Here is a 71,460-nt window from a genome sequence, read left to right as displayed (position 1 = left end):
GGCTCCAGCTTTGGTTTCGTAGCCGGGAAGGCAGCCCAAATACGGACGAAGGCTCGAGTCTAACCAATGGCTGGGGTTTCTCGACCAGAGTCCACCGCAACGACAGGTAGTCAGTTGATCGCCGATTCGCAAAAAGAAGGTCTTTGGAGGAGGCTTGAAGGTTAGGACCAGGGGTAGATCTCCCGTCAGTAGCCATTCGTAATCTGCAACGAAAGGAGTGTGAGAAACGCGTTTTTTTTTTTAACTCAAACACACACACACACGTACAATCTTCTTCAGTCACAGAGTGACACGGATGGTCCATCTTCTCCATCTTCCTTCAATAGTCGAAGTCCTTCGCAACGTACGTCGAACGGTACCGTCCGACAGCCGAGAAACGGGCGAATCAATCGGTCCGTCCAATGCTTTTGCTCTGAAAAAATGTGAACGATTATAGGACGTATTAAAAAAAATAACGAGGAAGCGTACCTTTGGACCACAATCCACCGCAATTGGTGCAGAAGAAGCGGGCGCTGCCAATCTCCCGAAATATGTGAGGCGGGAAAAAACCGACTTCATGCGCAGCAAAAGTGTTGTACACTGGAAACGAAACTCTTCAAACATTTCGACGATGATGACGTCATGGGTATTACTTACGAGGATCTACCAAGCTGATCATGATGGAATGACGATCGACCATTCGCTTCAACATTTATAGTAAAGCTTTGCCTCTCACTCTCTATGACGTCATTGTACGTGTTTGAACATGTTAAGACGTGTTTAAACATGTTTGAACATGTTCGGACACGGGCGGCGAACCGTCGAAGTCGCCCCTGGACACACTCGTTCCTCTCTCTTCCTCTTTATGACGTCATTGAACGTGTCTGAACATGTTTGGACGTGTTTGAACATGTTGTGACGTCACTGAACATGTCTGAACATGTTTGGACGTGTTTGAACATGTTGTGAACGTGTGTAGACACGAACCCCGCAATACGAAAAACGTCCCGCAGTACGAATTAGATTGGTGGTTAGTGTGTCGCGCCCAGTGTAGAAGGATCCTGGGTTCGAATCCCACTCTGGGTCTTCTTGTCGTCATGTACAAGTCGTCCCAGAGTGTTAGCTAGAAATTAGTGTAATGTTTTATTCAACGTCGATGGTATTATTATTGTCATATGCGACATCGCAAAAAGGCGCGAAAGACGGAAGGCGGGGTGGTCAAAGTACAGACGACACCGTCGCAATGCGAGGAGGAGGAGAGCGGTGTAGCGACTATAAAAGGTGCGCTGGTTCTATGACGATTGACAGGAAGCCCACGAGGGGCATCCATCCACGACACGAGGCGTTTCGTCGTTTTCGACACGAGTGTATTCTATGTATGACATTGTTTTTCAGGAACCGATAGCCGCTGTCACCGCATGACACTGAACACAGGAACTCATCCCATCCTCTCTCATCATCAATCTCAAGCGTTCCTCAACTGAAGGGAAAAGTGAGCATTGTTTCGTGAGGGGGAATCTCGTACTGATTTTGTTTGACCGCAGTGCCGCGCTGTCTCGTATGTCAGTACGACCCCATCGATGCCATGCTCGTGGCCGTAGAAAGAGAGCACGAAGCTAGAATAGAGAATCTCGGTAATAGCCCAGTCGTCCTTTCAGATGACGATGACGACGACAGAGACAGAAGTCCGCCTTTCGTAATACCTGAAACGGACGACGACGAACCCCTAGATAGACATGACAATGCAGACGAATTGCTCATGTGGGAAGGGGATCAGTCGTATGCAGATTTCATTCCTCTGGCTGGTAGGGTTCGAGATGAATCACCAGATGCAAGCCCAGAATTTCGAAACGAAGCTGAGCCTGTCCAGGGTCGTAGAATCGTTGAATTGAGAGAAGACGTCGTAGCGAATCATCCCTCCGTCACTGAGAGACGATTCCTTCCTTTTTTTGTCACAGATGAGGCATTTGACGGAACGGCTACTAGGTACACGCTTCTCTGTTCCCCGCACGACGACAACGTCCACGATTTGCGACTCTATCTACCGAGCATAGCTCCAGTAATCACGCGCGTCCTCGAAGCTTATCCCATGCCTTTCAAATTTTGTCTGTGCTCGAAGGCGCTCATGGTTAAGGACGGAGCCGACGGGTTGACTTCGCATCTCCTTCACGTGAACCTTCACATGAGAGTCGTTCATAACCGCCAAGAAATCGAAGGCGCGATAAATGCTGCCATCGCAGAGTCCTCGCAACGCGTTGAAAACTATGCGAGAGAAGGGTCTGGTTTCACCTCGAACGACGTGTCGACTTAAAACTAACGCGCTTAAAACCGAAGCGGATTGGATGCACGATCGAGCTTCCCGAGCTGCTAAAGAGAAAAACAAAGACTCTCACAAACGTCAAACTTCCGCCGAATCACGAAAAGGAGTGTTTCAAGTATAGCGTGCTGGCACTCTTACATCCTCTGAGGAGCAAACCAAACCTGTATGTAAGATACCACAAGTACATGAATCCTTCCCATCCGGAGACGCGCGTAACGTACTGGCCACCCTGCCTCCCAGTCACTTACGAAGACATTTCCCTGTGGGAGAGAAAAAACAAAATCTCCGTCTACATCTACGTGTTCGACGAGCAGACGAGTTCGATATCTACCGGACGGGTTCCCTGCACGCTCTATAAGGATAAAGTCCACCTGCTCGAGGTTAGGGAGCATTTCTATGGGATCCGAAAATTTAGCACTTTCATGGGACGAAGTGACTACTTTTATTGCGAGAAATGCACGTCCGGTTACAGAACGAGAGAGGCATTGCAGCAACACGAACGTCTGTGTCGAGACGTAAACGAAGTGATTCTCGAAATGCCAAAAGCGGGGCAGTGTGTCTCCTTCAACAAGATACAGTACATGCATCCCTATCCCTATTTCGCGGTGTTGGACAGGGAGAGCGTTTTGGAAAAGGACGCGCTCGTGAAGGACGCCTCGAGTGTGCACAGGATGAGCTCGTATAGCATTGTGCTAGTGAGAAGTTGTGATGGGAAAATAATGGACGTAGATGGCTATTTGGGACCCAACGCGGCAGAGAAATGCTTGCTCTCGCTCAAGCGATTTAGCGATCAAATCGATAGGTTGAACAGTTGTCCCGCGCCGTTGGTCATGAGTATGGAAGACCACTTTCGGCACGCGAGCGCTACACACTGCGAATTTTGTGGAATCGAATTTAACCGACATACGCGGAAGGTATCGCATCACGACCACACCCGCTTCGTAGAGCCCGGTTCTTCAAATTTTGTCACGACGCTGTGTGATACGTGTAACCTTACGTGTCGTAACACCAAAGAACTCATCGTGTGCGTGCACTACCTGCAGTACGATTGGAGCTCCCTTCTCCGCCACATGCATGTTCTAAATCTGGGCGAGCCGTGGATCTTAGCTTTGAGCTCGGAAAAGATAAGAGGGTTCAACATTGGCGATCTCCATTTCCGCGATACCACGCAGTTTTTCAACCTCTCCTTGTCGAACCTGGTGGAAACTCTGCTCGCCAGCGGAGGCGAGAGCGCGTTTCATTGTACCCGTCAAATGTTTGGTGACCGTTTCCGACGCCTCCTCAGGAAGGGCATTTATCCGTACACCTTCGTCGACAGTTTCGAAGCGTACAATTTGCCCGCACTACCGCCAAAGGAAGCTTTCAAAAGCGACCTGAACGACCAAGAGATCACGGACGAGGACTATCAGTACGCCCTCGAGATTTTCGAATTGTTCGAATGTAAGAACCTAGGCGGTTACACGCGTCTCTACGTCACGCTCGACGCCTGTCAGCTCTGCGACGTCATACTGTATTTCAGGAAGATTGCGCTAGAGACGGATAGGTTAGATATCCTATGCACAGTGTCCCTCGCCAGTTACGCGTGGAGCAGCGCTCTGAAGCTCACCAAAGTCAAACTCGAGCTCATGAGCGATCGCGAGATGTACGAAACGATCGAGAAGGGAATCAGGGGAGGCATTTGTAACAGCTTCCACAGATACTGTCGGGCTAATCACGAGGGGTGTGACGATTACGATCCCCAGCAAGAAAATACTTTTATCCAGTACCTCGACGTGAACAGTTTGTACCCGTACGCGATGATTTTCCATCTCCCGACAGGTGGTTTTGAGTGGGTGGATCCTTCAAGGTGGAGCGAGATCGATTTTCTCAACATTCCTCACGATTCGGAAGTGGGTTACGTGTACGTGGTAGACTTGTCATATCCCGAAGAACTGCACGCGCTCACTAGGGATTTTCCCCTGGCACCCGAACACAGGTGCGTGGACGAGAACGAACTCTCCCCCTACCAACGTCACCTGAAAGATGCATTGGTGCTGAACGCCCCTTCCACAACGAAACTCTTGCTGATGTGCTACGACAAAGAACGCTACGTCGTTCATTATGCACTGCTCGCTCTGTACGTGAGGTTGGGCATGAAAATAAAACGTGTTCACAGCATCCTCTCGTTCCACCAAGACAACTTTTTGCGAACCTTCGTGCAGAGAAACGTCGCGTTGAGGAATGCCGCGAGCACGAAATTCGAGCGACTTCTGTACAAAACCATGTCGAACAGCACGTTCGGTAAGTCGATACAAAATGTGAGACGGATGAAAAAGTATGCCCTAGCCTACGACAAAGAAAGCGCGCTCCGAAAAGCTAGCTCCGTCGACAGTCAGCATTTTCGCATTCTGAGTGATAAGTGCATCTTGTACGAGATGAAACAACGCCGCATCAAATGCACGCACCCCCTTTACATGGGCTTTGCCATTCTTGAAATATCCAAAGTCGGAATGTACAGCTTCATCTACGAGTCGCTCTTTTCTCGCTTGACATGTCCAGTGCAATTGATCTATAGCGACACGGACAGCATAATTTTTTCTCTCACGTGTGAAAGCCTGGAAGAGCAGCTGATGAAGATTGAGAGTGAGTTAGATCTGTCTTCCTATCCACCAGACCACCCACTTTTCAACGACGAGCACGCGAACCAGATGGGGTACTTCAAAGACGAGACGGGGGCGGAGTTATTCAGGAAGTCGTAGCCATCCGAGCGAAAATGTACAGCATTCTCTTGGCTGGGACACACAAACAGATCGCGAGAGCCAAAGGAGTTAAGAAAGACGTGGTGCGGAAACATTTATTGCACGAAGTGTACCGAGATTCTCTGTTCAATGAAAAGGCGGTCTCTCAGAAGCAGTGCACCATCCAGAGCATAAAGCAAGCGATGTACACCATTTCGAGACTCAAGAAGAGCTTGGTCCCCTACGACGACAAACGCTATCTCGTGGATGCCGTACACTCCTTCCCTTATGGGAGCTGCGAATACGGTAAGCTTTCCTAGTGTTTTGACGCGTATCGCATTACGATAGTACTCCCTCTTTGTGCAGCACCGGAAAACCCGGAAGAGAGCCCGAGACCGTCGACGTCAGGCATCGAGTAACCGTGGAACAAAGAGCTGCATGCGCATGTAATCGAGAATAAAAGTTCTAGTCGAGACATACTTCTCTCTCTCTCTCTCTCTCTCAGAGAGGAGAAGCACGGGACATCGTGGCAGTGTGGTAGCGGAATGGGTGTACGAAAAGAATTACCATTCCGTCATCGTGCTGGCGCAGTGACCCGCGCAATGACGGCGCTGCGATGAAGATTCCCCTTTTCTGGCACGTCTGATCTCACGTACGCAGCATTACGAGATGATCAGACAAGGGAGGGAGGGTGCAGGTATCTATTGACCAACTCTTTTGTTTGTATTCAATAAACATGTTTCAGTGAAAGAACATGCAGAGTATCGTCAAAGTTATTCGGACTGTTTAATGCGTTGCATGTCAATAACCAATCAGTATTTCAATAAATCAATGACAAGGTTGGCGATGTAGACTGCTTGCAAATGTCGCTGCTTCCGCAGGGCGTGCTTAATATGAGCGATGGCACGAGCGAGAAGGTCCACGATGTCTGCAGCGATGTAGTTGAATTCTGCGTTGGACAAGCTCACAAATTCGCTCATTAGTCCCAGGGGTCTGTCAGGAACCGTTATGCAGACGTTCTTGTAACGGGCGTAGATCCGACGCACCATCTCCTGCAGCGGCCCCGGCGAGATCTCTCCTATATTGCCAAAGCCTACCATGTCTATCACGTAGCGAAAAGCAGTGATGACGAGCTCGTTGCGGGGACTTTCGCCGTTGAAACATTCCTTCTCCACTTCTTCCCAAGAAGCGTGGGCGCGGGAACAATTTTGTAAAGAGTGGTAACTGAACATCTTCACGTAGTGATGACGCGAGCGCGGTGCACGCTGCCTTTATACAGATAAACGCGCGCGCAAAGAAACGAAAGTGAAACTCAGAAGCCACCCGTCGCGGCTAGGAGCGCGCGCGCAGCAGAGAGCCGAAACTGAAAATACCCGCGGGCGGCGCAGAGGGAGCTAGGAGCGCGCGCGCGCGCATGCGCGGACGGGTGGAGCAGAGGGCGCGCGCGCATCCATAGCTGCCGCTGCGCGTCGCCTCACTCAGTTTCTCTCGGGCTGTCACGGAAGACGGACGTGCGCTCCGCGCGCTCGCTCAGTTTCTGGCTGGCTCTCGTAGAGAGCAGACGTGTGTTCTCCGCGCTCGCTCAGTTTCTGCCTGGAAGTTGCCGCGGGGGAAAAGGTGAGTGATTTGACGCGCTCCTTTTCTCGTATGTTTGCCGTGTTTAGTGGTGACCGCGCTCGTGCTAAGCCTTTTCTCGCATGTTTAGACTTGTTTTGCGGTGTCCAAACCTGTTGACGCATGTTTAGCGATGTGTGGTTCCTGCCTTGTGTTAGCTGCGTAGTGTTGAGGTTAGGCCTAAGCGATCGCCCCCCGTAAGCCTTTTTCCTCGTATGTTTAGACTTGTTTTGCGGTGAGCAAGCCTGTTGACGCATGTTTAGCGATGTGAGGTTCCCGCCTTGTGTTAGCTGCGTAGTGTTGTGGTTAGGCCTAAGTGATCGTCCCCGTAAGCCTTTTTCCCCGGTGTGTACTGTTTTCTGTTTAGCAGTAGCGGTTAGACCTTTTCTCTCGCATGCCTAGACTTGCTTAGTAGTGCTACCATTTTTACCTGCCACTAGTATCTTGTTCTGTCTTTCTCGTCTAGAGCTATGATGGTGGCGCCATCTGGTGTGATGCCTTGCAACTAAGTGGCCACCTGTCATCGATCTCTGCAACTGCTGGGTGCAAACTACCAACATGGCGGACGCTGGTCACTCGGGTGTTGCGGAGCGGCTTCTTTGCCGCGGCATCGTTGATTTTCGAATAAATTGTTTCTCTCCACTCTATTTTTATCTTTTTATTTTATTTTCTGCCTATTTTTTTATTTTTTATGACCACGATTATCCGGAAACGCACAACTGGTCTGGACGCGAGATAGACATTCCCCAATTAGTGTGATGGCTCCCTGGAGGGTGCTGATTAATGTGGGGGGTCCCAATTAGCTCTAATTGCTAATTAATGGCGTCCAGACGAAGATGTGCGTTTCCGGATAAACGTGGTCAGTACTTACTACTGACGCCCGCACGCCGAACGTCTAATGACGTTCTACCGTTTGATGAAAATGCATGCCAGTTGCATGCCAGAAAATGCATGCAGGCTTCATCAGTTCCTGCCAGAAGCAGACTTCCCGATGTGGTCTGTGTCGATGTGGTATCCGTCAGATCTACCGAGCACTCTGCGACATAAGCTTTCCAATTAGGGAGCAGCAACTATTGTGATGTTGGCTCGTAGTGCCACCGCTGTCAATAAAAGGGCGTGCATGTGCGAGAAGTGGACGAAGTTCCCGGTTGGAACTCGTGCACTAGCGCATTCTGCTTGGTTCCAGAAGCTAGGCTTGAACTGGACATCTGTATGCTTCCGGGACTGGTAGTAGCCCTCCAGGAAGGTTCTCACAGTGGCGACGAGCTGGACGACGAAACCCCGGCCACTCCTGTTGTCCTTCGAAGAATTTGTTCTGACATGCCTACGTACGGGAAACTGGAGCAGTTCGAGGATGGCACCGACAGGTCCGAGTACCGAGAACAACTGGAGCAATACTTCTCTGCGAACGATGTCCCAGTTAAGAAGCAGAGGGCAGTAGTTTTTTTGAGTTGCTGCGGTACGAGAACATACTCAACCCTGCGAAGTCTCCTAGCTCCAGCAAAGCCAGCGGATGCAGAATTGGCCACGATTTTCGAAACGTTGGACAGGCACTTTGCGCCGAAATCTTCAGAGGTCCTAGCACGTTTCAAGTTGAACTCCCGCGCACGCAGGGAAGGGGAGTCCATCAGTGATATCATCGTCTCGCTACAGCGTCTGACGGAAGGCTGCGATTACGGTACTTTCCAGAATACCATGCTTCGTGACCGTCTTGTTTGCGGGATTAACGACGTCGCAATGCAAACCCGGCTGCTAGAGACCCCGGATCTCATTTGGGAAGTCGCGAAGAAGACAGTGCTCGCCATCGAGTCTGCGAGGAGGGACTCGACAGAGATGACGAAGACTGAAGAAACAACTGCAGCTACTTGCGCCATTAGGGTTGCACAGCCCCAGCCGCAGCGTGCCTGCCACCACTGCAACGGTAGACATCCACCAGATCGCTGCCGGTTTGCGGAGGCTACGTGCTATCGTTGCAAGGGGAAGGGACACTTGGCACGAGCGTGCACTGTACCTACGGATCGTTGCGAGGCTGAAGGAAGTAAACAGAGGCAGGCCTTAATGGGACATAAGGATGGACGGCGTCGACGACAGGGACAGGGAGCCCGCGGACTGCATAACGTCCAAGACAGCGATGAGTCCTCCGACAGTATCGTTTATGCCATGTGGTCGGTGTCCACTCAAGGTGGCGTGGACCCATTCGTTGTGGAAGTGGAGATCGACCGGAAGCCCACAAGTATGGAGCTCGATACAGGGGCAAGCGTAAGCGTCATGGGCAAATATTTTTTTCTGAAGCGTTTCCCAGGGTTGAAGGTGGAGCCGTCAACAGTCATGCTACGCAGCTACTCAGGCGAACTTGCGTCAGTTGTAGGAAGAGCCGTGGTTAGGGCAAAATACGGAGGTCGGGAAAGCACACTGCCACTGTTCCTCGTGAAGGGCACGGGACCTACACTACTGGGCCGCACATGGATGAGGGAGTGCAGGTACCGCTACCGAAGTGGGAAGACGCCAGCACACTGGGAGTCGAAGACGTGGTCGCTCGCCATGCTGCGCTTTTCAGGAACGAACTGGGGAATTTCAAGGGTGTAGAAGCAAAAATCCACCTGAGGAGGGACGCTCAACCGAAATTTTTCAAGCCCCGACCGGTGCCCAGGAAGGAGCCGAACAAAAATTGCAGCGCCTGCAACGCGAAGGCATCATAACACCAGTGAGGACGGCTGACTGGGCGGCGCCTGTCGTTCCAGTACTCAAACCAGATGGTCGAGTAAGATTCTGCGGCGATTTTAAGGTGACCATTAACCCGGTCACGCTTGCTGAGAAGTACCCCTTGCCGAAGATAGAAGAACTTTTGACCAAGCTCGCCGGTGGTAAGAGATTCACGAAACTGGATTTGCATGACGCGTACTTGCAGATGAAGATGCATCCAGACTCCCGAAAATACGTCACGATTAATACTCAACTAGGTCTGTTCCAGTATAACAGGCTGCCGTTTGGGATAACATCAGCGCCCGCTCTGTTCCAGAGGGAGATTGAAAACCTTCTACGGGGCCTGAAGCACGTAGTCGTTTACCTTGACGACATCTTGATAACGGGGTCAACGGATGTGAACCACATGCGCAATTTGGAACTTGTCCTGGGTAGATGTGAGGAGGCCAGACTGAGGCTCAGGTTAGAGAAATGCAAGTTTTTTTACTCCCAAGCAGAGTACCTTGGGCACGTAATTGACGCCGAAGGAGTACGTCCGAACCCTCGGAAGGTGGAGGCCGTGACAAAAGCGGCACGCCCTCAGAACGTGAAGGAGCTACAAAGCTTCTTAGGACTTCTAAATTTCTACCGTAGATTTCTGCCCCGACTGTCAACTGTCCTACATCCACTAAATCAACTGTTAGGAGTGGGAGTACCTTGGATTTGGACTGGGGAACACGAAGATGCTTTCAAAAGGAGCAAGGAGCTCTTGACATCAGCAAAGGTCTGCGTCCACTACGACCCAGAGCTGCCCGTTACGCTCTGCTGCGACGCTTCTCGGTACGGAATTTGTGCAGTCCTCAGCCACATAATGAAATCGGGAGAGGAACGGCCCATTGCATTCGCGTCCAGAACTCTGGCAACTGCAGAGCAGAATTACAGTCAGCTGGACAAGGAGGCCCTGAGCATAATTTTTGGGGTGGTCAAGTTCCGCCAGTATTTATGGGGCAGACCTTTCCGCATCATCACACATCACAAGCCGTTGCTGGGACTTCTGGGGCCGGAAAAGCCAATTCCTTCGCAGGGATCACCACGACTGTTTCGGTGGGCACTGTTGCTTTCGTCGTATCAGTACGACCTCGTTTACAGAGCCAGAACGAAAGTCGGGCACGCGGATGGTCTCAGTCGGATTCCCTTGCCGGGTGGAAACAGGCAGATTGAACAACCAGCAGAAATATTCATGCTGGGAAGCGAGTATCCCGACGTCCTCTCACCGGCGACCATCAGGGAAGCAACTTCAGGAGACCCTCACCTTCAGTACGTCCGGAAGGTACTCGGAAGCGGATCGCAGTTGCCGGCAGATGCAGAATTCAATTCCTTTCGTGCCCGGTTACACGAGCTGAGTCTGCACGAAGGGTGCATCCTGCTGGGAGCCCGAGTTGTTGTGCCAACTAAGCTACAAAAGACTGTTCTTCAGATCGTACACGAGGGTCATCCGGGCATCGAAAAAATGAAGGCAGTGGCTAGGAGCCATGTATGGTGGCCTGCGCTGGACGCCCAAGTTGCAGATGCTGTTCGTAGCTGCAATATCTGTCAAGAGCAGCAGCGGATGCCCAAGCGTGCGATAATGACAGCATGGCCTTTTCCAATGACAGCCATGGTCCCGCCTGCCTGTGGATTTCGGTGGCCCGTTTAAGGGCCAATATTTTTTCGTCTTAGTAGACGCATTCTCCAAATGGGTGGAGGTGATACCAGTACCATCACCATCGTCGTCTTCAACTATCGCCTGCCTTCGGGACATTTTTGCCTCTCATGGCATTCCAGACCTAATCGTCTCGGACAATGGGCCAGCGTTCGTGAGCAGCGAATACAAGGCGTTCCTAAAGCGGAACCGCATCAAACAGCTCCTCATTCCGCCGTACCACCCAGCATCAAATGGTGCCGCAGAGAGGGTGGTGGAGACTGTCTAGGCGAAGCTGAAGAAGAGCGTAGCGGGAGATTTCAAAACGCAGATAGCGAGGTTCCTGCTGCATTATCGTTCCCAACCGCACGCTGTTACTGGGTTATCACCAGCCGAACTCTTGGTCGGCAGGAAACTGAAAACTGCACGGGACTGCCTGCAGCCTAACCTACGAGAGAATGTGGTGTATCATCAACTGAAACAAAAATTGTGGCATGATCAACACGCCCGAAACTCGCCGGAACCTGTTCCAGGCGACAGGGTTTTCGCCCGCAATTTCAGACAGGGTCCTGCCTGGGTTCCTGCGGAAGTAACGGGGAAGAAGAGCGCATCGTCTGCGGACCTCCGACTGGCTGATGGCACCACCTGGCATCGTCACTTGGACCACATGAGAGGTTCACACAGTCATATACTGTCTCCTGCATCCACACCGATATCGCCACGTGGTCCAGAAGATTCCCGTGCAGGCGCCACTTCAGATCAGCCACAGCTTGCAAGCTCAGCAAGCTCAGAGGCGGAGAGCCTAACCTTTGCACCAGGCAATCCAGCGTCACCGTTACCCCAAGTCCCAGGTGGTCCAAGATCACCGCTACCTGGCTCCAGTTGACAGGACCCGGCGTCAGCGGCGTCTGACACACCCAGCACGGCTAGACCTGCTACACCGGTCCTTAGGAGGTCCACTCGAGTGCGGCGGCCCGTGGGGCGGTACCAGCCGTGAAGTTGTGGACTTGGAACTTGTTACTCATGAACTTACGTGTGTGATAGTGTTTTGCTGGCGAAGGGGGGTTTGGGGGTCACGTTTGCAAGGGTTTATTACTATTATAAGGGTTGAAGGAATGCAGTGATGTTGGCTCGTAGCGCCACCGCTGTCAATAAAAGGGCGTGCATGTGCGAGAAGTGGACGAAGTTCCCGGTTTGAACTCGTGCACTAGCGCATTCCGCTTGGTTCCAGAAGCTAGGCTTGGACTGGACTTCTGTATGCTTCCGGGACTCGTAGTAGCCCTCCAGGAAGGTTCTCACAGCAACAACACGACCGAAGTCGCATCGCGTCGAGGCTCATTGACGGAACAAGGGTCGACATCCTAATGCAACATACGCACGACATCCTTCCTGTACGAGCAAGACTGTACCAGTTTGGGTTAACCCGGTCGGGTACGTGTGTGCAGTGTGGTGAGAGGGAAACGCACCGCCACATCTTCTACAATTGTATCAATGCGGCGGCTTTGTGGCGTCGAGTGGCTTCCGTCTACGGATTCCCCAAGTGTCCTATGACACGGTCCACTACCTGGACGACCTCCCAGTACCATCCAAGAAGGAACCCGCCTTTCTGTTGCTGGCAGCGGAGATATGTTTTCAGTTGTGGTGTGCGCGGACCCGTTCCGTCTACGGAGCGGCACCGGCTACACTCCTGAACCTGATACTTGCGACATGCGTGGCACTCAAGACCTGCCTAACGGCAGACTTTCGTAGACTAGGCAGGGACGGTTTTCGACGCCGATGGCGAAGTCATCATGATGTGTTTGTGCTCTCCCAGGGAAACATCTGGTCACTTTTTACACAATCGTGTGAGGTTCTGTCTGTTCTTTTCCTCTTAACCAAGTGCACTATGGTGTTGACGTATATTATTCTAAATAATCAATTTACTAAAGTAGGCCTACTCGTGTAACTTTTGTACAGCGTAGTATAGTGTTGTATATCGTTGTAGAGTGTGTTGTATGTGTTATATATCGTACAGTGTAGTGTAATGTAAAGTATAGTGAGTTGCATAGCGCATGTGTACAGTGTAGCGTAGTGTGGTGTAGTGTATAGCCTTATATAGCCTTTTATAGTGTATAGCCTTGTATAGTCCTTTTATAGTGTATTTCTGTACAGAGATGCTCGCCGAGATTTGCCAGACTTTTAAACCAGAGGCATTATGCGCCTGTCTGTTGTATAGTATTTTGCAATGTGTGCTTCCCTTTATGCATGAGAGTTTTGGTATCTGTGTAACGTAAGGTTTTGGTTTTGTCTGACCTCGAGGCCTTTGTTTACTCTTTCAATAAACATTTACTAAAGAACACCGTGGAGGGGGACAGCACAATGAGCTTCTAGGCAATTTTTGATAGGCCTAACCCGTTTGGCTAAGGCTACATTATTCAATTCAAAGAGAAAACATGCTTCCAGGTCAGACGTGTCCTGACCAGCCACACCCCGACCCCCAAAGCAAATGAAACAAGCAAAGGAAAGGAAACAGAGAGATTCAGGACTTCACCACTTTGCCTCTCATATGTTTTAAATAGGGCCTCGACGAATGTAGAAAATGCAGGATATATGCTCTGGACTCCCTTCAACTCCGCATCTGCCGGTTTTGAAGGTCGATACAAGTTTCTTCTTCTGCGAAGTATTCAACTACGTCGTTACGCCTTGCCCGAGGATGGGTGCAGCAGGGTACTCTAGGGACTTGGCGAACCAGCTACGTCAGACGTTTAGCGTTTACGGATCATCTGACGTGCGGATCAAGCACGTCTTGGAGGCCACAGTTTCTGCTGTGACCCTGAAGAACCTGCGGGGCGTCCGTCCTGCCGCAAGTGGTCGCTTCTACATTACGCTGCGGACGATGGCTGCTGTGGAAACGTTGCGTGCTCTGGGAGCCCTTACGCTCGCCGGAAAGACCTACCCGGTGGTGTCCCTGGGGTCAACGACCAAGGTAGTGACAGTACTCAACCTGCCCATCGAGCTGCCGGAGGATGACGTCATCCGGACCTTCACGAGGTATGGTCGCGTCCTCAAGGTACACAACGAGACGTACCGTGAGTACCCCACGGTAGAGACGGGGGCACGGAAGGTGCTCATGGAAGTGACCAGCGAGGTGCCGAACTTCGTTACTATCCGAGGTTTTGAAGCCATGTGTTTGTATTCCAGCACGAGAAAGCTGTGCCGCCGCTGTGGGCACCAGGGCCACTTTGCAGCTGATTGTGCCACAGCCCGATGCAAGAGGTGCGGGAGTTACGGACATGAGGCAACAAGCTGTGACGAAAAGTGCAAAAAGTGTGGCGGGGAGCACTGGACCAGCCGTTCTCGTATTACTACGTACGCCAGCGTCGCCCACGACGTCAACATGAGCGACGTTGGGGAGGGCGGCGGCGACGGAGAAGAGGAGGGACGGCTTACGAACTTTGTCGTCGAAGAGGATACGAAAACGAAGTGAAGCCGAAGGTGCACGTCAACTACCTGATGAAGAAGTCGTATCCCAAGACGCCTCGAGTGAGGAACAAGTTAGTGTGACGGCTCCTGCCATTGCGGAGCCAGTGGACGGAGTACAGGACCCAACACCTGATCCGGAAGAACGACAGGAGAACCCTGTTATTGAGGACCCCGCTGTCCCGGTCATGGAAGAACAGGCAGAAGTAGTCGTGGAATAACCCGACCACCTCCAAAGAAGCCAAGGCTCTGAAGCTTCGCTCGTCATTGATGAGGAAGTCGCCAAGGACTCCACGGCGAAGACAGGCAGTACGCTTGCTCAGGCTATGGAAATCGTTAACCAGACTGCGAAACGACCCCATTCATCAAGTACGTCCCAAGATTCTCTGCCTGCCCCTGGCTCCCATCATCTCCCAGGACGACTTAGTGCGGTTGGCCGTCTCACCGGTCACGACGTGGAACGGAAGAAGCCGAAGGCAGACCCCTAGGTGCGGTTAATTTCCGTCCCTGCACACCTTGATGAAGATTTTAACGCTAAACGTTCGCGGTATTCGCCAGCATCGCAAGCAGAGAATGCTGGAATCATTATTGCAAGCATTAGAAGTCGACGTGGCGTTTCTTCAAGAAACACACTTTGGGAGCATGAGAAAGGCTAAGGCATTCGAAGAAAGAATTTCTGTGAGGGGCTTCTACAGCTTCGGAACGAGCGGATCTTGTGGCGTGGCAGTTCGTCGTTTCGTTTTCAAGGCACAGTTGTAAAACATTCTTTCGACGTTCAAGGAAGGATGGTCACCGTAGAGTTGTCGTTTCAAGGTCTGCTTTATCGTCTGGCATCTGTTTATGCTCCCACCGATTATCAAGAACGCAACTTTTTCTTCCGTACCGTCGACCCTTATCTGCTTGGAAGAAATAACTTGATTGTCGGGGGGGGGGGGATTTTAACTGCGTCTTGGATGACGCAGTGGACAGTATCGGAGGCACGTCTCGGAACCAGCCTTGGAAGGCAAAAGAATTGCGACGCTTGAATAATGCGTGCGACTTTTGTGACTCCTGAACACATTTGCATGGAACCACACACGGCTTCACATTTTTCTGCGGGTCAGCGTCAGGCTAGTTTGGACCGCTTTTATGTTTCAAAGTCATTCACCCGGACAATCACTGATTGCGCCGTCATCCAAGTAGGAACGTCGGCAGAATTCTTTCCGGACCACAAGGCCCTGGTTCTCACAACACGGGATCCAGCTGGTTTCGGCCCTCAACCGTCTCCGTGGCGACTCAACATATCACTGCTTGAGCGTCAAGAGGTTGTGGGCGATGTTCGCCGCTACTTAGTGCAGCGGGTGGGCGAACAGGAAAGGCCGCCTGACTGGTGGGACTCGGTGAAAGCCGGAACGAAGGACATCTTCCGAAAGTGGGGAAAGAAGCTGGCTGCTGACCACCGGCTGGAAATCCGGTTACTGCAGGTGAGACTTCGAGGTCTCTTACAGGAAGGATTGACTACAGCGGACGAGAAAGCGGCCTACAAAGAACTTCAAGATGAGCTGTCAGGACTGCTTGCGCGAAGATCACAAGGTTGGACTCCGTCTGCTCCGTCTACACGACGCCCAGGATTTTCGCCAACACCACGGAGGTTCCTTACTGAGTTCCAGCGTTGTTCGGCAGTTCGGCTCGACGTACTCGTGCAGGCAGATGGCACAAGGGTCCATAGCATTGAAGACCTTGTAGACACGTGCAAGACGTATTATGAGGACCTTTACCGAAAGCAAGACGTCGACCCGGACGTGTGGCAGCAGTTGTGCCAGGATTTGTCATCGCTCTCTCCAGATCAGGCGGCGGACCTGGACTTTGACGTTACTGTTGGCGACCTCCTTCAAGCAGCGAAAGCCATGCCTAAGGGGAAGACTCCTGGATCAAATGGCCTGCCAGTAGAGCTTTATTTGCGCTTTTGGGACGTCCTTTGCGTGGCCTTGTGTGAGTTTTTTAGGGACAGCCTAGGGGACTCTCCCAGACTCTACGCGCGGTGGACTTATAAAGCTCCTCTGCAAAGACCCCAGCAGGAAAGAAGAGCTATCAGCCTGACGACCGTGACATTATTGAACATGCACTATAAGGCCTTCGCCAAAGTGATGCAGGTACGGCTCAGTCGGGTAATGAGTCTGCTAATCTCCCCTGTCCAGGCCTGTTCGGTGCCTGGACGTGGAATTCAGCAACACCTGTTCGCACTGAGGGACATTTGCTATTGGGTAGCTGACCGCAAGGCCATGGCGTCCTCCCTCACCACTGACCAGAGGTACGCGTTCGACAGAGTGAACCAGGACTTCTTGTGGTACGTGTTGCGGCGAGCTGGGCTCGGCGAGGACTTCCAGCGCTACGTGCAGGTGCTCTATGCGGAGGCGGAAAGCCGAGTGCTGGTAAACGGACGGCCATCGACTGTGTTTAAGGTGAAAAAAGGCGTCCGCCAAGGATGCCCACTGTCTCCGCTCCTGTATGTTCTGGCATTCGAGACAGCGATTTGCAACCTGTCCAAAGGAAGCCTCGTACCCCGCCTACCGATACCCGGAAGTCAACGGTTCCCAACCGTATTTGCCTATGCGGACGACCTGACCGTGTGTCTACCTTCGGCCTCTTCAGTCCGACGGGTGTTGGGATGCCTCGAGTTGTACGAGCATGCCTCAGGTGCGGCGGTGAACACCCAAAAGTCCGCCATCATGCCACTCGGACCGGACTTCCCCTACACTGACGTTTTCGATGTCCCCGTGAGGCAGTCCTGTCGTATCCTCGGCATCGTCTTCAACAGGAGAGGACCGCCTACTAGCAACTGGTCCAAGGAGGTCAGACGAATGGAGGAACATTTGCGGGAGCTGGCTGAGCTCGAACTGGACTTTAGAGAACGCAGCGAAGCGGTCACACAGCAGTAATAGCTCATAATAGCTGCAGAAAACCAGCTCATGTCCGCAGACTCAGCCACGGAAATCACTGCCAGAACCACCGGAGAAACTGGAGGGGAATCCCACCGCAGGAAGAAGCGCAAAAAAGTCGTCGCGCCATTGATGCAAGAGCTGTTTGGGTCCGACACTGACACTCCGTAAGCATGTTCAATACCCTTTGTCAATGAAGAGTACAATGTGTGTTAGTAAGCTCGTCGCAATAGCTTTCCTGTTTTTGATCGTGCGTATAAGAATTGCTACTTTAAATGTCAATGGCCTGCGTAGCGTTGAGAAGCAGGGAGATATTCTGAGTTTTGGACGGCGTGTTGGAGCAGACATTCTGTTGCTGCAGGAAACACATTTTTATTGTGTTAAAGACGTTATTCAATTTAAAAATCGGCTTAGCATTCCTGTGTACGCCAGTTAGGTTCAGCAAATACATGTGGTGTTGCTTTGTACTTACTACCTACTTTTGTACTTACGACACTGCAGGTCGTGTCCTGTGTTTCGATTTCTGTCTAGGAGACGTAAAGTACAGAATTATTAACTTGTACGCTCCTGCCCAGGTTAATCGCACAAATGCTTTTTTTTCATTCCCTGCGCAGGTGTCTAGTGTTCAACGGAAATATTATTCTTACTGGTGATTTTAATTGCGTAGTGGATTCACAGGTGGATGTGATAGGCCACGATCAAGGGCGCCCTGTCTGGAACGCCCGTGAATTGCTTCGGATCGTAGACGAGTTTGAGCTTGTAGATACTTGGCGAGTAGTTCACGGGCCGTACTTTACAAGCGTGACGTGGCAACGTGGAGCTACAGGATCCCGCTTAGACCGTATCCATGTTCCTCGTTGTTTGCGGGACGATATAATTTCTTGCGACCATCACAGCATACCGTCTACGACACGGTACAAGTTTGATCACGCCGCAGTTTCGCTCGTCCTTGAGCTGGAACATCCACCTGGGTTGCACCGCCCTTACTTGCTATTAGATAGAACGCTGCTCATTGATAGTGAGACTGTTGGCGAGGTTGAAACATTACTTGCGGTACCAATAGCGCCTTCTTTGCAAGAATGGAAGGAGAGAAAATACCGACTGCGTTCGCTTTTCATTCAATGGGGGAAGCGCTGGTCACGAGAACGTACAAAGGCATTCAATCGGTTATGTGACAAAATACGCGTAGTTCGTAGAGGTGTTCCTCTCACGGCGCGGACTCAAGGATATTTGGACGGCCTTATCGCAAAGCGCGACTTGCTTTTGAAGTCTACCACGGGCATTGCCCAAATGGAAAGAGTTCGCAGTCGGTCACTGGCTGGACTTGAAATGTACCGTTTTGTGCGTGAACGCAAAAAACGAGACCACACTTTTGTCTCGTCCTGTGCATTGGCGGACGGTTCCGTGACCACTGACCCTGGTAGGATTTTTGAGAGGTTCAACGACTTCTATTCTCGTGACCTATCTTCAGGACACGAACCATGCGACATAAATGACCCTTTCTTTGACATACTCCCTAGACTAAATAGAGTGGATCAAGAGCTGCTTCGAGCTCCCATAACGTTACAAGAACTGGACGAAACCATGGGTCAGATGCGTCGCGGAACTGCTCCCGGGCCAGATGGTTTGCCAATTGAATTTTACGGTAGATTTTGGAGCGTACTAAGACACTATCTCCTTGACCTGTTTACGTCACTCATGAGTTGCGGAAGAATCCCTACATTTTTCAGTTTCGGTCGAGTGATCCTCATTCCGAAAAACCGTTCTAATTTGTCAGACCCGAGTTCATGGCGTCCAATCACGTTAATGAATTGTGATTACAAGTTGTTCATGTCTTTGTTAAATCGTCGACTCCGTCTTGTTTCCGAGGATATCGTTCATGAAGTACAAGGTTGCTCCGTTCCTGGTCGAGGGATGTATAATAACTTGTCAGGCATTCGAGATTTGCTTTATTTCTCTACCATGAGCAATACCAGTGGTTGTGTGCTGTCCCTCGATCAACGTAAGGCCTTCGACAGGGTGCTTCATTCCTTTTTGTTCTGCGTTCTTCATAGATACGGCTTCCCTCCCGAGTTCTTATCTGTTATACGTAACGTGTATTCGTCGCATACCAGTAGCCTCGTCTTCAATGGACAAGAGGGCCCTCCCTTCAAAGTTAGTGGTGGAGTACGCCAAGGATGCCCTATGTCCCCGTTGCTTTTCGCCTTGACGCTTGACGTTTTTATCCGTCATGTCCTTGCTCAACAGAATATTCGGGGCCTTCCTGTACCAGGAAGCGGATCTATCAAGTTGTCTGCGTATGCAGACGACGTTACGCTGTTCTTGCGGGACGAGAATAGTATTAGACACGTCTGCGAAGTTTTTAGCCGCTGCTCCGCTTTATCGGGTGCCCAGCTAAATCTCTCCAAGAGCAAGGTCATGACTTTGGGATCTCTGTCTCTGTCACCCTCTGTGCCTTTTACAAACTGCACGTCTCTTCGTATCCTCGGAATTCGTTTCGACAGTCGTGGGGTACAGGTGTCAAATTGGGATGATATCGTCACTGCGATTAGAGCCAAGATAGCGTCAGCTCAATCGTTCGCTGAACGCAGCTACTTTATCCGTTCCGTTCTTTGCGCCCGCATGTTTCACCTGAGCCAGATCTTGCCACCCCCGCAGAGAATAGTCGCTTCTAGAGCCCTGCACCATCCGCGGATGGAAGCGGATATCCGCGGATATCCGCAAGATACTTGCGGATTCGGATGAAAATTTATCACTTTCTGCGGTGTGCGGATCGGATGCGGATGGCTCGAGGTCGGATGCGGATCGGATGCGGATGCGAAGGCAGCGGATAGGTTGCGGATCGGATGCGGATATACCGCGTCCTGTAATTTTTCCACTAGCAATTTATTTGTATTGCAAGCCGACAGCGAGCGCATGCTCGGGTTCACCTTTGACCATGCACGGCCAAGACGGGAGAGGAGGCATTCTGGCGTCCACGCGAGCACCCACGAGGCAGCGTTCCACGCGTTCCAGAAGTCTCTCCATATCGCGTTTGTTGAAAGGTTTACCTTTGCTTGTCGTCTTGAGTCCTTCCATGACACCATGGATGCATCCGAAATTATACCAGCATTCTTCAGGCGGTATTTACGCGTCCTTCGAAACTTGCGGATTTTGCGGATCGGATGCGGATATTGCGTTTTGCTCAGCGGATGCGGATCGGATGCGGATAACGTGTGCGCGGATGCGGGTCGGATGCGGATGCCAAAAATCTCATCCGCGCAGGGCTCTAGTCGCTTCTATAAACAGTGTTATTTTTTCTTTCTTTTGGTGCGGTAAACGAGCAATGGTCAACCGTCCTACATTGCAGCTTCTAGTTGCACTGGGCGGCTGGAGTATACCGAACGTCTCCGTAGTCTCTGAGATTCTGGCCCTCAAGGTTCTGGTAAAGGTATTACGAGATGTCAACTGTCCTGCCCACCCACTTGCAGTTTATCTTTGTTCCCTCCAGATACGTTTCCTCTCCGGACTGTCTTCTCTGAGAAACAGAGTGCGAGCTGAACAGCCTCATCAACTTCACCGTTCTCTCCTAGACTGTTACCGCCACTTTCATGAGTTGTTCCCGAATCCCGACATTCTCGAAGTCCCCGCAGTGCGGGTCTCAGAGCGACTTGCGCTCGAGGACGACGCATCTCGTGAACGCCTCCGGAACCTCCAACTTCCTTTTCGACAACGGATGTTTAACGAACTTCCATGCCCTCCCTAGTAAAACAATCATCCTGGGTCAAGCATGGAACAAGCCTGGATATATAGAACCAGGCTTGAACCATGCTAGCCAGTGCTGTTCCCATGCTGGATGTAGAACCAGTCAAATTTACACTGTGGAACCAGCCAGCTTACACTCACAAATCATGGTGGTCCAGCTGGAATGGTTACAGCCCAGTCCAAGCCTGCCATCCGCTTATAGTACACATGGACAAGCTCGAGGTATTGTTAATGACAGGAACAAGGTTGTGTTTATTGTTCACTAAAAAGTCATATGTGCTTTTCCAACATGTTTGGCAACACAGAATTTTTGCATCTATTATGTGGCTTCACCGCAACTATAGTTAACTTTAGGTTTATAAGATGCATAGCTGTTAACAACACGTGCCGGCGAAAGCAAACATACAAGAGTCACTATGAGACACTTAAATGAGCTGTTACCTGTCACTGCGCATGCAATGTTGTTCAGTTCAGGACTTCTGCACGTGGTAATTGGCTGTCAAACTTCAGTGTAAATACTCTGCCACACAAGAGCACAGCCTTCGTTACCAGTGACAATAAAGTAAACATGAAAAGTAGCTACGATGTGAAAGATGGAAGTCCAGCCTTTAGAACATCAGTTCTCTCATATTCAAATAACTAGTTTTCCTCATGACAATGCATTTAGTTCAGCAGTCGCTCACACAGTGAGTATTCCCAGTATATAAACTGACACACACCTGATGCAAAAGGATACAGACTTCATTCACAGTAACTAAGCAGTTTCTAACAATGTTTGTAAGAAAATTATAATAATAATCTGTAGCTTTATCTAATGAAACCGTTGACATATACGACTGGATTATACTTGCACACAAAAGTAGCAAACGCATTCATCAAAGTGTCACAACACCTTTAATGCGTTTGCTTAACTTATTAGCAATTATTGCCAAGATACTTGTTTATTAACCATTAATATTCGAAGCAAACAAGGGTGGTTTGACAAAAGCACATATTTGAATCTAATGAACATAACGGTAAGGAAGGCACGAAATATTTAGGAACGTTCATATATACTCGGCATCTGGCACACATACTTCTTGTCTGTGAAATCAATGTACACACAAGGCGTAGCACTGCTGTCAAGGCTGTTCATGCTGTACACTGGCAACAAGTCTACACTGTGGATGTGGTCTGTTGCAAAGACACTTTCAGCAGTAAGGCGTCTCGAAATAGTGTACACATCACGGCAACATCTGCTATCATTAAAGCGTATAATGTGCTCAATCCGCACAAGGTCCCTCTGTGTACTTAGTAGCAGTACGGTGTTATCAGTCTTTTTTGGCCTGCTGTATTGCATGCTGTGGAAGACGAATCCACCAATGCTGACACGGCTATACTCGGTGGCAGAGCTTGGAGTGTATCCCAACACACGGTTCATTAATGACAGGTGTGGTGTCATGTCGAATTCCTGTCCACTTCCTAAGCAATGAGTACCAGTGAAGAGTCTAGGCTTCCCATGTAACTATTCGGAATACTCCTTTGTGGATGAACAAGCATGCTCCAACATCTTTCTTGTCTGGTTCTGCATCATCACTCTCGATGATATTTGGAGTGGCTCACCTTTTGAAGACTTGATCAAGCGTAGAAGTGTACCCATGTTCGATTCAAAACAAAAACATGAATGGGACCACAAAGGACCGAAATTGACAACACTTTTGGGTAGGTGCAATAGCTGGTGAACATTGAAAGTCATTTGACTTTCCCCGTTCCAAATTCCACCAGAAGTTTTGTTGTTCTGTTGATTTCACTCATGCACACAGACTGCTTCAGCAGCAGGTACACAGCACACACAAGAAGTCTGAAGTGGCCCAGATACTTGCTGTTCAGCACACCTTCCACACAAGGAAGGCTGTAGTAAAGGAGCCATTTCTGGAATTCCGAGGCTTTCCAATTCCTGTAAGTGCTCAGAGAACGGGGAAGCCGTGAAAAATTGGAGGGAGGCTTTATGCTGCATAACTTTGCATTTATAATGGCTTGGTCTCTTTGCCTTCCAATATAATATGGCTCCCCAGGACTTTCCAGCCATAGCTGCAAGAACTGCCTTGTTCTTGCCTAACAGGACGCAGTTCCCTAACAGGACGCAATAGTCTGAGGTGAAACCCCACACTATATCAAAGCCTTTAAGGTTGATCAGTGGGCTCGGGCCCTTCACTCCATTGGTTGGTCCTCTTGTCACAGCAGCCTTCAGCCCCCCCCCCCCCCCAGTTCTGGGAAATAACAGAACCGACGAAACAATACGCAGCAATGTGTTTGCGTTGTTCAGTCTTTTTGTTCTTCCTTGGCATCGGGGGTCTTACAGCTTCTCAATATGCACCAGTGAACAGCCCAATTTTTAGCCGTTTTTTATACAAGTTGGTTTATACAAAATGAAGCGCACCTTTAGAGAGAAAAAAAAAACCACCAACTGCTTAGTGCTACCAGTCACCCGAAGTTTTTGTTTCTTGTTTAAAAATTGAGAAATTAATTAACTGAAATAGTTTTGTAACCTTTTCATTAATAGGAAAGCACCAATTGTGAAGCTGACAGCACTGCAGGGTACCCTTACCCTGAGCATGGGGTGTACGGCCCGTAGGGTTTCTCTGTGACTCAATGCGACCCGCGACCAGAGATGAGATTGGCACCCGCCCTATGGCATGTCACCAAAATTGACGTGAACACAGCATAACCTATATAATGCGACTGAATTTGTTAATTTCAACTTGAAACAAGGCTTTATGTTTGTTAGGTGTGGCAAGTTTCTCATTCGTTGTAAGTGAAAGCAAACATTTGCATGCTGAATTTGGTTCGTAGCTGCGAGGGTGAATCCTGGATGTAAGCACCCACCACAACCGTAATGGCCGTTGAATTGCTTCATGTGTTGCATGGCAGCCCGGGCCGGCGCATCAGCACAACAGTTTACGCAGAACACCTTAGAAGTGATTTCTCTGGACACACTTGTCCATTTTGTGGCTTCCTCCGAAAGTATGTTCAGTTCTTTGACGAATGCGTCTAAGAAAAGGCTCATGTTTGGGTGCTCCTCACCGTACCACAGTGCTGCGGTCAGGACGTTGGATGTTCTAAGACTGTGAGGAAGTTCATTAATTGTCAGTTGAATAGGCCATATGGAGTAGTTTGAAGAGTTGAAGGCTGGACTCCCATCGCTGTTCATTGTCACAGTGTCATTGCAGCCTCGCTGCAGATCTTGTTACGTATACTGCGGTACAGTCTTCCGTCCACAATGTCATTGATCACCTCAGGTTCATCACAGCTCTGCTGCAGCCGGTTTAAGGACTCCTGCATTTTTTCTGACACTGTCCTGATTCGCAGCAGAGATGTGAGCTGTTCTTTGATGGGGAAGACTACAAAAAAACTGCCTCCATTTGAGAGCTCCATTCCTGTATATTCCTTTTTGCACTGTCCACACTGAAGCTTCAGTTCTTTTCTTTCTCTCAGAGAGGCCCGCGATTGTCCCAGGGCAGTCACGCAGTCTGGACAGTAGAAGTGGTACACCATTTTTGATTCGGAGGTTGCACACGCTTTCTTAAACATGTGCAACGACTCCGGGATTACAGGTTCTTGTAGCACAACATTTACCAACTTTTGCAGGTCTCCTATCCCCTTCCAGGATAACCCATGCCTTATCGAAAATTCTGTTATCAACAGCAATACATCGTTCAGTGTAAGGGGCTTGTCGGGACGAAGCTTTCTCTGATTACCGTCGCTCAGTTCACTTGATTCAGTTTCTTGAGAGTGTTCTGTCATATGCTCCCGGGAGAGGACCGAGAATAAGTGTTGGGACGCTGAAACAGTGCTGGACAAATCATCGACGTCACTGACGCGAGCAGGCTGAGCGCTTGACGAGTGTTCCTCGCCGCTGTCGAAAGCCATGTAAGTGTCTTCCGTCTGTCGTCCGGTCGGAAAGGCATACAAATACTCATGTCTGGCGGTGTCGGTGGACGGTGCCTCAAAGGAAACAGGCGGTAAAGCACACCTTGTTGGCTTCGGTAAATCAACTTGCACATCTGGCACACATGTGCAAGGCATCTGGCGAACTTTGAGGGGTCAAATAACGCTTCCGACGTCGGTTCTTCACGTCACTTTGAGGCAGCGACATCCTGCCGAGTGCAATTCAACTGCCGTGACGTACCTGCCTTGGTTTTTCAGTCGCTACCACGGGACACATCTACGTTTTTCTCCCTCCTTTGCTGTTGTTTGAACCCGAACTCCGAACATATAAAAGCGACGTAACCACGAACACGGAGACCCGCTAAGGACCGCTCAGCTCGTTATCATACGAAAGTGAAAGAGCCATCACCGTACGCACTCGCTTTGCCGTCAAAGCACCACGTCACACAGTCACTACTTAAGGAAGACTCTACTGCGTCCACATGTTATTGATGGATGCAGTTACCATGCTGTGGTTGAATGGGCTCCATGTTGGATGATGATGACGGTGATGCGGATTCCAGTGATAATGCCATATCCATGTATGCGCTTGTTCGTTATATAGACGATATAGTTAGTCGGTTCTACACGATTCCTGTTGCACACATCAAGAACTTTGAGCCTACCAACACGTCGGACTTCGACAAAAAGAAGGTGTATTCTGCTTTTTGGGAAGGCGAGGAGTCTGCCGGGTACTACAAGGCGCAGATATATATGCTGGGAGATTAGGTGCTTTTTTGCCTTATAATGTTGGTGGGTAGGCGTTCATCTGCCTTAAAGTTGAACAGGTCTAAAGCAGGTGTGAGTATTCTTTATTCTAGTCTTCGACTGTAAAGTGCAAGGTTATCAACGACGAAGTTAGGAGTTTCATTCGCTCCGTTAAAAAAAAATACACTGTTTGTGTTCCACGGCGTCGGAAGAAGCGCTTTTCGCCTAATCCTTCCGACGTTCCACGTTCATTGGCTACTCCAAGCTGTACTACGTGAATGAGCTTCTTCCAGTCTTTTCCGATTGAATAATACAGCGGATGAAGAGAATCCTGGATTTATGCAGAAAATCCGAAAACTAACCACGTCCATCACAACCGATTGACTTCTACGTCGGCCCGCTCTGCTCAAGTGTTTATGCAGGGAAGACACCAAACTAAGTCAGCCACGACAGATGAGTCAATGAACAGCCCACGTCCGCTCATGCGTCAGTTTTGGGCTCCCTGTGCATAGGCGCTTAAGCACAGCGGACCGAAGGGTGGCACTGAGTCATGTGATAGACGTTGCAGTGAACGTCGAGTGTCGGAGGAATAAGGCGAGGAGCACTTTTTCTGACGAATGGCCACAGTGAAGAAAAAACAGTGCACGACAAATGTTGAAAGCTTACACACCTATCGCACACACATACACACAAAAAAAAAAAGAAATTGTCAGTGAATTTTGCCTTACAAATCCCTGTAGTTAAATTATGAAAAAATAAAATAAAATAAATACGTGCCATACATCAGCGCCCAGTTTCGCTATGTTCTGGGCTTTCACCTTATACCTTCGGTGCACTGGAATTGGAACGATAAAGGGCGTACAATACAAGCACGTATTGTGCTTCGAAATGACTAAAAATTGTAAATATTGAAACAGTAAAGCAAAACAGCACAAGACGACAGTGTGCTGCCGATTAGTCTAAAGAGGCAGTGTCAGAAGCACGGCAGTTTTCATTTTTTGCAATACATTGACAAATATAACTGAACGTAACGCTGATACCGAAACGAAACTTAATACATAGTTTGTCTTTCAACCCATATAGTGTATATTATAGAGTCATCAGTATTTGTTCCACCATCTTTACGAACCGCACCTTACTGCATGTTAGTTGACCCCACATAACTGTACATTAATGCACTGAGTATATGGCTAGCAAAAAGTGAACGTGGATACAATGCAGCAGACACAACTGCCATGGGTATTTTCAGAAACTGAGAGAGAAATAGTGGAAAAACGCCAGAAAGAAACGTACGGCTAAGCCACGACTTGATGACGAATATGAAATTGAGGACCCACCCATTGCAAAGAAGCAAAAAAATGTGTGTACTGCCTGTTTATCTCCTCTATAAATGATGTCCAATGGCCTTGCACGTACTTACTGTAGTCTCTGTTTTGCCCAATGTTCACTTAGGATGGCCAGCGTGTGCGGAAAAACAGGGCTGCTGCTCAGCAGGACGCGTGGTAGGACATTCTGCGGGAACATGTGCCGGAGTCAAAGAAAAGAAAGGCTCGGATACATGAAGTGAGTTTACAAAGTTTGCAAGTGCAATGATGAACAGAAGAATTTCTCCTGCTTAGTCCGATATAGACTCGGTGAGCAGCAGTGACTGTTTGGTAGCAGCTGAAGAAGTCAAGAAAGCGGAACCTGAAACAACATTTTGGCGACGTCGCTATGAAGCAGCAGAAAAGAGGTCCCAGCTCTTGGAAACTAAAGTCAGCAACCTTGAAGAATGCCTGCATTCAAAGATGCTATTAAGTGAGCTGGCTCTTATTCTTGTTAGGTGAGGGAATAATGATAGGGGAACAGACCTGACTACAGACTAAGGCCGTTTTACAGCAAAAAATACAAAGCCCTCTCACGAGCGCCTATCACTGCTGGTTCAGCTGTGACACAGGGATTTTTTTTTTTTTTTGCGAGGTGATGTTTGTGAAATTGCCCACACAAGCAGTGATTGCTGCAGTCCTGTTATCAAATACCTTCCTTTCTTATGTGACCTCTGTGGTACATTTCCTTACACAGTTTTGTTCTCATGCAGTGTAACCAGCCATAGAAAGATTCCTGCAAGCTGCATCCCGTTTGCCTGAGACCACAACTGGTGTGTGATGCTTGGCATTGTACTGCTGGAAAATAGTGTCTTGTGACAGTGATTTTTCTCTCTTAATTTTTTGCAATTACGCTACTTGAGTTCGTTGCACAGGCGTGAGGAATTACTAGAGAAAAGGAACTAGGGGGCAATCAGTTAAGTTACTGTGTAGAAAATGTAAGTTACAAGATCTGCAAATGAACTTGAAATGAAGTGCCCAAGCCAGTTAGGGAAAGAAATGAGTTACTTTAAAGTTCCTTATGGCTGTAATATGTACCCTTCAGTTGACATTTTTATGATGAGATAACATCTTGATGAAACCTGACAAATCGTGTAATTAAATTTTTGATTTCGTCTATTGTCATTCATGGCACTATTTTGGCTATGTGGTGAGCTATAGTAAGTACAGCATTTTTTTTCTTTGCAGCATCATCATTTTCAATGGCCTTGGACATTGCAGATGATGGTCCTACCCACACTTCTTCCGTATCAGAGGCGCTCCTCTTGCAGGCCAGCAGCCCATGTTATGGTATGTTTGAGAGCTGCCTAGCACTTGCGCAGCAGTTGTTTGCAGCTAATGTTTCCTAATTAGTTTGAGGCATGAGTCTCGGACAGACAACATGTGGCCATTGTTAAGTTTTCATGCGGCCTGCAGTACTTTGAAGCTTAGGAATTACCAAAATAAGTGACCAACACTCATTCTTGTACACATATGTTACTATTTTGCAAGTATAGCACTGTTTCTGTCTCCAGTTAAGTCTTTTACACAGCAGGTTGTGACTCCATCCTCTTTGTACTGTACCACACTGTCACGTACTTCACTTGCGAGGTTGCCTATCACTGAAATTACCTGAACAATCCATGAAAACCTCACACACCACTTTACTCTGGCACTCAACAAAGTGGTTCCGATAATTTTTGCACAGTAACGGCAGCACACTGAATGGCGTCCGACAGCCTAAGCAGAGAGCATTCGGACAAAAAAAAAAGAAGAGAGAAACAGCGCATTGAACTTTTTGTGTTGTGTTTGCTCGTCCCTCATTCTCAGGATTTCTTTTATGGGAATTTGTTGGCACTCGTGTGCCTGCTTTTTCATCCACCCTCTCAGAGCTCGAATCTCGTTTCACTTTTTCTTAGTGTGTTGCTGTAGTGCAGGCTTACATCGTCATGGATGCAGAGCTTGTTTCGAGCATGTGTCATGTTAAAGTACACATACAATGCTGCAGAAGACTTTGAACAGGCTTTAAAATACTTATTTCTTTCAGTTTCAAATGCACCATTGCCAGCTACGGGACCTAGCAAGCTTCCACCACCTTTCACACAAGTGGGTGACCAGGTACACAGTTATGAGCTGCTGATGTTGTAATCCCTGTTGGCTGTGCATTCCATTAAGTTCGCACAGTTGTAACATCTTAATCAGCCTGGCCACCAATCAGTTGAGGATTATACAGTGGCTTTGAAACGTGTGTTTGACTGAACTCTGTTCAGTCATGTATTTGTACTAGTGTATATTCCACATCTTCCTTTGCTATAGGGAGACTCAGCAAACGAACAGCAATGAATAGAAATAGTTTTCATACTATGAAGTGTGTAGTAACCTGAATCTTTGTGGAGAAAAATCGTTTGTCCATGTTAAACGCGAAGGTTACTTCTAATTTATCTTGCATAAACTTCTCTTGCTTTGAAGGTCCACTTGACTTCGAGCGTATTGGTAACCTCACAGCAAGCAAGAAAGATCTTCGGGAACAAAAAAGCCACCATTGTGGTCAAAGATACTGCGGAGGCAATTTGGGGCACGCCGTCTTTGGCATTCCGTACACCCACAGGGAAGAGCACCAACGGAGACAAGATGAAGCTGACTAATCAAAAAGTTGACCGGTGTCAGAGGTAGGTACACCCTAAATTATTGTATGGGTGGTAGACAGCATTTTATGTTTTACATTGCTTATTGTTTTTGTGAATTTCTATGGGGCACTTAGCTTGATGAAATATTTTAGCAATCTCAAGTAGTAGTTGTTGTTTACTTTTGCACAAGCTCATAAATGTTTCCTCCTGTAGCTCTTATGCTTACACGGGCATTTTAGATGTACATAGAGGATTGCCTACCATTTACATAAGTAAAGGTAAAATTGCCACATGCAGTGCATGTCTCCGAAGAATTAAAATTGGTAATGATGGCTGTGTCACAGCTTTTTGTCACATTTCGCGTTGTGTGTGTTGTTTGTCCCCAGAGGGAAAATCCACATCATTGTATGGCACGAAAGGTTTTTGCAAGGACATACAGACTCTGTGTGAGCTTGGATCCCACTATATTGAAGATCTCGTTTGCAGTCTTTTTTGGAACCCGCATATGATGCAGAAGCTTAGGGCCTCACGTTTTTGGATAGTGTCCGATAATGGCCCGTGGCCCAAAATTTGCACACCAAATGAAATCTGCAAAGCTCTGGTCTTGCCCCATATTTCTTGAAACCATCATACATCAATGTTCTGCAAGTCAGCTTCACCTCATGCGACCTAAGCATTAGGTGAGGGATGCTTTTCCATGCTGGTAGTGATAACAGGAGTGCCCTCACACACTGTACTTTAACCCGAAAGACGTGAATTTTGAGAGAGGTATATCCAAATATTTCTATCCAGTTTTGCCCAGGGCGTAAGACGCGCAAAAATGTGGCCTTGCAAGTGCTGCACAATTTTGTTGCACATTTGAACTGTTTTGAGTGCATACTTGAATGCTTGTTTGGGAGTTTTTTTAATGAATGTTTCTCATGGTCCAGTTATAACCTCAGAGCCTTTACATATTATTGCGTGCTGTTTGTCAAATTTTGAATTGCTAGTAGTTCAGCAGGCTGCGGATTTTAAGCACTTCACATTTTTTATTGCAGCAACACTCCATGAATGGGGAAAAAGACGCAGCGTGTGCACCACAGATATTGAAGAGAAGCTAAACGCGGTGTTGTCATCGAAGTGCCAGGACGCTGCTCGCAAGGGAAAGAATTAAGTACAAGTTGACGTACCTTCTTTAGCCAAGCAAAATGTCTTCATCACTCATGGACATACCGTAAACTAACCTTTTATTGACTGTGATAGCTGCGCAGTTTTGTTTCTTTTTGAAAACTTGTTATTGTTGTGCACAGGAGCACACATTGCTCACCCTTAGTACCATCTCGCTATTGTGAAGTACTGTTCATTCATTGTTTTGCCTTCTTCTGTTCAGGTCAGGTCACCTAAATCTGCCGTACTATTGCGCCGCGCTGTGCTCTTTTTTTCTTTTTTGTCTTAAATTGGTGTTTGCAGGCAGTGTCAGTGCTGGCTGACATCAACTTACTGCTTACACTTAGATTTTTGTAGCAACGATTTCTCTGCTTGCTATCTGATCTGCAGGCATATAAAATAGAAAACCGAAGCAACCCAATATCGGTATACACAGAAAAGCGAAATCAGCATCAGGTGACATTATCAGTAGCATCGTACTTAAGGCCTAAAGAATAGGTCTAGCACAATCAGGAACAGACAAACCGTGCAATGGAGCCTTCTGGCTTACGTTCAGCCATATACCAGAACAAAGTCATCCACAAAAATAAGATGTCCACCATCATGTGTGGTCAGCCACAAACGTGAAGGCTACCTGCAAATGCCTTTCCATTGAAAAGAGGAGGGATTGCTTTCTCTGAATCTCACTATAATGCCAGCATGCATCCTGATATGTAGGAAGGTGTTTTTCTTGAGAAGGTCATTATCACATATTCATAAAAACATCGGGAATGCTATACTCATTTGGCATTTGACATATATAAAGCTTGTGGCTTCTTTAACGTTTTATTATTTCGTTTTTATCAGATAGTGTGTGCTACCGCCTCACATAGTATTTCACATTAGCATGGTGTACAGAGCGACATATCTGTGATAACCTACCCCATTTTAGTGTTTCATACGTCATTTTCAGTCAGAGTGCAAATGTAGGCATAATAACTGTCAATGAGTGAAGTTGCCTAATTGAGCCAGTGTGTTATATACTCAAGAGAAAGAAAAAAAGTGTCTAATAATATATGTTTCAAGACTAAGTTTTTGTAAGTCTATATAGGTCGAACACATTCATCTGAAATCTCCAGCCCCTCGAAGAAAGCAGTTGTGTCAGCTCCGTCATGCATGCTAAGATGATACCACGTCACCTGTGAGTGAGGGTCACTGTTGGTAGTGTAAATGCATATAACGTTCTGTAAAGTGTACAGTACCCTACGGAGTCACAGAACACCGTGTAAGTACTGCGTACCTGGTGTTCTCCTGAAAACAATAATGGTACCACTCTGTGATATCCCATACCACCAGTATGATACTGTGCGGCCAGGGGCTGTAGAATTCCGACAGTTATGTCTATCGCACTACGTTTTTTGTTGCAAGTAACAATGTTAACTGAATTCGGTAAATCTGTATCCTCAATGTGCACCGAGTCATCTAGCACAGATTGAGTTCGGATCAGCTTGATTCGTTTATTGTGTTTAGAAAACAATAAATTGCTTTAGAACTTGTTGATTATTGTTGATTACTCATCAAAGTGAGCAACGGGGTGCACTTTTTAGCCTGTTAGAAGCCCATGGAGTCCATGCCCAGCCATTCATGTTATTTTAGCAGGTAATAACCAGGTAGCTATAGGGTTGCCCGCTAGGATGCCACTGCATTCCACACTGGAGCAGCTGCCTGGAACGAGACTGGAATTTGCCTTGTTCTAGCCTGGATACCTCCTGGGACTACACCTAAGCCACTGTTGGATGGAAACCGGACCCAGATGGACCATGGCGGAAACACCTTATTTCCGTCCGGGTACAAGCTTGTTTTCATCGATGCACAAGCCTGTTTACAGGACAGGTCCATTTGACTTTCAGGGCAGGAAGCGGTCCGATAATCCAGCCTGGACATTCCAGCTGGAATTTTTTCTAGGGCTTTACAAGACTTCATGTGGAAAGCGTGGTGGAACGCCCTGCCCACACTTGAGCGCCTCCATAGATTTGGTGTGCGAACTAGTCCACGTTGCGTTTATTGCACTCAAGTTGAAACACTCCATCATGTTTTCTATGAGTGTCGGTGCACAAAAATTTTTTGGTACCGAGTGTCGCGCACTTTTCGCCTGAGATGTCCCTTAGAGTGGCGGGAATTTCGTTGCACACCTCGATCGCCACGTTCCGTTTGAGACGTTTCTTCACTGCTATGGGATTTTACGTCCTCTGGCGGGCCCGTAGCAGGGCTGCAATTAAACACAGCAGGTTTCTTCCCGTGCAGGAAGTCCTGTCTTCTCTTCGCTTCGAAGTCCGAGCCTTTTTGTCGCAAGAGCTGCACCACATGGGACTCGATCCCTTCCTTGCCTCATGGGTATTAAATAATGTCATCTCCGTGCACAAATCAATCATCCAGTTCCCGGTACACTAAAACTAGTCTTTCACATAACGTGTCTCATATGATGCTCCTATTTCCACTGTGAATTCAGTATAGCTCGCTTTTAAACTTTACTTTTGCTACAATGTGGACACATGCTTGTAAGTTATTGTGTTCCTGTAAATATGTTGTTGTTTTGTTCATGGTGTACTTGTTACCATTATGTCACATTGTTCATTGTAAATAACATCGATATCACGTAATAAATTTTATTAGATCTTTCGCCTTTTACTAAAGATCACCGTGGAGGGGGACAGCACAATGAGCTTCTAGACAATTTTTGATAGGCCTAACCTGTTTGGGTAAGGCTGCATTATTCAATTCAAAGAGAAAACATGCGTCCAGATCACACGTGTCAGCCACGGTCTCCAGCCACACTCCGACCCCCAAACCAAATAAAACAAGTGAAGGTTCACGAATTCCAATAAATGGAAGGTTCACGAACACGTGGACGAAACGGGACAACAGGCAAGAATTGGCAAGTTCCGCTATGCTTGCCAATTCTTGCTTGTTGTCCCGTTTCGTCCACGTGTTCGTGAACCTTCCATTTTTCTGTAACCGGTCTGTAGCCTAGATCACTACGTTCACATAATCCCCTCCACACTCTAACACAGCAGCCATTCACTCCGGCCGTAGAAGCCCGTACGGAACCTTTCTTCCCTCCGGGCTGTTGACCCACAATTCGCATGAACCTTTAAACACGTCACACCTAACCCTTTAAATACCATGCCAATGATGAGGACGGTGCCCAAAAGAAGAACAGTCTCTGTTCGAAATATCGGCGGCTTCTGTCCTGAGGCATCTCCCTTCCTACAATTATTTTACAGTATTATGTATATTCCTTTCTTTTGGACTTTCTTGGTTCGGTGTTTCTGCTAGCAGGGTGTTACACCTAAGCTCACTAACTCCAAACACAAAAAATCAGGAATCATACTGTACTTTTCACATGCTAAGCACAAGGGCTACAACGCTACAAATAATCCACTTGAAGCTTGAAACTTCATTGAACGGAATTCTTTATTTCTATTAGGCGTCACTTTCATTAGATTTACATTTCATTAGATCATTCACAATTTCATTGCATATGCATATGCAAACAGCTAGAGAATACCACAAACACTTCGTACGCAGGTGGGTCAGAACCATGGCAGCCACGAGATAGGTCGGCAGTGTGTTCTCTACGCTTCTTGCCTACGGACTTCAGGGAAACTGCGAAGAAACGCATGCTGAGACCATATGCATGCCCAACTGTCTTTCCCCCAAGATGCTCTCCGGAACAGCCTACAGTTGACTAGAGGGACCGTCACATCCACAGCAACTCTTTGTCTAGCTGGTGGACAACAGCTCCAGGATGCCTTGCCTATTGAGAGATCTCCTAAGCACATTGGCTGTCACATTTTTGTGTCATCACATATATACAATTTGGGTTGATACTGCTTGCACCTAGCAAATGCTGAGTAGAACATGGATAAGGAAATGCACATCACAAGTACATGACATAATTAATATGAAACTACCACCATTGACATAGCTTACCGGTCATTTTCTATGCTGGCACACTGCATAACAGATGATAGCAGCCTGTGCACTGAGGGCATCCACTCACATCAGCTGGCTCACGGTGACACTCCTGCAACGCTGAGTACAGAGGCGTATTCAGGTACTAATCCGTGCAAGGAACAGGCGAGCACTACAGCAAATGAACAGCTACTACCGTCTGCAACAAGTGAAAGAAGTGATGAGAGAGACTACAACAGTGGACTGATGCTGTTGTGCACAGCAGCTGCAGCGATGACACACAATGGGCATCCCACAATAGTAATATATACTGCCTATAGCATACTTTCATAAATAAGAATTATGCGAGCAAGCATTTAGTATAAGTTGTGATACATAATACAACATATATAAGTGTACACATGTAGTCAGTTATAATATTTCACTTTACATACTTATCGCATAAAGTCTGTCTCCAATACTGCTAAGAGTTGGAATTACTTTGGTATTTCCAGACATTAGGTGAGAATTGAGAATTGAATTAGTTTTTTTTCTGCCACAGTACACAAAAATTTCATAGTATCAAACACAACTACCTGCACACTAACAGTATTATGATTATTTACTCTGACATAGGGCAGGATGTCTGTAAAATGTCAGACAAAGTTCAATGCACACACTGCAAGGAGAACAAACAAAAAGTTGGCAACAAAGGAGCGGATGTGCAGACGGCAAAAACAGAAAATCAAGAACCTTCAGAAAAAGCTGGCTGACGTCATTGAGAGGTTGCAAGAGGCAAGGGCCAAACTTGAAGCGTACAACATCCCTCTTTTGGAAGAGCAAATAGAAGCTGAAGCAGCATCCGCAGTCTTCCTAAAAGACCAACTGATGTGCTTTGGAAAAGTATGGCATCATTGGACAGAGGAAACAGTGCGGCAGTGCATTTTGTGGCAGGTGAGGTGCATTTCTTCATATCAGTCGGACACAATAATCTTGTCCTTCACATTCTCCTGTAGGCACGCTCTGCTGCAGCCTATCGCTTTGTGCGCGAGTCGAAACTCTTGACGCTTCCGTCTACATCTACGCTGAAGCTATATGTAGGGCCTTGTACTGGTGCAGCTGTGTCATCACTCATCAAGCAGAGACTGGTCCAAGAAGCAGGGAGACACGAATCTGAAGCATTACGTGGATCTTTGATCTTAGATGAAATGGCGATAGAAGAACGTGCAATCGATCAGCGGCAAGGAGATGTCCTTCATGGCCTTGTAGATCTTGGTGGACGAGAGAAGGACTATGGCCTGGAGAATGCCCTGGCAACGCACCTGCTCTGTTTTGTCTTCATTGGCTTTTCAACATAATACCGGTGAGTATAACCTGGCAACTTCTCATTTAGCTCAGAGTATTTTGTATGGTCTCATGGCCAATGATAGCTAAATGCATCATACGGCATTTGCAGCATGGCAAGCAGTATAGATACATGTAATGACAATACAACACAACGTTACAATTTAACATGCAATAATACAATACAACATGTAATAACAACACAACACAACAATACAATTTAACATGTAAAAATAACTATAAAGTTTTTAACATGTCTATTCCAGTAATGTATGTTCATACTTTATTTTCTATCCAATCGAGCCCATTTCACTTGATGAACACCACACAATACAAGGCAGCTAGTGTAACGACAATGGAAACAAAACTGGTCAGGAGGAGGTCAATAATCAGCCAGAAGACCCCTGTTCCTCTCCTTCGATTACTGTCACATACTAAAGGACATTCGTTCTCAGGTAATTGGAACACACTAACTTATTTCGGTAATGATATGTTGCTACACTTAGATTATACTTACCTTAGTAGTATTACGTAGGTGTTTTAGAGTGCTGCAGAGGCTCTCGCTTACCCGAGCCCGATATAGCCCATTGGCTGGGCTGGGTAAAGCAATGTTTTTGCAGGCCTGGGTTTCACAATATGGGCCCAGGCCCATACATTGCTCATCCTAGACCGGGCATGGGCCTGTGCTATCCCATTGTTCAGCCTGCTACACTGTCACAGTCAGCTTTTACGGTCGTCTACACTGGGCCGGGTAACATAGGAATTTCTCCCAAGCCCAGGCTGGGATATCTAGAGAATGTTCAGGCCAGGCCCTGGACATTATCAGGTCACTACTACGACATCTGGAGGAGGAGTTCACCCACAACGTCCACCTTCCTCACATCTGCTACCTACGAGGCATTGGTCGTCACCACCCGTTCTACAGTGCTATGCACGCGACATTCTAGACAGTGGCTTTCACTACGTGCTCACTGGCAAATTTTCAAGCGTTGCTGTGGAATCTCTGTTCTCAAGCATTCGCCAGCTAAATGGGTTTAACGACCGCACAGATGCCAAAGCAGCCCTATCAGCTGTCCATAAGCTTCTTGTGACTGGTGTGGTACAGGGGTCCAGTAGCTCTAATGTTACAGAGGGAAGAAACCTTATTGGAGAGCAGTGTGGGCCACTACTCAACAGAAGGCCAGCTCTCTCTGATGATGCAGGCATTGAACAACTGAAGCTTCAACTGCAGCCGCACATCCATACACTGACTTCAGAGGGTAATGCTGTTTCAATGCCTTTTAGTAGAACCGAGCATATGTATATTTTTCCCCTGCATCCGCTACATTGCAAGTTTATAAGCACACAGATATCTAGTGTGACCTCTTTAAACAGAACCTCATTGGTGGTGGTGTATTAGCTGGCGTATTAGCTGGTTAGTGGTGTATTAGTTTTTAGCTCCGTTTCAGGGGAACAGTTTTCCATTGCACAAGTATGAACCCAAGCAACCTTACAGCTGTTGTTCCGTTAAAGCAGTAACTCCGCTATTTCCATTTAGTGAGATTCCAGTGTATCTGACTTTCTTCCATCAGTCACTCCACCTCGTGGCATGAAGACTGCAACACTTGCTCTGGTGGCTAGATTCTTGGCCCAAGTGGTGAAAGAGAGGACAGATTGCAGTGGGTGCCTCAGGGGAATGCAAGGGCCATCAACTGCTTCCCCTAACTTGGGACTTGTACATAACCTGGACAGGGGAGGATAAAGTTACCCTACTGCTCACTTCCTTGGATTTGTGTGTACACTGGAAGAAACAGCCCAGGCACTGCTACCAACACTGCTAACCTTGAATAGGCCTTTGCAGGGTTTCATCAGGTAGCTTTGCATGTGCTATGACTATGTTTTTATATGGGAAGTCTGAACAACACGTTAACACACTAAATTCGTATCTTTTATAGGGCAGGGCAGCCCTGCCGGAAGTAATGTTAAATCCACTCTTCCATTGCAATGAGAACCCTCTTCACTGCGAAACAGTTGCACAGTTGGTCTTGATGAAATTTTTAAGACCTTTTATCGACAATACATGCAGAGACCACACACAGAGGCAAGCGCGAAAGAAACTGATACAGAACAAGCCAAAATCAAGAAAAACCTTCAAAGTTTAAGGTATTGTAACTTTATCTGTGTATGGCATGCTGCAGCGCACACTTAGTGATTATATCATTTTCCTGCTAATTAGTTCATATTCATATCACTTTAGGTGCTGCTCTCTTTGTTGGTCAGCATGTCTGCCTTCGCTTTCTGTCACCTGTAACCTGACAATGCTGTTAGCCTACTGGCCATACTCAAGCCATTACTACTATCAAGCTTTATTCCATTCATCTTCTCCTTGACAATGCTGTTAGTCTGCTGGCCATACTCAAGACATTACTACTGGCAACCCTTATTCCCTTCATCTTTCCCTGACCATTAATGCCATCTGCATGGTGCCCCCTATTTTTCACACTTCTTTGTACAAAACGGTCCTTCTCAGGACCACAAATTTTTGCACAAAGACAACGTCTGCGTAATCTAAAACCCAGTGTCAGAGTTCATACGAGTTCGGAAGCAAAGTCCTTCTCCCAGCGTATTGGCACGAACGGTTTTTACAGTTTCGGCAACCCGCGGTCTCGGGGCGTTGCCATCTTGCTTACAAGTCGTTTTCGTGGCACAGTTCTACGGCACAGTTATGATTTTGAAGGCCGAGTGGTCTCAGTAGACATATCAGTTCAAGGACGCGACAATCGCCTGATATCAGTGTACGCGCCCACTGACTATCAGGAAAGGAACGAGTTCTTCAGAAACCTGGATCCGTACCTGATGGGGAAGAGGGATGTGCTCCTTGCTGATGACTTTAACTGCGTCCTTGACGATGTCCACGACAGAGCCGGAGGAACAGCAAGAAACCAGCCCTGGAAGGCCAAGGAACTGCGGCGTCTAGTCAGGGCATGTGACTTGACGGACGCGTGGAATCACCTACACGGAGACACTCCAGGTTTTACGTACTCATTTCAGGATCGTCACGCGGGACTGGACAGATTCTACGTGACCAAGACGGTGGTACCGGCTCTGGTGGACTGTGCGGTGGTGCAAGTGGGGACGTCAGCACAGTACTTCTCCGACCATCGGGCATTGGTTTTGGACACGCAGGACCCCTCAGGCCTTGGACTACAACGTGCCCCTTGGCGTCTTAACGTGTCACTCTTGGAAGATGACAGGGTGGTGGCGGACTTAACGGCATACCTTCGCTTAAAAACGGCTGAAGACCGGTCACTCGAGTGGTGGGATAGCTTGAAGCAGGGAGCGCGCGACATCCTGCAGATCTGGGGAAAACAGCTAGCTGCGGAGAAACACCGTGAGGTTCGCGTCCTGCAAGTCGGTCTCAGAGGTCTCTTGGAAGCTGGTCTGGAGACCCAGGAGGAGGTTTCCGCGTACATGGAGCTCCTGGAGGAACTATCGGCCTTGCTACACAGCAAGTCTAAAGGATGGGCACCGTCCACAGGCCGACGTCGAGGGTCTCCATATCGGACAGAGGCAACACGGTCTACCCTTGCTGCAACCCAGCGTTCTTCCCCGGTACGTCTGGAATGTCTCGTGCAGGAGGACAGCACAGTGGCCACCTCGTTGGAACACATTCTCAGCACCTGTCTTGCACACCGTTATGTATCCTTGGGGTGCGCTTTGACCAAAGAGGAGTGGAGACCTCCAACTGGGACGACGTCCTAGCAGCGAAAGCTGGCATCCAGTCGGCACAGGGCTTCTCTTTTTCTTTCGCGGAGCGGAGCTACTTCATTCGGTCGTTCCTCTGTCCCCGTTTGTGGCACCTGGGTCAGGTTCTTCCCCCGCCAGCGAGGATTGTCGCCCGGCTGAATGCTATCCTGTTCACTTTCTTTTGGGCGGGAAAACAAGCTGTCATCAATCGCCCTACATTGCAGCTCCCCGTAAGTCTTGGTGGCTGGAGCATTCCCGACATATCAATCATCTGTCACTCCCTGGCACTCAAGGTCTTGTTGAGAGTGCTTAGGGACCCACCGTCAGCTACCCACCGTCTGACCAAACTCGTCACAGTCATCGGATTCCAAGTGTTGTGGACCGCACGTACTAGATCTGTCTTTGGACGCAGGAGGTTCTTGCCTGTATTGGCTGCCGTGGCATTGGCTGTAGTGGCGATACCAATGCATTCTGCAACAGGTGGCTTGTTCCCCACGTCTTCACACTTTCACGCACTCTCCTTATGTTCCACAATCACTGAACATCTCGAAGCATTGCTGAAATGGCGAATGAGAACTGTTTCTGTAATATGATAAAATAGTTTACCTGTACTGCAGTGATACGTTTTCATTGTTGCTTTGCTCAGGTTGTAGATATTGTTCATATTTTTATTGTACATAACTCATTGTTATCCTGCATTGTACGTTTTCATTGGTGTTTGAGAAATAAATTTTCTTTCGCCTTTTGGCAGCGCCGTGTCGGTGGCGCCGTGTTGGCAGCGCGTTGTGGCGGAAAGTCGCCACCGCGTTTCGTGTACCTCCGATAGAATACGACACTGTGCTTTATTCAGACCCTCTGCCAGTGGCTGCTAATCGATTTCCATCTTTCGCACTTCTCATGGGTGAGGTCAAACATGAGATCTGGCGCTCCCGAAACAGGCGAGTGTACGGTGGTCGTGATGTGTGCCTGAGGACCTCACTCTTTAACATCCGGTTACACTTGAAGGAGAAAATACAGCGAGAACTGGACTCTATGGAAGTGAGTGCTTTCAAGAAAAGGTGGAAGGGCAATTGGCTATTGTTTGTGAGATCGAACGGCAGAATAGTGGTCAAGTTTTAAATCTCCCAAGTGTTAGCAATTGGAAATTTACATGAATTGTGAGAATGAGAGTGTGCGCCGTTGAGTAGGAGCTGCTCCTGAGCCGGTCAAGTGTGGTGTATATGTAAATATGATGTAAATAAGATGTACATGTGTTGTAAATAGGATGTAAATTTGAGATACTTTTCCCAATAAAGTTTCGCCTTTTACTAAAGATCACCGTGGAGTGGGACAGCACAATGAGCTTCTAGACAATTTTTGATAGGCCTAAACAACAGCAACTTTATTTTCGACCTTGGAGGGTGGGGAGTTTCATCGCCACTAGCGATACTCTACCCCTGATCATGATAGCGGAGGGGGGTGACAAGTGCGTCAGCAGCGCTTCCATTGGGTTGACGACGAAGGAAAGGGAATTTGTGAGCTCTTTTAAGGAACGGTTGTTGTCAAAAAATAAATGTTGTAAGTGCGCTAACTGTGTGTCCGTCGTCCTTGTGTTTTTAGCGCTTTTATTCAGCCATGCCTTACCAACAGGCCCAGTCTGAAGTTTTAAGTGTATAGCCCTAGCCATCAGCCAGACGTGCCGGTCTGGGCCTGTCAGTCACCTGCGTCCTAAAGCGGAGACCCCGACACTGTTTTATGTTGAACTGGCGCGGTACGTCCGACTGCTTCGGGATGCACTGACTGGGGAGAATGTGAGACACCTGACGGTGAAGAAAATGTACGAGACTTTATTCTATGTATGCAAACGTGATGTAGTGAACACTCACGTGGCAGATACGAGAGGGTTGATCCTTTCTCCGGTTATCGAAGATGACAGGGCAGACCTGGCATGGGAGTTGTCGCATAACGTTTTGCCAGTGGCAACAAGGTTGTATAGATTCCGGTTTGTGGCTTCCAACAAGTGTGTGATGTGTGAAGGTGTAGAAAATCACAAACACATCTTTTACGACTGCGTGATTGCTGATGCTCTGTGGCGGAAAGTTGCGGCACAGTTTTCTCTGTCGCAAATAGAATATAGAACTGTACATGTAAATGACCCTATCCCTGTGGGAAGGAAGATGGTGCCCTCCTTTTGCCTTTTAATGAGTGAGATCTAATTTCAGTTCTGAGCATCGAGAAATCGCAAAATGTATGGAGGGACAAATGAGTCCTTAAGGACAGTGATATTTTATGTCAGGCTTTCTCTACAACGAAAGCTTCAGCATGAACTGGATGTAATTGGGTTGCATGATTTTAAAAGGCGATGGGCAAACCACTGGAAGGTATTTGTGGGACAAAATGGGAAAATTTGTGTGAAATTTTAAAGTGGATGTAGATGGTGTTGAATAGATAGTGCTAAGGGTGCGCAACTGTTTCGCTGTACAAAGTGTATGTATATATATATATATATATATATATATATATAAAGAGGGGGAAAAGCCATTAAAAAAATAAGTAAATGATGCTAGACGTGTTTGAAATTCAAACTTACAGATTAAAATGGCTTCTATGGCTGCACGTAGAGAAACAGATACTATATATATATATATATAGGGGGGGAGCCATTAAAAAAATAGATAAGTGATGCTAGACGTGTTTGAAATTCAAACTTACAGTTAAGATGGCTTCTATGGCTGCACGTATAGAAACAGATACTCGTTGAACGATGCGACAGCACCAGAGGACACGTGTTTCGCCGTGTTTGCGGCTCGTCGGCCCTGGGTAGCTGCGCATCGTTCGGGATTGGCAAACCAGGGACCCCTGTGTGACCAGACAGTGTGAGCAAACCTGAATTGGAGTTCGCTATGCAAAACCACGCTTCTAGCAAAAAATTCAGTAGATTTAAGCGCGTTTTGTTCGTTTTTCAGTATTTCAGTAGACCGACACGAAGTCCAGTAGATCTACTGAAATTGCAGTAGACCTGGCAACACTGCCTATCACGTGAGGGAGAGGGCGCCGGAAACGACAGCGCAAGCAGCCCGTGGTAGCCACGTCGTCCCGACCCGACTTCATCCTTCGCTCAGCACACCATTCATTCTAGCCCGCCATACCTAGATCAAGTAATGTCGAGGTTCGGCAGGGTCATCAAGTCTCACCACGAGAAGTTCAGGGAATTGCTCACTCTGGATACCGGGGTACGGAAGGTGCTCCTCGAAGTGTCGAAGGAAGTTCCCAACTTCATCACCGTTCGGGCCTACCAGGCGATGTGCCTCTACTCGGGTATGCGTCGGCTGTACCGTCGCTGCAGCCAGGAAGGCCATTTAGCCACCGATTGTGCAACACCCCGGTGAAGACGGTGCGGTGCCTACGGTCATGAGGCTGCTTCTTGCGAAGAACGGTGCCGGAAGTGCGGCGCAGATCATTGGACAAGCCGCTGCCGAGTTACGACATATGCTAGTGTGACGAATGACACCGCTATGCTCGTTGAGGACGAAAGATCCGACGTCCCTCTTGATCTACGACAGGAGCTCCGTCAGGATTGGTGTCTGCTTGAGGGGGAGGAGGAGGCGCGTCAAGTGCCTGTGAATGTGAGAAAGGTGGCCGCCACTGCGGTCCCCTGTGAGACCCAAGCTGTAGTCGGTGCCAAGACATTGGTTGAAGAGGAAGTCGAGGCCTCCGCCACTGTGGAGTGCCCGGTTGTGCGCGCTACGCCTGTCACTGTTCCTGTGGAACGTCTGAACGTCATCGGTTCGCAGAGTGTCAGCGAAATTTCTGATGCACCTTTGATTATTGACTTCGACGTCGAGGATGTTCCAGCTCCGCTGTCACCACTTTCCGAGGGAGCAGAGAGTTCCTCGGCAGTTAATCCCGCCAAGAGACCTCACATATCCAGTAAGTCGCAAGAATACGGCGCAGTGTCCACTAAGGGCGAGGAGGAATGGGAGACAGTCCAAGGCGCCAGGTCCCGTAGGAGAGCGGATCACAAGAAGACAAGGAACAGCGACAGGCAGTCTGTGTCCCTACTCCGTAGCGAAGATAATGAAGATACTCACGCTTAATGTAAGAGGACTGCGTCAGCACGCGAAGCAGAGGATGTTGGGTTCGCTCCTGGACTCCTTAGAAGTCGACGTAGCACTCCTTCAAGAAACACATTTCTCTGGCCTTCCTGAAACAAGGGGTGAAGGGCTGCTACAGCTTCGGCAACACAAGGCCGAGAGGAGTTGCCATCATGATGACCAAACGGTTCCTGGCACAGTGCTGAGGAAGTCTTTCGATCTCGAAGGATGACTAAGTTCAGTTGATGTGTCAGTTAGGGGTCGTAATCAGCGTATTCTATCTGTGTATGCCCCGACTGACTATCAAGACAGGAACGAATCAAGCTGTGACCGCGCCCCTACACAGCGCCGAGGACGTGTTTTCGTTGCGTTTGACCCAAACGGCGTTAATTAGTTTTTTTTTTCTGTACAGTTTGTTTTGTATATTATATTTGTATGTATATTTGTATATTATCGCCTTTGTATATGAATTGTCCTCCCATGTAATACTGTATGGTTCTGCGCATTTTAGGTGAGTGGGCCCACTCAGTTGCTAGGTTCATTTGTTGTGTGCCTCCTCTTTTATGTATTCTCTCTTCTGGCTTTAGTGCCACTCTGTAGTCAGAGTGTTTGTAGAATGGCTTGAGTGTTTGTTTTGTCTGTTTACGCTTATAAATACACATTTACTAAAGATCACCGTGGAGGGGGACAGCAGAATGACCTTCTAGACAATTTTGATAGGCCTAACCCGTTTGGGGAAGGCTATACTATCCAATTCAAAGAGAGAACATGCGTCCAGATCAGACGTGTCCTCCACACCCCCAACCCCCAAAACATATAAAACAAGTAAAGGAAAAGAAACAGAGAGATACAGGACTTCACCACTTTGCCTCTCATATGTTTTAAATAGGGCCTCGATGAATGTAGAAAATCCAGGATAAAATCCAGGAGTCGTTAGTACCACACAGAAGTCCGTCGCAAGCGTGTTTTCGTCTACACGCTGAACGATAGCCAAGGCCGCGAGAGGATTCTTTTGAGGGGGCGCCTCCTTCAGAGATCGGATTGTCCGCCAGATCTTCGTGGCCGGATCAAACGGTGAAAGGTGGTGGCAAAACTTACGCCGACGCTTCCTGTCCTCGTTTTTAAGTTCTCGTGTTACTTTAGCTTTCATCCATCGGTATTCCAGAATGGCATGAAGAAGTCGTGTCTACACTGGCATGAAGAAGTCGTGTCGGCGCTGTGGCATGAAGGGGCACATGTCCTTCCACTGCAAGATGGAGCAGTGCAAAAGATGTGGAGATTTTGGGCACTCGGCAGCTGGGTGCAAAGTTCCATGCAAGAGGTGTAGACAGGATCACGCCACTACGACGTGTGGGGTGAGCACCTATGCAAGTGTGACATCTCCAGCTAAAGACATCGAACACCAGTCAGCCCAAGCAATGGAGGAGATCCTACAGGAAGATGACTCAGCAGCAGAGATAAGCACCCAAGCTAACACCAGTGAGGCAGAAGAGGGGTTCGACCAAGTGTTTGAGGGTATCAGTGAAACCACCTCGGACGAAATCTCAGCGAAACCCGTCGATGAGTCTGAACCTACATCACAAGATCCAGACCTGAGCATGGCGGCATCCACCTCCAGCAAAGAAAGCAAGACGGATGTCCAAATGCCGGGTACACTCCCGGCGGGAGCTGACCTGAGTACTGCAGACGAGAAAGAACCTTCTGTGGGCTCATCCTCGACGTTTCCATCGTCATCGTTATCCTCGGCTGAGGGCAACGACAAAGGAGAAGAGGACGCTGAGGCTTCGGTCGAAATGATGGAAGTCTCTCAGGATGTGCGGGGAAAGAGGCCTCTCTCGTCGTCGGACGGCGACTCGTTGAGCAGAAGAGCGGCGGCGCTACGCATCGTCTACCAGCGCTTCTGGCAGCAGGTCCCTCCCAGGCAACGGGCAAGGGTGGAAACGTGGCCAAAAAGAAAAAAAGGCGCTTATTGGAGAGATACTTCCAATACCGTACGGTGAGGCAGTGCAGAGGTATCTTCATCTTCTTGTTAATGCTTAAAATTGCTACACTTAAAGGTCAGCTACGCCGATTTCCCGATGTGTTGAAACGGTTGTGATATTCAGAACGAGCACATCCAACCGCCCCCGAAACGCACCTTCGTTTCTAATACCCCCGTCACACGGGCATTTTCGATCCTGCTCGACCGAACCTGCTTGAACTCAATGCAGATCGGGTGGTGCTACACGGCCACTTCCAAGCAGGATCGAACTTTGATCCTGCTTGACTCAAGACAGTTCCCATAACAGGATTGAGAATTTCAAGACGGCTCGACGGCCGCCATTTGCGTCCTCGACCCCGGTGAACTGTCATAACTTAAGACGGACATGCGCGCTAAGCTACAAGTGATGCTTACATCGGTATACGATAAATTACCACTAATATCGCTGTTATATAGGAAACACGAAATTAATGAGTTCCATTTATTCATTTGCCTTTATTCTCAACACCGCGCGACAACAGCCGGAACAGCTAATCGGGCACGCCGGATCAGTCTGTTTGGTTCGCGTATACGTTCGGTCGCAATGACTTCAAGCGGTGCTGCCTCGTCCGCACGGAATTTGTGGACTGACCAGGAGACTTCAGTTCTCATAGACATCTGGGAAGATCGTCTCGACGATCTCAGACGTCAAAAACGCAATGGCAGCGTGTACGAGGAGATGGCGGACGCAATGAGAGCTGCAGGCTTCGAACGGTCGGCGACAGAGGTTCGACATAAAATTAGGAACCTTCAGCAGCTGTACCGGTACGTACTACATGATTTCTTGTTATTTATGCTGAGTGATTTCTGTCACGTGTGCGTTTGTCGCTCGAGTACCCCGCACGAAGGGTCCGATTTGTCTATAGTCGCCGCTCCTACAGAAAGTGTAATCGGAAATCTGTTCAATGCTCCCTCGTTGACCCTTCTTTCTCTTCTTTTTCGCTTTTTGTTACGCGCGTAGCACTAGTTCTGCTGCATGCATGCTGCACGTAGATTTACACCGTTTTCTTAACGCAAATTTGGAATTTTCAATGCCACAATATTTTTTGTAAGTGCTAAGTTCAAGCCCGAGAATATTCAATATGTGTGTGATGCCTATATCGATTTTTTACTCTTTGTCTACATACTGCAAACTGCACTTCACACAAACGATTTTTGAATGCAGGAAGTACACAAAGACAGGGCAGACTACGGGGTCAGGTGCAGTTGCATGGCCCCATTTTTCAAGACTGCATCGTTTCCTGGGGACGCTGCCCATAAACGACCAGTCCCTTGTACAAGAGGCAGGCTGTGGTGAAGGGACAACTGTGCAAATGGTACGTAGCTCACATGTAACTTTATCACTGGAACCCAAATACGTGAATTTGTAATGCATACATTATATTTACAGCTCATCAATGACATGGTTCACGGCAGTACGAGTGGAAGTTCGAGCAGTAGCCCTAATGTGCGAGTATCCTCCCCTTCGTACAGCGGGGAAACAGTAGACGAGGGTGGTGATAGCTCAGGAGGCAATACAGAGTGTGCCGCAGGAGGCTTGGAGATTGCCGAAGGTGGTCCTGGTGGCCAGTCCACTCCACAGATACGTCAAAGGAAACGTAGGCGGACCACTCCTCCGTCCGAATTCCAGCAGTCCTTGCTCGCTGAACAAAGGCTGTCGCGAGAATGTTTTGCAGAAACTCATGCCAGGGAGATGGAACTGTGGGAGTGGCACCTGCAGCAACATGAAAAATTGGTTTCTGCTATTACAAGGTTCTTTGAATCGTCGTAAATAAAGTGTGTTACATCATATCTTACCTCACTGATGTTCTCGCTGTTTGTAGTAGCCAACAATTGCATCCCGCACATATGTCCCACTTGCACTTCTGGTATCTGTGGCACCATTTGGCTGCTGGTACACAGAGCTTGCAACCTCGGAATCAGAAGCCCATTGTTGCATCAACGGCTCACTGAATGCCTCGCAGATGTTGTTCAGTACGCAACAAGTGCGAATGGCAAGTGGAGCGTTGTCTAGGTCACACTCTAACCTTTTCATTGTGTATCTGAACCTCGCCTTCATTCTGCCAAATGCATTTTCTACTATCCTCCTGGCTTTTGACAGGTGGTAGTTAAACCGCCTCATGTCATCGTCAAGACGAGCCCGATGACTGAATGGCTTCACCAGGTGTGATGTCACAGGGAATGCCTGATCGCACAGGATGAGAGGCGGCACTGCTACGCCGTTGATGGTGGCTACTGGAGCTTGGAACAGCGGCCCCTCAACACACTCTGCCAGGCTTGATCGTTGATATACGTATGCGTCATGGCAGCGTCCGGGCGATCCAACATTGATGTAAGGAAAGCGGTACCGGTGGTCCACCAGAGCAAGCAAGACGATGCTGTACCTGTAAGCGGATGCAGTAAAATTTAGTCATGTGGCCATAACAAAGGTGCTGCTTTGCCAGAAGCAGGACGTGCGAGATTTTTGCAACATGCAACGACAGATCATGTTAACTTACCAGCCCTTGTAGTTGTAATAATCGGTCGCACTCTGCAATCGGTGGAGAAACAGGGAAATGGCAACCATCTAAAGCTCCCACCGCCTGCAGGAAGTCGCAGACAGCGCTGCACTCTTTGATATGGTCGGCCATTGTTTCAGCTGAAAGCATCTTTACCCATTCAGGCTCAAGTGTGGTGATGACCGCCTCGCAGAACTCTCTGTAGAGAGTGTTGACCGTTGACCGTCCGATGCCAAAAAGGTGTGCGATGGACCTGTCCTCGGCAGAGGAGCACAGTTTGTACAGGCTCACCGCCACTCGCTTTTCAACCGAGATTGCCTGGCGCATGACGGTGTCCTCTCGCTGCAGGAGCGGTCCGCACATTTCCACGATATACCGGAACGTAGTGGGTGAAACGCGGAGTGACTGTCGGAAAAACTGTTCACCAAGGTACGGCAATGTGTCCTCAAACCAGCGTTCGTTTCGGTCGAACTTCCACCTCTGCCGTTGTATAGTCGGAGAATCGGCAACAGCGGCTGCAACACACAGCCCGTTGGCAAAAAGCAACTGTCTTCTGATGTGGTCCGTCCTTGCTTTTGCTGCGTCGATTTCAGTTTCCAAGTCAGCTAACGCAGCCAGCATAAATGCAATTTCCTGTTTCTGCTCGGCACACATGGCGGGCATAACCGTACAACAACACGTAAACACCGCTGGGCGGGAGCGACTAATCTTGGCTTTTGAAACGGATACGTACTCAGACGGCGACGGTTGCGCCGCCTCTCGCGCCACAGGTCAACCATTCAATGCGCATTGAAAGTGGCCGTGTAGCAGCGTCAAAACTCGAGCGTGCTCGGGAAGTTCGATGCAGATCGGATTCGAGAAGGATCGAAATGCCCGTGTGACAGGGGTATTAAGTTTGTCTTCCTATTACGAAAATTAATTCATCAAAGAAACCAAAACGAGCCATGGGCGGAGCCATTTTTGTGACGTAGATGGGATAAACCTGCTCCATCTACGTAGATATAGAATCGTGCTTCTGATTGGATGAAAGCTGAGGCTTTCTCTGACTTCCCTGGCGTCTCCCGTTTCCGAGGAAATCCAGTTATGGCCGCCGGCTACGATGAGTGTTTCGTCCGAGGTAATCCCGAGAACTATTGAACGATGGAAACAACAACCGCGAACTCACCTCAACAACATTTTCGGCGTGAAATTGTGTGAAATGTGCTCGAGAACTTCGCAGTTCAACCGTTCAACTGCCATTCACGTGAACCCGTCTGCTGCTTTTACTACAAGTGCAGGAATGGGAGCGATTGAGCAACAACGTGAGACTTGATCGTTTGAGCATATACCTGCAGAGAACTGGTCTTCAAAGAAAGAAGACCGTATTTCTGCGCATGCACATCGCGCGATTACCAGGCTTGTTACACGAGATACATATATGGTGCAGCATCATAGCGCGACTGCAATGAACGACGTAGGAATGTATCGTGACCACTCGAACTGCATTCGTTGAACCATTTGTCGGTTATATGAAAGTGCTCATTAGAGTTGCCCCGCACAAAAAGTGTTGGATGTAGTTTTGTAGTGTGTTGTTTATCTCGTAGAGCGCATCGTGGCATGTAGATTGAGAGCCCTTATACGTATTTTTTGCATGTTTACTTGAGTGTGCGCATTGTTCTATACCACACAGGCCATATTTCATTCATAATAGTTTCGCAAATAAACACGTACAGGTCGATCTCATATTGCTTTTGAGTTAGGCATAGTGTCTTCAGATCAGGGTATGTGTATCCTGTTCGCTGGGCCCAACAGATGTTATTAAGGATAGTGCAACATTTCCCACTTCTTGAGCCATGCTAACATTGCCACAATAAGGAACATTACACTGCGCTGCGTATTCCACACTCAGCTGTCTCGCGACGTAAACCCCCAATTATTATATTGGGTACTCCACATGTTCAACCAGGCAGCACTTCCCATATCCTGTTTTTTTTAAACATGCGCTTAAAATTGCACAACTGCCACTCAAGTAACTTTGCCACCAAATTAGTCAGTGACAAAAGGTATATGTATTTATCACAAATTTAATAACCTTGGTGGAAATGGTTTGATGGTGTCCTCTGCCTTGTATGGTGCACTTCATAGCAAGATACACAAGAGTCCAAATGTTTTCCTTGTCCACAAATGCCCTGTCAAAGCTGAAAGACCCTTATCAAAATGAGGAAGCGGGCTTGCTTGTCCAGAGAAACAAATATGAAACTGCAGCGCTCAACGTAAATAACTGCATGCTCAGCAACTAAGGCTGCTGATGCCGAAGACCTAATATTTCTGGTTAAAAGGAACAAAGGAGAAAAGACCACTGCGGCGTATTAATGCTGTTTCAAAAGTATAACACCGCAAAATTTGTGAGAGTCAGTTGGTGTATTTAGTTATGTTGGTCACCTCCTGCACCAATTTTTAATAAATTCAAATGCATTGCTACCAACCAGGACGTAAGCCTGACCTATGATCTAATAATAATAATAGTATCTATCTCCCTTCAACACTTGGTTGGTCTAGGTTTCACACGTGGCTTCTAGCCAAATTCGAAGCTGCTCTGTAGAGCTGACAGGAGACTTGCAGAGTAGACAATTTTTTTATTTATATTTTCCAAAGAACATGTAAAAAACAATGTGCTGTACCCACTCTATTCAAAGAAATACAAATATACTTCGTTTTAGCTATGTGCATGTTAGCAGATTACAGGTGACCGATGACACACAATGGGTGTCAAGGGTGAGAACACAAGAATACTACCACTGCAGGCAATGTCCTGAAATTCTAAGTCACCATTTGCCAGAAAGCAATGACCACGCACAGCCTAAGGATCATATTGAGCTCCTTCCATTATTATTTTTATTGACAGCATGTTGGCTGCTATCCAGTTCATGAAAGTGACCTTTATCGTTGAAAGAACGGTTCAACAGCAAGCGAGCTGGTGATAGTGTCCATGATGGCGAGACCTGAAGAGGAGATACAAGAAGGGACATACACACACTATGTTGAGACATTGTGTATGTCCCTTCCTATCCCTTATCCCAGGGTTTTTCGCTATGGACCTGCATGATGTTTCCTTCGGCAAACTTTACATATTTTTATGTAGAATTGTGAAGGTACAGCCAGGTGCTGTTAGCAAATCACACAGTGCTCTTGAATCAAGAGTCCATAGAAGGTACACAGTCATCTTCAGCATTGCACACATCTGCGGGACATGTTAATCACTTTGGAATGTCACAGACATGTCATGGAGGCTGGCACATGATTGGTGGTGTTGAACAGACAACTATTTGTCATATTTTAGGCATAAAAAGCAGTTTTGGCACCTGCATGTTGAGACAGATGTGTCTTTACATACTTTGCCATGACACAAATATATGAAGCAACAAATGTACCCTCTGCTTTATTATGGTTATTAGTCAACACTGCCAAGAACGTGGGAACACAGTCTTGTACCACCTACATTCTTCAAAAGGACCTTCACACACGACACACTGTAGGTCAACGAGACTCCAGAATGATGTCCTCTCCCTCCTCATTGACTGAAAACATTTTTCTACAACCTTGCATGAGGGGAAGTTAGTACAAGAAACACACACGTTCCTTTTTTGAGCAAATCAGTATTCAGAACGTTACCACACTGTGGTAGGCCTGCAGTGCATTACGTGGTACAGCACACACTGTAAAAAATTTCACCGTAGAACATGTCCCCCATTCTAATGACAGTCTTCTCCAGTTTTTCAAACTGCCATTTCCGATAGTGCTTTATGGTATGACACAGTATTTCTAAATCTTTACTGTAGTTTACTGGTTGTAGCAGAAAAAAAGACACCACTGTTTCCGATCACAGGACGCAAGCCATAAGTGCTATACGGAAAACGGAAACAGTTCATGCTGCTCTCTAGCAGTTGTTCGTGTTTGGACATGGTATGGTGCATGCAGGGTAAACTCCATGGTTAAAATATCCAAACGTGGACAACTGTTAGATTACATGATGTAGAATGCTGTACAGTACAGTAAAACCTCCAAAGTCGGACACCTCCCTACCTCGGACAACTCCCCATGATTTCATTGCACGGGCAGTCTCCCATTGAAACTACATGGGTACGAAATTCTCTATGTCGGACACCTCCCTATCTTGGAAGTAGGATAGGGTTTTCCCTGCTAAGTCAGACAAAACCGTGGCCAAATTACCTCAATATCGGCCCATCTTTGCACCAAAAAGACCCAAAATGAGCCAGTGGCCTTGACTTTTGCCCCTTTTTTCCCCTATACTGGTCTCAGCATTTTGTTGCTTTAGGTTTTAGAGTCCAAAAACAAGTGCTGTCAGTCTACATTGTAATTCTTTATGTGAGCACTTGTCTTCAGTTTGTCTAGAGCCTTTGAACGCGCACTGCACCAAATCTATGAGAAGTGGGCTGACGCTTCAGAGACAAGTCCTTGCTGCTCGAAAAGCTCCAGAGGTAATGCCATTGAGTAGAATCCGAACAGGATTGAATCTACTAAAATCAGTAATAATTATCAGTGAAGAGTGGGTAGAGGTACCACTACCAGGTACCACTAAGGACCTTAAATTGAAGAAGGGGGACATTTCTCACAGCTGTGACCTTTTCCATTTTTTGTTGCCGTCATATTCTGTAACTTGGACACCTCTATAAGTAGGAGACGCTTCGGCTGCACCGCGGGTGTCCAACATAGGAAGGTTTCACTGTATTTATGTCCGGTGTCATGTGACCACAAACAATATGTGCTTTTGCTCATGCTGCACAGCACAGGCAAATTGAGCTGTATGTGAGGATAACAACATGAAACCCGAGGCGTGGAGGAAAAGGCATGACTTTACGGTCTCTGTGTCAGTTGTTTCATGTTGTAATTGCGTACCAGCTGGCCTGTATACCTGAGAATAGGTTTGATGCATTGTACACACACCACAGACATGCAGTATGTGGTGTGTTGTGATAGTAATGCCACAGCCAATTGAAGAATAATGCTCCAGGTGGATTGTTTCGGTACAATCTTGAACTATGCATACCAAGGAGTAGGACATCTGCGTGACAGGTTTACCTGGAAGTAAGAATGTAAATGTTAGCTGAAGTCATTGAATAATTAACATTATCAATATGCTGCTGCAGATCATACAAACAATAGCACACAAGATGTTCCGATATGTTTTGCAGGAATGTCTCTGTACTCACAATATTAGTACAGCAGCTACAGAAAGGCATAAAACAAATTTTTGTATACATGATATCACTTGAATGCAACAAGTTTTTGCTGCACTGTCAGAACACCACAGCGGACAGATTCACCTAAGAAAAAGTATGTACTGTTGCACACATGGTGCTGTTTGAATGTCTCGAAAAACATGATTTATGACCGAAAGACATCAAAAGGAAGATTCCGATTTACTTTAGTCAAAACTGAGAAAAAGCATGTGCTGTCGCACACATGAAACAGCTTGAACTGCCCTTGAGTGCTCTGGAAGAACACCTTATTTGTGACCAAAATACAACAGCTGAGCCAACATTGAATTTATGCCTTACTCAAAATACACAAGATGTGCTGCCGTGCATATGATACGATGATACTGCTTAAATGTACTCTGAAAGCGCTGGCACCTCAGGCATGGTTGCTCTAAGCTAGCGAGCGATAGCAAGGGTATACGAACACAAGAAGTCGAGCACAAGTGATGGAATGCACTTGATTAATCAGAAAATGAAATGTCTCAGTACCAGGTGTCACTGTTCCGTCAACAAAAACAGATGAACTTTGAAGGGGCGTCTGGTCGGCATTGGTGAGATGCAGCCTTCAGCTTGAAACCGAGACGGTGATAGTTGAGACGTGGAGTGCAAGCTTTTCGGTGGTGCCAGAATGCCTGCGAAATCATTTAACAAATAACACAATTCCAAATCTGTACTGAGAATACACCCGCTGGGGCCTAATCTCTAAAGGATGAAGGAGTAACTGACAGATAGCGTATTTTTCTCTTCTACATGATGGCATTTGCACCGCATGACTGACTTGTCTAACATTACGCGTCTTACCTTTATCTGCCGCCTAGTCCTGCCCCTGCAATCTCCTGCTGCAGATGAGGTTGGCACAGCATCTCGGGCGAGACATCTTCGGCTTCTTGTGAAACAAGTTTCGCATTGCTTCCGTAACATTCGTATGAGCCAAATGAACAGATCAAATCGTTGCTTTCGAAGGTGGCACCCAGTCGGAGTTGTAACCGATTGTTGCAGTCAATAGCTTTCTCTTTCGCCTTTCGGAAAATTGTGGTTTGAAACATTGGAACTGCATGCTGAAGTGTTCTTGCAGACGGGAGCAAAACGCTCACGCATTCTCGGCACGCAGCACAGAACACGAAGCACACCAGGAAGTCTGTACTGGCCTAGCAAATGCTTTGCAGTCGAAGGAAGCAAAACTCACGTTCCTCGTGGGTTCAGTGAAGTTCAGAAGTATACTGGCTCCCTAATAGCGAACTGTTTATCACTTCCCCAATGTGAATCTGCGCAGCAGACGGCTCGGCAGAAGAAACTGGCCGGCTTGGCGGAAGAAACCAAGCCAAAAGTCATGGAAAGCCGGAGCGCAGGCAGACCACCGCAGGGGTGACACAAACCCGCCATTGTTGTAACTACCCTCAAGCGGGTGCTTTTGGCAAAACTGCCATCTTGTCCCGGTCGCACGTCATAGAAAACGTCATTTTGAGGTCATGTGACTTTGTTTACATGTCGTTTTGCCGCTTACCGACATATTTTCGCCGTCATAACACCAAGAGATGACCGTATTTTGGCAGCGTAAAGTATGCGGTGCTTCTTCCGCAACATGGTAGCCCATTTCACCTTAGTTTAAGTACATCGCATCGGCTCGGTAAGTCTTAACGCGCGGTCGTCATCACATCTTTGGAAGTTGTCAACAATACGAGGCTTTATGTGTAAAATTGCGCGTTTTACTGCGAGATTATCGGATAAAAATAATTACCGTGGTCGAAAAACATCCAAAACGTCGTCCGGAAACAACAACCGCATTGTTTACAAACGGGTTGGCCGCCGATCACGGGTGCCGCCATCTTTAAGGTCACGTGTGCCTTGACGTTCGCTGTGACGTGCGACCAGGACCTGTCCAGGATGCATTGCGTTCGCCCAGCACGCTTTCGTCTACGGAGCAATGCATCGAATGCCACCCCTGTGCAGACCACGAATGTGTCGTCGACACAGGGTTTGCGGGCCAAGGGACGAGATGTCAGTGAAACTAAAAATTCACTTTTTCGGAAAACCGCGAGGAGTTTGGGATAACTATTTTGCATACATAATCAGTGTTCCCTTATGAACACATCGTTTGAGTACCATTCCATTCTGTAACACTCGAAAATCGGCGTAGCTGAGCTTTAACGTTAAAGGGCTACGCGCAGTGCAAAAGCAAGAAGTGTTGAGAGATATTGTGGAAAATTTAAGGCCCGATGTATTGTGCCTACGGGAAACCCATTTAATTAGTCTAAAAGATAAAAAGATGCTAGAAACCCGACTTAGCATGACAACAGTTCACAGCTTCGGCACCAGGAATGGGACTGGGGTTGCCGTGTGTTTGCCAAAGTCCTTTGACGGAAGTATTGTAAAATATTCTCGTGATGATGAGGGTAGGGTAGTAGTTGTAGACATTTATCATCGAGGCACACTGTACAAAGTGATTAACGTTGATGCACCGGTGGAACAGAGTGCGAGGACTGCACTTTTCCGAAACCTTGATCCATATATGTTAGAGCGCGGAAAACATATCTTGATCGGGGATTTTAATTGTGTTCTAAGGGATAAGTTTGTGTTCTAAGTGTTCTAAGTTTGATAAGAAGGGTGGGTCGGATAGAGCACATCCTTGGAGAGCGAGAGAACTTCGCCGTCTTGTGGCCGCTCACAGATACATATACGCCTGGGAGCATTTGTGTGGAAGTTTGCCAGGATATACTTTTCATGCGCCAGGCAGAGATGTAAGATTAGATCGCTTTTATACCGAAATGAGTTTGAAAAGTGCAATACAAGATTGCGAGGTGATCGCTATTGGACAGGTATATGTCAGTGATCATGACATAGTCCTGCTCACAATCAAAACTGACCATGGTCCTGGCAGACAACCAAACAGGTGGCGCCTGAACCCGAGGTTGTCAAGGAAGTGTCAGAATATTTAGAGACGCAAATACAGGGCGCAATAGTGTCATTATCGTGGTGGGAGGACCTATAGGAAAGTGTTAGGACCATTTTTATCAATTGGGGCAAACGGCGGGCGTACGAAAGGAGACACGCTATCTTTTCCATCCGTTGGGGACTACGATGCCTGCGCGGTTTAGGACTCGAAACTGTTCCCCAACAGGAAGCATACAGAGAGCTCCAGGAGGATTTGAAGCTCTTGCTTGTCCAGTCCTCCTGGATGGACAGTACTCAGGGCCGTGAAACGATACGCCAAGCTAACTCTAAGCGCTATCGGCGAAAGCATCACATCATTGATCAACTGTTTGATAAAGAAGGAAATCTCTGCGTTTCACAGCATGACATCGAAAATATATGCGTTGATTTTTATAAAGACCTCTTTCACGAAAAAGAAATAGACGAGGCAGCAAGGACCAGCTTCCATGACGTTATTCCAAATATTGAAGAACGTGTTCTGGGCTTTACAGGGAAAATCACTGTGCGCGATTCAAAAGAAGCGCTTGATGCCCTCAGCACAGGAAAAGCACCAGGTTCAGATGGTTTACCTGTCCAGTTTTACAGGACCTCCTGGAAATACTTGGCGAGTCCTTTGACGTGTTTGGTTAATATGTGCGCCGAGGAGGGCATACTTCCTCTCTCTGTACGGACGGGAGTAATAAAGCTCGTGTGCAAAAACGAAAGTCGTCGGACAGATCTAAAGGCTTGGCGACCGATCACATTGCTGAATACCGAATACAAAATATTAGCAAAAGCGTTGGAACAAAAACTCGTACAGGTCATGCCTTTGCTAGTATGTCCCGCTCAGGTGTGCGCTGTGCCTGAACGCCACATACACAGCCACCTGAACGCGTTAAGAGATATTTCGGAGTATGTACGGACAAAGTGGCTGCCGTGGTCAGTTTTGACCAGGAGAAGGCATTTGACCGGACGAATCACAAGTTTTTGTTCTTTCTGCTGGGAAAAATGGGTATCCCTACGTCTTTTTTACGCTTCGTTCAACTCCTGTACACGGAAGCGAAAAGTTCTATTGATCTCAATGGAATTCTCAACGATGTCTTCGACGTTCGCTCCGGAGTACGGCAGGGCTGTCCGCTTTCTCCTCTGCTCTATGCGCTTGCTTTTGATCCTTTCCTGTACAACTCACCCCGCGTGTGTGGAACAGGCCCTTGTGTTGATGTCCGAGTACGGGCGGGCGTCGGGCGCAAAACTTAATAAGGCAAAGTCGTCCGTGTTGGTACTTTGGGGTTCTCTCACTCAGAGAGATGTGGCGGGTATTCCTGTGGTGGAATCGGCTAAGATATTGGGGGTTGATTTCACTGCACAGGGAGCGTCTATCCAGACTTGGAAAAGAATTGGCTCTGATTTGGAAGAAATAAAACGAAGGTATGAGGACACGGAGCTATCATACCTCGATAAAAAGGATATTATTGTTACGGAAATGGCTTCAAAAGTGTGGTATTGTGGAACCTGCTTTCCCCCTCCCAAGAAAAGGGCGAAGACACTGACGCGATCAATGATGTCCGTCCTGTGGGAAGGAAAGCCTGAAAGGGTTAAACGGGACGTCGTCCAGGCTCCGGTTGAATGTGGAGGACTGGAGATTCCAAACGTTATCATCAAGTGTATGGCGCTGGGAATAGCCCACATATTTCGCGTCTTAGATGAGGAGGACCACATAGCGAGGTCTTTGGCTCTATACTGGCTGGCCACACAGGCCACACAGTTCGGAGTTAGGCTGGACCACACAACACCAAGATCAGAGCTCGTGGCCTCATATTATAAGAACGTGCTAAGGTATATGCGTATGCTCCCTGAGACAGAACGAAGCAAATTCATGTTGGCTAAAGAACTTTATAGAACTTTGTTCCACCGGTGCAAAAGAGATGAAATACACACCCACGTGTCAGAACTCCGAGGGTTAGTCACGTCAAGACTTCTCCGAGGTGACAGGGCAGACATGGGATGGGAGCTCTCCCATTGCATCCTTCATGTAAACACCAGACGTTTTCGGTTTTTCGGGTGCACTAACCAGTGTTCTGCTTGTGGAGAAATTGAGAACCACAAGCACGCCTTCTATGACTGTGCCATCCCCGCTGCCATGTGGCGGAAGGTTGCTGAAGTCTTCGGTATTGGCCGCATCGAATACACCACTGTCTTGTACAGTGACCCACTCCCTGTCCAGAGGAATAAGATGCCTGCTTTCACCCTGACAATGGGAGAAGTAAAGTATCAGCTTGGGAAATCCAGAAACAGGAGAACGTACGGTCAGCAGATTGAGTCGTTACGGAAGGTTTTGTGTTACGTAAGGCTCGACCTCCAATCCCAGTTACAGGGCGAACTTGACACACTTGGACCTGATGTTTTTAAGCGCAGGTGGAAATCCCAATGGCAATTATTCTTGAGAGTAAATGGCAAAACAGTCGTACGACTTTAACCACGGAGATGTGAGATGTGGGTGAACCCAGTCGGATGCACTGTATCCCGAGATGTATATATCTGTACAGTGTATTATATTAGTCTTGTTGGTGGTACATTGATTACATCTGCACCCTGTACTAAAGTGGTTATAGTATACTACTATGCTATACTAGTGGTTATATATTGGCCTTAATGCTATATTTCCTGTCTCCTATCACTACGTAGATATATGAATACGCACTTGTTTATACTACCCTCTCTCATGTACATCTGTGAATAGGTATCGATATGACTTCGGTCATGTATATGTACATATTGTATAGACAGCGTGTATAGTGTTGTATAATGTAGCTGTGTGGTTGATGGTTACCGTTCTTGGAGACATTATCATTAAAACGTTTCGCCTTTTACTAAAGAAGACGAAGACGAAGTTAAAAAAAGAAAGAAGACAGTGTGAGAGGGAGAAGTACGCGACCGCACCTCTTTGCTTCTCATATGCGCGGTATATAGTGAGCTGCGCCAAGAGAATGTAGGATATATGCTCTCGTCTCCTATCAAGAAGACGACGAAGTTGTGAAGCGGACGTGTTTTCCGAACGATTCCAAGTAGGTTTAAGGTTTTTCGATAATTTAACAGCTTTGTGTCGCCATAGCACCCCGAGATGGGCATCGAAGGGTTCCCTAGGGAGCTGGCGACGCAGCTACGACAAGACCTGACGCTCTGCGTATATGCGGATAGTATGTCCGATATAGGCAGGTTCTGGCGGCAGCCACCGATCTTGTTTCACTACGGGCACTGCGAACGGTGCGCCCGGCGGGCCGTGGACGTTTCTTCATCACTGTACACTCTGTACTGGCAGTCGACATGCTACGTACCAAAGGCTCACTCTCTGTGCGAAACAAGGCGTTTCCGATGGTGTCTCTTGCATAATCTATGAAGGTCATCTCCGTTTTGAACCTGCCGGCTGAGATGCCGGACGAAGAGTTGGAGGCTGTTTTGGCACGGTACGGCCGGATGGTGAAGACACACCGCGAGAAGTACCGGGACTTCCCATCCGTGGAGACGGGCACCAGGAAGGTCCTCCTGGACATGACGAAGGAAGTCCGGAATTTCATTTCCGTCAGAGGATTCCAGGGAATGTGCCTTTATAGCGGCATGAGGAGGCTGTGCCGCCGGCGTGGACAGGAAGGGTACTTTGTGGCCAACTGCGGTACACCGAGATGCCAGCTCTGCGGGGGCTGGGGGCACGAAGTCTCCCGCTGCAAAGAGATGTGTCACAAGTGTGGCGCCGACCATTGGGCCACCAGATGCCGCGCCACGACCTACGCGAGCATTGCAGGAGTAGCTGCAATGGATGTGGCCGGCGAGGCAGAGCCACAAGTAGATCAGCGTGAGATAGTCGCCCTCACCACGTACGAGGATACTGCACCGCAAGCCGCACAAAATGGGGCTCAAGAGTCCCTCGCCGGAGTCGCCATTGCGTCGTCCCAGCAGCTCGAACGAGAAATCCAAGGGGTCGCCAATGCGACCTCTGAAGTAGGTGAGCCCCCTTACAGCGAGGTCGCCACAGCGTCCTCTGAGGTACGTCAAGAAAGAGGGCCTGCCATTGCGGTGCTCCACGTGGAGACTTGTTCATCGGATCATCTCTCCGAGCTATCTTCTGTCATCGATGACCGCCCGCAGGATCCTGTCCAGGATCCCGATTCTTCGGATCACACTAGCGAGGGCTCGGATGTCCCATTGGTCATTGATGAAGAGGCCACGAAGGAGACTTTGCATGACAGGCCTCCCGACTCCGATGTAGTGATGAGTAACGGGACCTTTTTGTCCACGAAGCGTCCACATACTTCAAGCGAGTCGCACGATTCGTCTCTCCTGAGTCTGGAGGAGCCCTGGCAGAAAGTCGGCAGAAGAGAGGTCCGCAAGAAGACTGTTGGCAAGAAGGTTAGGCAGGGTGAAATTCGTCCTGCCTCCCCCATTTCCCCCAAACCTGAATAATGAAGGTGGTCTCTCCTAACGTACGAGGTTTGCGAAATCATCGGAAAACATCGGAAACAGCGGATGCTTGGTTCACTCTTGGACTCTCTGCAAGTGGATGTGGCGCTGCTTCAGGAAACCCATTTTACGTGCTTCCAGGAAGCCAAGGATTTTGAGAGTAGGACTGGTCTCAAGGGCTTCTTCAGTTTTGGTTCCTCAAGGTCGAAGGGAGTTGCAATCCTGTTGACGGGACGATTTCGTGCGCAGGTACTGCAGCACTCCTTTGACTATGAGGAGAGAATCGTCTCCGTCGACGTGTCTTTCCGTGGAAGCGACTCGCGGCTTGTCACTGTATACGCTCCGACGGACTACCGAGAGAGGAACGACTTTTTCAGGCGGCTCGACCCCTATCTGAGAGGAAGACGTGACGTGATCCTCGGGGGAGACTTTAACTGTGTCCTTGACGACTGTCACGACCGTGCAGGGGGCACTTCCAGACACCAGCCCTGGAAATCAGCTGAGCTCCGTCGTCTCCTAAGAGCCTGTGACCTGTCAGACGCATGGAACCAGCTATATGGAACTACTGCAGGCTTTACCTTTACTTCGGGAGCCCGCCACGTCCGGCTCGACCGCTTCTATGTATCAAGGACTGTTTCTTCTCTGCTTGGCAGATGTGCCGTGTTTCAAGTTGGCACGTCCGCTCATTTTTTTTTCTCGACCACAAGGCGGTCGTTTTGGAGACTCGTGACGCCGACGGATTTGGGGCCAACGGGCAACCTGGCGCCTCAACGTATCTCTCTTGGAGGACGAGAGAATAGCACACGACGTCGAAGAGTATTTAACAAGCCGAATGTCCGAAGAGAGAACTCTCGAATGGTGGGACGGTGTCAAGGACGGTGCCCCGGTCGTGGGGCAAGTCACTTGCGGCCGAGCGGCGGAGGGACCTTCGCCTTGTACAGTTTGGGCTGCGGGGACTCCTCGAAGGCGGTCTCATGACGCAAGAAGAACGGTCTGCTTACAAGGAGCTTCAGGCAGAGTTGTCAGCTATCCTGTTCCGGAGGGCGAAGAACTGGTCCCCCGAATCTGTCACGGGTTCATACCCTCGATCACCAGGCCCAGTGCGTGAGGCGCTTGAGGGCTTACCGCCGCTTCGAATGGAACACCTTGTGAATGAGGACGGTTCATCGGCTAACACCCTAGAAGACCTCCTCGACGCCTGCGAAGCACATTACGCTGCCCTTTTCGCCCATCGGCAAGTGGAGAGGTCGGTGTGGAATGAAATCTACGCTCACTGTCCCAGCCTAACTGCCAGCCAGTCTGCAGAATTAGATCTTGATGTGACCTTGCCGGAGGTCCTCCAAGCACTGAAGACTATGCGGAAGGGGATGGCGCCTGGACCGGACGGTCTCCCTGTAGAGTTTTACCTGCGCTTCTGGGGCACGCTCGGAGAGGCCCTACTTGATATGTTCAATGAAGCCGAGAAGTGGGGCATGCTACCAACGTCCTCTTGCTGTGGCCACATTAAGCTGCTCTGCAAAGATCGCAGCCGTTCCGAGCAGCTGTCAGCTTGGCGGCCCATTACCCTGCTCGACGTGGACTAAGATATTTGCAAAGGTCCTGCAGCTACGTATTGCCCGAGTCATCGACACGGTTGTCTCTCCCGCCCAGACATGTTCCGTTCCTGGAAGAAGCATCCAGCAGCATCTGTTTGCCCTGCGTGACATATTCTACTGGGTGGCAGACCGCCGGAGCACAGCTTTGTTGGTGTCACTTGACCAGGCCGCGGCTTTTGAACGGGTGAGCCACAAGTTCCTCTTTTTTGTCCTGCAGCGTTCGCGTATGCTGATGATCTCACGGTGTGTCTGCCCTCAGCTGGCGCTGTCAAGCAGGCTCTGGACTGCTTGGAGAAGTACAGCAGAGCCTCCGGGGCCAGACTGAACGTACGCAAATCGGCAGTGATGGCTCTTGGGCAGGAGTTTTTATACACTGACGTGTACGGGGTACCCGTGCGCGACCCCTGCCGCATTCTGGGCATTTATTTCAACCGAGCTGGGCCTCTCACGAACAACTGGGGGCGATCCATTCCGGTCATGCGAGACCACGTACACGAACTGTCAGCCTTGAACCTCGACCTCAGGGAACGAGTGTGCTCAAGACTGTGGTATTTCGGAACAGCCTTCCAGCCTGCTACAGCTACCGCCCGTATGATTAATCGACTGACGTACGGCTTCTTCTGGAGCGGACGGCCAGAACGAGTACAACGGGCCGTAATGATGAGACCTCCTGAGCAAGGAGGCTGGAGCTTCCTGGATGTGAGACTGTTCTGCGCGGCCCTGGGGCTTGCCTCGTTGTTCAAAATCAAAGTGCTCGCAGACAAGGAGCACATATCCCACGATCTCGCCGTGTTTTTCGCGGGCACGCACATCACGGACTTTGGAGGCTTTCTCGACCACCGGCGTCCGCACGCGGAGCGTCTGATGGTATTCTACTGCTGCATGAAAGCCTACGCGGTACGTCTGAAAAACCACGTACCGGACACCGACTTTTCCACCTGGTCGGTGAGACAACTGTACGTGGCACTCTGCGAGGCAAGCTTTCCCGTCCATCCGCCCCCTCGTTCCATAGACAGAAGCCTCGTCGGGTCTCGCCTCCTCGAAGGTAGCCGGGTGGATATTCTGTGGCAGCATTTCCATGACGTGCTGCCCGTGAGAGCAAGGCTGCACCATCTTGGCCTATCTCGTCTGGACAGGTGCACATTGTGCGGAGCCCTGGAGTCCCACCGTCATGTCTTCTTCGACTGCCTCAACGCGGCCGCTTTGTGGCGGAAGGTTGCCGACATTTATGGCCTTCGCCTGGTGCCCTATAGCACAGTGAAGTTCCTGGACCCGATGCCGGTGCCAGCGAGGCAACGAAAAGCGTTCGTCCTGTGGTGTCTTGGACTAACGACGTAGAAACACTGCAACCACGTTGTTTATTTTCCCGACCAAAAACTACATTCTACGTTTTTCACGCGCTCGGTCACTTCTACTTCCTTTTCCCTCTCTTCGTGTCCTCCGTCGTCGTCTTTCTTAACACAACAACACTACATTCCCCCCCTCACTTCAATATGCAGTTCTGCTCCAGTACGAAGTCCTAGAGTCTTCTCGGCAGAGTGGCACGATTTTCCCTTGCTGGGTATCTCCGTGTGCTGGTGGACCCCGTCTGTGTCGCATCTCGGGCGACGATTGGACCCTCGTTCGTGTTAGGGCCTCCGGTTAGGAAATGGGGGTCGTTCGGCGTGCACACCAGATCCTCGACCAGGTCCCAGTCCTCGGACTCTCGTGAAGGGCACGGCGGAATGCGCTTGAAGAAGGAAGCGTTCCTCACAACTCTCCTGTCATCACGCTCCGCGGTCATTGCGGTACCCTGGACCTTCGTTACCTGGTACGGCCGTGGCTCATACGGAGACTCGTGAGCTAACGGTGACTGTCGCCTCAGAAGTACAGTGTCCCTTGGTCGAAGGCTGTGGGCTACTGCCTTGCGTTTTTCGTCAGCATAGCTCTTCATCTTCTGTTTCCATCGCCGGTCGACGGACTCAACTTCTCGTCTGGAGTGTTTTTCTCGTTACTGGGGGAGCTTCACTCGGATCTTCCTGCCGAATAGTAGTTCGGATGGTGTGACACATGTCGTGCAGTGTGGAGTTGCTCTATAATTTGGAAGATACTCGTTCAGCTCTTCCTTCTAATCGTTCCCTCCAACACACGCAGCCTTGACGGTCTTCTTTACGTTCCGTATGAATCTCTCCACCTCGCCGTTTGCTTGCGTCCACAAGGGTGTTGTGCGGTGGTGCCGTATACCATTCAGGCGCAGAAATCCCCCAAACTCCTTACCAAAGAAAGGGGGACCATTGTCGGTCTTCAAATCATACGGCATTCCATGCACAGCGAGTATGTCGCTTAGTCTAGCCGTGACGGTTTTCACGTTTAGAGACGAGAGCGTGGAAACCACTAGAAACCGCGAATATTCGTCCACGACGACCAGCAGGTACTTCTGGCCTGGCAGAGGCCCTGCAAAGTCCGCAGCAAGTGATTGCCACGGTCCGTCTGGGAGCGGTGTCATCACAAGCGGCGATGTCTTTTTCTCCTGAACTGTTCTTTGGCACGCTTCGCAACGTCTGATTGCTGCCTATACTTTCTTGTCGATTCCTGGGAGCCAAATCTTTGCCCTGATTAGCTGTTTCGTCTTCACGATGCCTTTTTGCGCTAAGTGGGATAGCCTGGTCTTGTACATTTTCTGGAATCACCAGTCGTGTTCCTCTTAGGACGACGTTGGCCTCGGTCACTGTCAGCTCGTCCCGAATCTGGAGGAAGGGCTTCAGCCTTTCGTCCTTCCAGAGGCGCTCATGTGACCTTCGTAGTGTGTGACCTTCCCGTAGTGCCTTGACAAGTAGGCTTATCTGCGCGTCCTCTTTGTATGCTTTTTCCACATCTTGCACCGTTAATGCCTTCGGTGTAGCTGCTCTCAGAACGAAGGAGACGTATTCTTCGACTACGACGGTTTCCCGAGCTGGCCCGTCATCTCGATTTGGTACTGGGTGCCTGGATAAGTAGTCAGCAGGATTTTCCTTTCCGGGGATGTGCTGAACGTCGAAAAGGTAGTGCTGTAGTCTAAGGCTAAGCCGCTCCAATCTCGCTGACAGCTTGGCGCTTGGGTTCTTGAGAATGGACACCAGTGGCAGATGATCCGTTCTTATAGTGAACTTGGCTCCTGCCAAGTACGCACGAAAACGTTCCGCCGTCGATTGCCAACATCTCTTTGTCAATCTGGGGATACCGTTTTTCTGTTGACGTCAGTGCTCTGCTGTAGTACGCGAGGATGCTGAGATTTTCCTTGTCTTTAGACTCTTGGGCCAAAACTCCAGCTACTCCATCTGGCCCTGCATCCGTTATAATGTAGGTCTCCTTGCTGTCGTCGGAATACGCTAATGTGCGCACTTGGGACATTTCTTGCTTTATTCTCTCGAAGACTTTCTGATGCCGCTCCGTCCAAATGAATTCAGCATCGTTGTGTGTGAGGCCTCTCAGAGGCTCCACCATCTCTGCTAGGCGTGGAATGAACCGAGTGCACTAGGTAAGCATGCCTGAAAGGCTTCTGACTTCTGTTGCGTCTCTAGGCGGTGACATTTCCACTACCGCTTCTACCTTCTCAGGATCGACACTGACCCCTCCGGCTGCAAAGACATGACCGAAGAACTTCACACTTCGGACACCTACGACGCATTTCTTCTCGTTCAGTGTGATCCCTGCCTCTTCGAGGTGCTTTAACACCAAACGAATCTCCGGTCGTGTTCTTCGACTGTGCGTCCTGACACCGAAATGTCATCGCTCACGTTGAAGATGCCATCTTCGTCTGGCAAGATCTGTAGTATGCCATCTTGGAAGATCTCAGCTGCGGTATTCACCCCGAACAGCAGTCTGTTGTATCTCCTCAGGCCGCAGTGCGTGGAGAATGTCGTTATAGCTCGGGACTCTTCACTCAGCTCCAGCTGGTGGTAACCCTCGTTGAGGTCTAGCTTAGAGAAGTACGCTGCGCCATTTAAGATGCTGAGAATGTCCTCGACAGTCGGCGTGACATGCCGTGTTCTCGCAATGGCCACGTTTGCTTCCCTCATGTCTATGCACATCCTCACGGCGCATTCCGTGTGTTGCTTGGCCACCACGACAATAGGAGAGACCCATGGGGTTAGGCCGGTTACACGCTCGATGATGTCGTGGTTCTCTAGACTGGTCAACTCAGCTTCCAATGCCTTCCGCATCCGGAAGGGAATGCGGCGATGCTGACGAGCAACTGGTCTCACTTCTTTCGAGATTTCCAAGCTCACTTGGAAGTTCTTGAGTCGACCGAGACCTCCAAACAACTTTGGAAATTCCTTTCGTATGCTTACAGATGTCTCCTGGGCTATCGCCTGCACAATATTGATGAGTCTCAGCTCCATGGCAGTCCTGTAGCTCAACAGTGATGCCTGTGGTCCCCTCACGACGTATACCGGTGCCTCCACGTTGCTGTCTTTCAAGCTGGACGAATCCGTGAATGCTCCCATAAGAGAGATTTCTTGAGTAACCCCGTAAGGTACCAGTCGTGTCGTCGTTGCCTTCAGGGGTGTCCGAAAGTGCTTTCTCCAGGTCCGCTCTCCGACCACGTTGACGCCAGCCCCAGTATCCAGAAAGAACTCCAGCGGCGTTTGATTTATGCTTACTGTAACTACCGGGAGCTTGGTTGCTGGGTTGTGTATGTGGAACACAGACTCGTCTGAACTGCAATTGTGCTGAGTCTCTCTTGCCGAAATGGCAGCTGACGAAACCAGAGACCGAACCGCTTCTTTGTTCGTCGCAGTGCTGTTGCACCAGTTGGCGAAGTGGTTCTTCTTTTTGCACTTATGACATGTGGCTCCCCACGCTGGGCAGCTCGCTTTTCCATTGTTGTGGGGCCAGTTTCCCCCCGCATCCGAAGCATTTTTGTGAGCGATTCTTTTTGCGAGTGGCGACTCCTCGCCAGGGCTTCTTCGCTGCCACTTTTTGGATTGTCTGATGTTGTGAAGGACCTTCTATGTTGGAGGCCTGTAGCTCTGCAATCTCAAGGCTACGGCCAATTCCCAGTAGTTTGTCTAGGGTGATATCCGTTTCACGGATATCACCCTAGCGTCACGTACGCTAGCGTTGCTCATCAGGAAGGCCCCGCTGCCAGAGATGAAGCCATTGAGGATGAGCAGGAGGCTTTGGAAGGAGCTCTGCAAGAAGTTTTGCGAGCATCAACGGAAGACTCCATGGAGACTGCCTTGAGCGAGGGGAATGAATTAGAGGACCAGCTTCGGGAAACTGAAGCTCAGGACGCAGAAACCTCCACAACGTTCGAGACTTCAGTTACGGTCGATGCCATTGCAGGACCAGAGGCGACAGCAAATGTGCCGTCGTGTGAAGAGGAGATAGTGCCGACTGATGGTGTCAGTGAAAGCATAGAGGATGGGGCAGCCACAAGCGTGGCTGAATGCAGCAACGAGCAACATGAGTCACAGCAGGACAATCGTGAAGGACCCCGTGCTGTGCATGAGAGAGGATCGGACGAAGATGCTCCTTCGACAAGTGGAGGTGCTCGGCCCAAAACAGCCCGCATGTGTCAACAAATCAAGAGGCCGCACTCGTCTGGCAGTTGTGACAACGTGCAGCCACTTTCTGCGTGTCACCAGCTGCCAGGGCAACTCGCTTCTTTGGAGGGACTGAGTAGTCAGCCTCTCGAGCGAAAGAAGCCCAAGCCGGACGCCTAGGCGTAGTTGATGTAGCCCCATTACAAAGACTAAATTATGAAGATAATATCTCTTAAGGTTAGAGGACTTCGTCAGCACAGAACACAGAGGATGCTTGGATCTCTCCTTGAAGCGTTACAAGTGGACGTCGCCTTCCTGCAGGAAACACATTTCGGTAGCCTGCAGGAAGCTAGAGCGTTTGAAGAAAGACCGGCCACAAAGGGTTTCTTCAGCTTTGGAACTACTCGGTCTTGCGGAGTGGCAGTTCTGTTCACGAATCGCTTCCGGGGCAGCGTGGAGCGACGCTGATTCGACGTTCAGGGTAGAATTATCACTGTGGACGTCACGCTTCAAGGACAAGTCTATCGCTTAGCGTCGGTGTATGCCCCGACCGATTATCAGGACTGAAATGAATTTTTCCGATGCGTTGACCCTTACCTACTTGGAAGAAGGAATTTAGTGCTAGGGGGCGACTTCAACTGCGTCACTGATGATAGCCACGACAGAGTCGGAGGCACCCAAAGACATCAACCGTGGCAAGCTAAAGAATTGCGGCGGTTGGTCAGTGTGTGTGATTTTGTGGACACATGGGTACGCGGCTTCAATACAAAGATCGCTACCTGAGGTCGATTTCTCGACTTGGACCTCAAGGGAATTATACAGAGCGCTCTGTGACATCTGGGATCCGCTTCCTTCAGGCATAGCAGGGCGCAACCGAAGGCGCATCTCGTGGGACATCGTGGACGGCTCCCGTGTCGACGTTGCGTGGCAGCTCTCCCACAATGTACTGCCTGTGAGATCAAGGTTACGACGATTTGGCCTTACGTGCTCCATGCACTGTGTAACCTGTTTGGCAGTAGAAAACCACCATCATGTATTTTACGGGTGCCTCAACGCTGCAGCGATGTGGAGAAGGGTGGCTGACATCTACTATCTCACAGGTGTATCTTACGCAACAGTGCAGTTCTTGGACCCGTTGCCTGAGTCCGCTCGCAAGGAGCCAGCTTTCGTACTCTTGGTCACAGAGATCATCTATCAACTGTGGTGCTCCCGGACGCTAGCAGTGTATTGGAGCCGAAACGAATACCTTCTGAAAGTCATGTGGGCTTGCAGAGTGGCCCTGAAGACCCGGCTCAGCAAGATCTTCGGCTACTCGGCCTCATGCAGTTCCGTCGGCGGTGGAAGCATCATCACAACCTATTTGTGCTTGTGAATGGGGACGTGATGATGAAGCTTTGACTGTGAGACCTGCGGTTACGTGAAGAAAGTACTGGAACAGGACCTCTGGTGAATTGGTGAGCTGGTGCGAAGTATATTGAGAGGCAAAATATCACGACCGTCCGCTGATTAATCTTTCATTCAGCGTTGTAACTATGTTTTGTTCCAACCCTGGGCACAGTGTATCTACATAGCAATGCTCTTGTCCTAGATTGAAAGTGAATTCCGCTGTACCGTTTAAGCACTCAAATAAACATTTACTAAAGATCACCGTGGGGGACAGCACAATGAGCTTCTAGACATTTTTTGATAGGCCTAACCCGTTTGGGTAAGGCTGCATTATTCAATTCAAAGAGAAAACATGCGTCCAGATCAGACGTGTCCTCTACACCCCGACCCCCAAAACAAGTAAAACAAGTAAAGGAAAAAAACAGAGACAAAAGAAGGAAAAACAGGTCGGACGTGTGTTCCATCGCTCCTGCTAATTTCGTGAATTTCGCCAATATTACCAACAAGAAGAAGGCAGCCTCTCCAGAGTTTCGCCAAGGAAGATGGCGGCCAGGAGGAAAATCAACCGTGAGATGAGCTTTTTTCTGGAAACTGACCGGGACGTTCGCATGAGCGACGTCCTCCAGTCTATGTTGAAGCACGTCGGCGTGCATGCTTCGAAGGGGATCAACCCTTTTGGTCATGGCAAGTTTGCCATCACGCTGCGCAGGATGCAAGCGGCGGATGCCCTTGTAGCGAAGGGCACGTTGGAGATTAATGGTTGGGAGTATGCGCTTGTTCCTTGCGAAAGGAACACGAAGACCGTCTCGCTACACTTCTTGCCTGTAGAAGTTCCAGATGAAGACGTTGAGACGGAATTTAAAAAGTATTAGGCCAGGTTATCACCGTAAAGCGTGATTATTTCCAGGAGGCCCCGAATATCGAAAGGGGAAGTCGGCGGGTGATCCTGGTGATGGACAGGGAGGTGCCCAACTTCGTAGACATTGACGGGTTCCAGACCATGTGTGTCTACTCGGGTATGCGCAAGACCTGTCGGCGATGTGGTCAGTCTGGGCATTTCTCGTTCAACTCCCGGACCGAGCACTGTCTGCGCTGCAGCGAGTACGGCCACTCGGCCAGAGGATGTGCGGCCCCGTGCAAGAAGTGCGGCGAAGATCATGCTGCTTCAGCTTGTACGCTCACACCGTACGCCAACGTCACGTCCCAGGTAACGAAGCCGGCCGATAGTGTTGAACTCCCTACAACGGCTCCCAGCAAACCACCGACGTCCTAAGGACATCCTCGCATGATCCTGTGGTCCTGGTCCCTCATGGATGTCCTAAAAATGTCTTTAAGATATCTTTAAAAATGTCCTAATTTTATCCAGTGGGATGTCCGAGCAGTATGTCACTGGGACTTCCTGACAACGTCCTACCTGGATGTCAAACTTAAATTGAAATGCATGCATATTTTTGTGCTGAAACTATTCCAGCTTCATAGTACATAACAGTTTTGAACAGTATGTTGGAAAGGCAGGTCCATGGTGATTTCGAGCATCGAACAAAAAAGTATGAAATCATTATTGAAGCGCAGATGGCAGGTAACACATCAAACAACCAATATTTCACGAAATCTGTTCCTCATATCATTGTTCATATCACCTGTTCACGAAAGCAACATTGCAATGCATGTCCCAAGCTTACCTGAATTGAATGAGAGCGAGTTACTTTTGGAATGTAGAAACACACATATTTCATGCTTCACTACACAAAAGTCTCGTACTCTGATAAAGTGCACCTATATAGGTCAAGTGACCAGATGTCCCTATTTACGTGGTAACATCCCCGGCTTTTTGTCCATTGTTGTTTCTGT

At 48.6% G+C, this 71,460-nt stretch overlaps 2 protein-coding genes, 2 long non-coding RNA genes and 1 other non-coding gene across 5 annotated transcripts; 3 read left to right on the top strand and 2 right to left on the bottom strand.

Annotated features, from left to right (window-relative positions):
* The first annotated feature begins 6,541 nt into the window (after nt 1-6,541).
* On the top strand, nt 6,542-7,275 carry LOC135372748 (uncharacterized). The gene is made up of 2 exons (XR_010416106.1): nt 6,542-6,633; nt 7,097-7,275. It is a non-coding gene; the product is annotated as an uncharacterized LOC135372748 (long non-coding RNA).
* A 21,133-nt stretch (nt 7,276-28,408) lies between these two features.
* On the top strand, nt 28,409-29,628 carry LOC135372740 (uncharacterized). The gene is made up of 3 exons (XR_010416098.1): nt 28,409-28,442; nt 29,179-29,249; nt 29,601-29,628. It is a non-coding gene; the product is annotated as an uncharacterized LOC135372740 (long non-coding RNA).
* Nucleotides 29,629-33,524: 3,896 nt separating this feature from the next.
* On the top strand, nt 33,525-33,646 carry LOC135379622 (U5 spliceosomal RNA). Its single transcript, XR_010419101.1, has one exon. It is a non-coding gene; the product is annotated as a U5 spliceosomal RNA (small nuclear RNA).
* Nucleotides 33,647-47,798: 14,152 nt separating this feature from the next.
* On the bottom strand, nt 47,799-49,152 carry LOC135389190 (uncharacterized). The gene is made up of 3 exons (XM_064619259.1): nt 48,580-49,152; nt 48,499-48,530; nt 47,799-48,384 (listed from the first exon to the last, which is right to left on the bottom strand). Exons 1-3 carry the CDS (start codon nt 49,150-49,152, stop codon nt 47,799-47,801), a joined length of 1,191 nt encoding a protein of 396 aa, XP_064475329.1.
* Nucleotides 49,153-64,823: 15,671 nt separating this feature from the next.
* On the bottom strand, nt 64,824-66,178 carry LOC135389181 (uncharacterized protein K02A2.6-like). The gene is made up of 3 exons (XM_064619250.1): nt 65,780-66,178; nt 65,205-65,721; nt 64,824-65,149 (listed from the first exon to the last, which is right to left on the bottom strand). Exons 1-3 carry the CDS (start codon nt 66,176-66,178, stop codon nt 64,824-64,826), a joined length of 1,242 nt encoding a protein of 413 aa, XP_064475320.1.
* Between the last annotated feature and the right edge of the window lie 5,282 nt (nt 66,179-71,460).

Source organism: Ornithodoros turicata, chromosome 1 (assembly GCF_037126465.1).
Source record: "Ornithodoros turicata isolate Travis chromosome 1, ASM3712646v1, whole genome shotgun sequence".
Taxonomy (NCBI): domain Eukaryota; kingdom Metazoa; phylum Arthropoda; class Arachnida; order Ixodida; family Argasidae; genus Ornithodoros; species Ornithodoros turicata.
The sequence above is the reverse complement of the archived record's forward strand: the minus strand, read 5'-3'. Positions and strand labels throughout refer to the sequence as shown.

Coding starts and splice junctions, on each gene's coding strand:
- LOC135389190 (XM_064619259.1), bottom strand. CDS start 49,152: ATGTGTGCCGAGCAGAAACAGGAAATTGCATTTATGCTGGCTGCGTTA. Junction 48,531..48,579: donor TCTGCGACTTCCTGCAGGCG/GTGGGAGCTTTA, acceptor CACCGATTGCAG/AGTGCGACCGATTATTACAA. Junction 48,385..48,498: donor TATTACAACTACAAGGGCTG/GTAAGTTAACAT, acceptor ATCCGCTTACAG/GTACAGCATCGTCTTGCTTG.
- LOC135389181 (XM_064619250.1), bottom strand. CDS start 66,178: ATGGTGGAGCCTCTGAGAGGCCTCACACACAACGATGCTGAATTCATT. Junction 65,722..65,779: donor AAGAACCCAAGCGCCAAGCT/GTCAGCGAGATT, acceptor TTCGACGTTCAG/CACATCCCCGGAAAGGAAAA. Junction 65,150..65,204: donor AGAAAAAGACATCGCCGCTT/GTGATGACACCG, acceptor CGGACTTTGCAG/GGCCTCTGCCAGGCCAGAAG.